At 41.7% G+C, this 72,089-nt stretch overlaps 1 protein-coding gene, 1 long non-coding RNA gene and 1 pseudogene across 6 annotated transcripts; 1 reads left to right on the top strand and 2 right to left on the bottom strand.

Annotated features, from left to right (window-relative positions):
- The first annotated feature begins 18,029 nt into the window (after positions 1–18,029).
- LOC135364142 (uncharacterized) lies at positions 18,030–32,018 on the top strand. 5 transcript variants are annotated; one of them, XR_010410818.1, is made up of 6 exons: positions 18,030–18,158; positions 18,757–18,928; positions 20,521–22,973; positions 26,244–26,392; positions 30,967–31,201; positions 31,847–32,018. It is a non-coding gene; the product is annotated as an uncharacterized LOC135364142 (long non-coding RNA). The 5 variants fall into 5 exon arrangements; XR_010410819.1 differs by lacking the exons at positions 18,030–18,158; positions 18,757–18,928 and having other exon boundaries at positions 19,986–20,835; positions 21,402–22,973; XR_010410817.1 differs by lacking the exons at positions 18,030–18,158; positions 18,757–18,928 and having other exon boundaries at positions 19,989–21,612; positions 22,831–22,973.
- A 10,000-nt stretch (positions 32,019–42,018) lies between these two features.
- LOC123860301 (small ribosomal subunit protein uS2-like) lies at positions 42,019–42,941 on the bottom strand (annotated as a pseudogene).
- A 23,747-nt stretch (positions 42,942–66,688) lies between these two features.
- GPR88 (G protein-coupled receptor 88) lies at positions 66,689–70,364 on the bottom strand. The gene is made up of 2 exons (XM_045869842.3): positions 70,227–70,364; positions 66,689–69,858 (listed from the first exon to the last, which is right to left on the bottom strand). Exon 2 carries the CDS (start codon positions 69,787–69,789, stop codon positions 68,635–68,637), a length of 1,155 nt encoding a protein of 384 aa, XP_045725798.1. The 5' UTR covers positions 69,790–69,858; positions 70,227–70,364; the 3' UTR covers positions 66,689–68,634.
- Between the last annotated feature and the right edge of the window lie 1,725 nt (positions 70,365–72,089).

Genomic DNA, 72,089 nt, shown 5'->3' on the forward strand with positions numbered 1-72,089 from the left:
TCTCCCCCTCCCTCTGCTTCTCCCCTGCATGTTCTCTTTCTAAAATAAATAAATCTTTTTTAAAAAAAACGAAAACAAAATTCAACTGAGTAAATGTAACAATTTAATTGGCTTTATTCAACAATTCATAAATCAGGCAGCATCCCATCTAACAAGTAGAAGGGAGCTTCAAAGAGTTGTTAGAGATGGAAGGATCTTATAGGCAGAAGGAAGGTGGGACAGGAATTTTGAATAGTGGATTATTTCAGGCAAGGTTACCTTCCCTTAAGGGAAGACAGAATATCTTCTCATGTGAACTAGCCTCATAGTGCTGATCAGGAAATTCCAGACTGACTGGCCAAAAATTCCACTCCAGGGAAAGGATAAAACTGCAGTTAGGTTAGCTATTCACAAGCCTTGGTGGGGCTTAGCAGAAGTGACTCCATTCGGGGGGGCCTCTCCTTTCTGAGATGAAGCACTATCTGAGATGAAGGAATTCAGGCTTAGAGCATTTCTATAAACTCCACGAGATTAGAAGATACCTTGTACACACATGTATCACAGTGCCTGGTACTTAGTGGGTGTTCAACACACGTAGATATTGAATAAATTCATTCTAAACCACTAAACGGCTTGCCAAATTCTGTATTATAACATTCAAAGCATTTTGTCCCAATGTCATATTAATGCTCATAAACTCTCTAGAAGCTCACAAATAATGCTGACTGGAAAGTTACCCATTAATCTTCACAGCTAGCTGGTGCAAGACTCCTTTCTCAGGAAGCAGCGAACAAGAGTGCCCCTAAATTGCTGTTACTCAGACCTCAGCTGGGACTCAGAAGGCTGGGACTTCTCCCCTGAAAGCATTGGCTTCCTGAGTTTCCACAAGAGGCTTTTTTTTCACTGTTTTGTTTTTAAGTTGTGATTTCTGCATGACCACCCCTGAGATTCATTTGACCTTTTGTCATAGTTTCAAAAGAGCAGCCAAGAAACTTGGTTTTGAAATTGAATCAGAGACAAGGGTTATGAACCTGAGTACTCTCCGGGCCATTTGGTTCCACTGTGAACTGTTAGGGCACAGCTGTCAATAAAGTTTTATCCAGCAAAGTAGTCCCCCAAAGAAACGATATTCATTTGAGAACGAAACTACTTCCAACTGACTTTACCTCTTGGATTTTCTCAGTAATCACAACTAATGTCTATAGCACCTTCGTGGCGCCTGCCTAGCCATGGCTTCCTCAACACTTTCTATTGTTCCACTGTGCATTGATTCCTTAAATGGATTCAAAACTCCTAAATGGGAAGAGAGCTTCTCCTCCTTGAAATGGAACCATGTGCTTCCTGCAGGCATAAAAACAGTTTATTTGAACATTAGGAAAAATCAACCAAATTAAGATAAAGGACTTTTTTCAAGCCAACTGATTGAAAATTGGTTCTTTTTAAAATGATGTCTAATGCTAAGTCTTTTATTGATTTCCCCTGAAGATTAACTAGAATCAGAGAAGCAATAACGGGAGGCCACTCTATTTGAGGAAAACTGAAGTAAAACCATTTTACAAAAAGCGCTTACTCTCCCTTTTCTTTACCCTCCCTTGGCAACACATTTGGGACATAGCAAGGCAGACTGAAATAAACTTTGTTGTAAGAATTTCAAAGGGGGGCGCCTGGGTGGCTCAGTCGCTTAAGCGTCTGCCTTCGGCTCAGGTCATGATCTCAGCCTCCTGGGATCGAGTCCCACATCAGGCTCCCTGCTCTGCGGGGAGTCTGCTTCTCCCTCTCCCTCAGCCTGCTGCTCTGCCTACTTGTGCTCTCTCTCTATCTCTCTGTCACATAAATAAATAAAATCTTAAAAAAAAAAAAAAAAGAATCTCAAAGGACTCTGTTTACCTGGTTCAGGTTCCTATTCTTCACCAGACTTAAAGAGGATTCTTTAAACTCAAGATAATAAGAAATGACAAAAATATTTGTTAAAAATAACTGAACCTACATTCTGTGCTGTGTATCATAAGCACAAGGAATAGTAGCTTGTATCGTTACTACTGATGCCCGGTATGTACTGAAAAGCTACTTTGATTAAAATTTCCTTATACTTACTTTTCTGAAATTGTGCACCACAAATGCACCCCACTAATACATTGTATATGGGTCAATAAGAATTATTTACATGACTTATTTGACCCTTTAGGAAATGCCAAAATTTGAATACACAAATGTATTCTCAGGGAATTCATGAAGAGGTAGTGCATTGAGGATAAGCATAGATTTTGGATCTCTGAATATAAACTTTTGAAAAACCTCCTTTTTCTTCTTTATTTTTTTAAATTTTTAAATGGGGGCATAATATACATATAGTACAGTGTTTAAATCTTAAGTACAGCTTAATTACTTTTTACATGTGTATCCATGGAAGTACCACACAAACAAGACATAAAACATCCCTGGCCTCCCAGAGTCTTTCTGAAACCCACTCCCAGTCAGTACCCTCCAAAAATAACCACTCTTCTTCTATTACCATAAATTAGTTTTACCTGTCCTTGAACTTCATATAAATGGAATCATTATTGTTTTTTTCTGTGCCTAGCTTCTTTCACACAACATTATGTCGGTGAGATTCATCTATGTTGTTGCATATAATAATAGCTTGCTCTTTTTCATTATTTTATAGTATTCTACTATTGATGGACATTTGGGTTTAAGTCTTTGGTTATTATGAATAGAGTAACTATGAACATTCTTGTATATCTTTGAGGTGGACATAATTCTCTGGGGTATACACCTAGAAGTGGAATTGCTAGAATACAGAGGAGACTATGTCTGGAAACTTTATCTTTAATAATTAAAAAAAAAAGAGTGGTGGTAGGGGGTACAATACCTTCTATTGGTATCTCTTTGTGTTAGTTGACATTCTGAGGGAGTGTTTTATAGCTGTAGTTGGTCAAATTGAACAGGTGCACTTCTAGGTAAAATCTCAAGGAGTGAGTGGGTAAAGCCAGAAGACACTCGAACTACCTCACTAATACATTGTATATGGGTCAATATACATTATTGAATTATTTACATGACTTATTTGATCCTTTAGGAAATGCCAAAGTTTGAAATATTCTGTCATTAAAAATTCTTGGAAGTATGAGAGTGCTCCAATTAGACTCAACTATAAGATCTTTGACACAACGCAAAGCTATCTACGGACCCAAGTAATCACAGGGGAGTTTTTCACAGGGAAATAAACAATGTCCTCATCTACCTTTTCTATTGGCCATGGAGGATTTGGAACTTCCACTTGGAAGTCATCAGTGAGAATAAAAATATTTTCCTTCTTATTTCAACCACAGCACCCAACTTCAAATAAAATGTCTCCTCTCTCTTTGGGTTTTTTGCAGGTTTGAGTTAAAGTCTTTGCATGGGGAATAAATCTGGTGCCAAGTTGAGTTAATATTATATTATACTTATCCTCTGGGGAAGCTGAAGTCTGATCAACTTCCTCCACATTGTAGAACTGTTTCTTCTTTCCCTTAAATGCGTCCCTGCCCTCCCCAGCTCTCCCGCGACTACAACACAAATGATTTGTGTTTATATGTTATGTCCTAGTCTCCTTTTGCAAATCACTTTATTTTCTGTAAAACCCCTTTGTTACAGCAGATCTCTTAACTACTTTCCTACATCCCATTGGCATTAGATTAATTGTACAAAGTTTATCTTGGGGTTTTGTCTAGATTTAAAAAAAAAAAAAAAAGGAAAAAAAGCAACCCGGGAATAGTTCCAGGTTTTTTGATTAACTGGGCAGTTCTGGAAATTAAGTCTGCTTTTGCCATTCTTCACTTGAATTACGGTATTTGTCACTGGCCTTTTATATCTGGGTGTGCTGGTAAGAATTTCTGCTAATACAGGATGTAACAGCTTGGATTCTCATGAAAGTGTTCATTCTGAAGTCATTTCACCTTCGTATATAAATCTTTACTTAGGTTTCTTAATAAAACAGGGGTCAATGTTAGACCTTTTCTAAAAAAAAAAAAAATGCTACCGGGGCGCCTGGGTGGCTCAGTCATTAAGCGTCTGCCTTCAGCTTAGGTCATGATCCCAGGGTCCTAGGATTGAGCCCTGAGTCGGGCTCCCTGCTCCTCAAGAAGTCTGCTTCTCCCTCTCCCTCTGCCCCTGTTTGTGTTCCCTCTCTCGCTCTCTCTCTGTGTCAAATAAATAAATAAAATCTTAAACATAAATAAATAAATAAATAAATAAATAAATAAATAAATAAAAATTTTTTAAAATGCTACCAAGTCCTTATCATAGAGATCAGTGTGGTCTTCAAATCTTTTCCTTCAGATGGCTTTAACATCTGTTGGTCCAATTTAACTTTGTTTCGAAGGAACTTGGATCAGCGAGGATTATTTTATTCACTATAGGCAACCACTCTTCAAGATTGTCCAATTTGTTCCTCTGTTGGAATCTACATGCACAATTCTGAAAACTATGATAACTATAATTTTATTCAAATTGATCAGTAGCATGTGGCTGCCTGAAAGGCACCATCAAACTAAGAACAGTCAACATGTTGTTTACAAAACTGGATCAGCTCTGGGGCACCTGGGTGACTCAGTCAGTTGAGCATCGGACTCTTTTTTTTTTTTTTTTAAGATTTTATTTATTTATTTGACAGAGAGAGACACAGCAAGAGAGGGAACACAAACAGGGGGAGTGGGAGAGGGAGAAGCAGGCTTCCCGCCGCGGAGGGAGCCCGATGCGGGGCTTGATTCCAGGACCCTGAGATCATGACCTGAGCCGAAGGCAGACGCTTAACGACTGAGCCACCCAGGCTCCCCAAGCATCGGACTCTTGATTTCTGCTCAGGTCCTGATCTCAGGGTCATGGAATCAAGCCCCAGGTCAGGCTCCATGCTCTTAGCTTAAGCTCTTAGCTTAAGCTTCTCTCTCACCTTCTCCCTCTCCCTGCTCGTGTGCTCTCTCTCAAAACAAACAAACAAACAAACAAAAACAAAGCCAGATTGGGGCGCCTGGGTGGCTCAGATAGTTAGGTGTTTGCCTTCGGCTCAGGTCATGATCTCAGGGTCTTGGGATCGAGCCCCGCGTCGGGCTCCCTACTCAGCGGGAGGCCTGCTTCTCTCTCCCTCTACTACTCCTCCCTGCTTGTACTCTCTCACTCTCTCTGTCGAATAAATAAATAAAATCTTAAAAAAAAAAAAAACAAAGCCAGATTAGTTCTACCTTCATGAGATGGACCAAGAGTTGCTTCTTTTTTTAATTTTTTTAATTTTTTATTTTTTTATTCTTATGTTAATCCCCATACATTACATCATTAGTTTTAGATGTAGTGTTCCATGATTCATTGTTTGTGCATAACACCCAGTGCTCCATACAGAATGTGCCCTCCTCAATACCCATCACCAGGCTAACCCATCCTCCCACCCCCCTCCCCTCTAGAACCCTCCGTTTGTTTTTCAGAGTCCATCGTCTCTCATGGTTCATCTACCCCTCCGATTTCCCCCCCTTCCTTCTTCCCCTCCTGCTACCTTCTTCTTCTTCTTTTTTTTTTTTCTTAACATATATTGCATTATTTGTTTCAGAGGTACAGATCTGAGATTCAATAGTCTTGCACAATTCACAGCACTTACCAGAGCACATACCCTCCCCAGTGTCTATCACCCAGTCACCCCATCCCTCCCACCCCACCCCCCACTCCAGCAACCCTCAGTTTGTTTCCTGCGATTAAGAATTCCAAGAGTTGCTTCTTACTAAGTGGTCTTCTGCATACCTTGCCACTAGAAGAAAGAAAGGGAAGGAACTAACATTCATTGAATGCCACATGCCGAACACTCTGGAAATATTTTACATGGGTTAACTGAAAATTCATAATTACAGGAAAGGAGTGAAGTAACTTTTCATAATGACAAGAATGGAGAATTTCTTAACCATAGGTGTTATGTATTTTACAGATTCTTGTCCATCTGAGGAGGTCTCTTTGGGGATGAGTAGAAGAGGTTGAGCAGCTGAGTTTAAAAGACTTTCCTGTCTTGAATAATTATTGGTTCAACTCCTGAATGTATTTTCTCAATTGCTGCTATTTGTACTTCTAACCTTGCCCTAACTCTCTTATTATTAACTTGTTAATAATTTTAATTATATATATAAAACAAGTTAATATTAACTTGTTAATAATTTACTTATCTGCTTCTATATTGCTGCTTAGCTGCTACCCTGGGGATGGACTTTCTCCTGGATTGCTGCTCAGTTCTTATGTTGGCTCTTGTCCTACTTGGGCTGCCCGCTTTTCTCACTTTTCCAGAAACTTCTGGCACTACTGGTTCGCTCTTAATGGTATACCTGCCAACTCTTGCTGATTCCTCCCACTTCCCATTTCATCTCCCCGTCTATTCTGGACTTGTTCCACCTCAGACTGGTGCCACCTCATTTGTTTTCCCACTCTGTGTAACTTGATTCCAGATCTGATGCATAGGATAGGATTGACGAAGGCACATATGATTGTCCGCATATCCTATACCTCTGCACAGTTAAATTGAAAGGATCACATTGACCAAAAGTTATGACCAGGACGATTCTGGAAATTATTCTTTGCACTGGTCTATAGATCTAGTCTTATAAATAAAATCAAGGAGAACTCAAATGATTGATCTTGAAAACCAACAAAAAGTTGCAGGAGAATCCAAATCTGCTTATCTATTTTTTGAAGAGTAGCATCTCTGAAGTAAGGAACTGCCTGTCAGAATAATTTTCTGATGTTGGGTAAGTTTTACAAGATATAAAACAATTGCAAATCTCTGATTTTCTTTTTTTTTTTCTTAAGATTTTATTTATTTATTGAGAGAGAATGAGAGATCAGGGAAGGGGGAGAGAGAGAGAGAATCCCAAGCAGACTCCACACCCAGCACAGAGCCTGATGCAGGGCTTGATCCTGAGATTATGACCTGACCCAAAATCAAGAGTTGGACACTTAACCGACTGAACCACCTAGGTGCCCCTTTTCTGGTTCAATTCACAAAACTAGAAGAAATTAATAATAATAATAATAATAATAATTCATTGTCTTAAGCCACTAAGCATTGATGTGGTTGATTATACAGCAGTAGATAACTGAGACAAAGGAGGTCCAAGTTTCAGGATAAAGCAAGAATCCAAACCAAGTACTTCCCATCAAAAATTTTGTCTCTGGATTTCTCTCTCCACATTCAATCTAGTTGGCCTTTCTCCAGTTGTTTTTTCCATAATGTTAGTAACGAATGTGAATGATTACTGTTAATCTGCATTCAGATTGCACTGCACTCAGAACAATCCTCTAAAAACATAATCCCTACCATGTTACTTTCTTGCTCAAAACCCATCCAGTGATTTCCCACCTGCCTTCTGTATATGGGTATGTATATATAAATCTTAGGTTTGTTTGTAAATTTATTACATAAATACAATTCATAAAAGCTATTGGCACATCACAAAGTCAGACTTGTAGAATTAATGGTGGGGAATCCCAGTGGAGATCACCAAATTTTACATATCAATGACTTATTGGGCAACAAGGATACACGATTTGATATGTGCTCTTATTCTTTTTCCATAAGTGGGTACTAAAGGAACCCATTCTATGGCCACTAAAAATATCCAACATGATAATTTGCTCTCTGGCTTCCTAGAGAAAATATCCTGCATGATAATTTACTATCTGGCTTCCAGGAGAAATTAATCCTCTGCCATTACTAAGAGACAATTCCAGCCCCCAGAAACTAGAAATATAAAACTTCCTAGACCCACAGCTTGGCTTCTGAACAGCAAATCAGTCTCCTGCTTAAACTCTCTGACTCTGTATCTTGATTTCAGCAACTGGACTTTTGGTTTTCTCTTTGTGTCCAAAAATAGAGAGGAAATGGTATCTAAGAAAAAGAGGAGCCAAAAATATATTTCACATTTACAACATACAAGGCATTTTTCTATGTGCTTCTAGGTTATCTCCTAATCCAGTAATATAGGGACTTCTCTTCTCCCCAGTTCTCCGCATTTCAGCAAATGCCCCCCATCCCGTGTCCATACTGTCACTTAATCCCTAATCCAAGACACGTCCTTGATGCCTCTCTTCCTTTCATATTTTGAATCAACTCCATTATTGCATCCTATCATATCTATCTCTAGAACCACTGAATTGAACACTTTGTATAATTAAATAAAATTTTATGGTATGTGAATTAAATTTCAGTAAAACTGTAATTTAAAAAATTAAATATATGTCTAGAATCTTTCCACCTCTCCTCATCACCACCACTGTCATCTTTGTTCAAATCTCTATCTTTCCTTGCCTGGATCTCTGTAGCCACTTCCTAACTGGTCTCTTTGCTTCAGATCTTACCCACTCATGCTCCATTTCCGCACTGCACTCAGAACAATCCTCTAAAAACATAATCCCTACCATGTTACTTTCTTGCTCAAAACCCATCCAGTGATTTCCCACCTGCCTGAGAATAAAAGCCATCAGGGTCCCCCATAATCTGGCCTTTCTTTCCAACACCATCTCCATTACTCTCCACCTGCTCCTTTCCTCCACCACACTGGCCTTCTTGCTCTTCCTAAACTGTGCTAAATTCACTCCCATCTAAGAATGACTAGTCTCAGCATTGGTGTTCTTTCTGCCTGGGACACACTTCCTTCAGATCTTATAGATCTCTGTTTAGTTCTTCTCATCAGAGACTTTCCAAGGCCATTCTATATGATGTCCCATCTGAACTTCCCCATTATTCTTTATCTTTTTAAACTGCTTTACCTTTTCTCTGTAGCACTCATCATTACATGACATTGTATTACATAGCCATTTGTTCATAGCAATGTAATCTCCATGAGTAGAGAGGCCCTATCTGTCTCCAGCACTTAAAATAGTATCTGGCACATAGCAGATGCTCAGTAAATATTGTGGAATGTTGAATGAATGTGAATGACAAATTAAGAAATGAAGGTATAAATATTACTAAACATCTCTCTTTACCTGGTTTACCAGTTTTTCTGTTCGAGGACACTCTTCATATCACAAATGGCAACCTTACAAAACATAACTGTGCTCTGGTTAGGTCTCATTCCCCGCCCCCCCCCCAAGCTTTTGGGAAATATCCCAGCCACTTTGAGGAGATTCCAACAATTTCAAATGGTAGGAAGAAAAGATCTCTAATATGCCCCGTAAAAGGCCTACAGTGCCCTCCTTCCACTGAAAGGACATTGAGTTCCCAGTCACAAAAACATTTTCCTAAAATTATCAGTATTGAAGCCCAATCATATATTCTCCGATAACTCTTTATTACATGTGAATATATGGTGGGTCCTGTGCTGGACATTGAATATATAAAACTAAATACAGTAGGGTCACTTGAGGGTTCTTTCAGTTTCCCTTGACTAAAACACATGGTTTAAAGAAGAAACTAACCTAATTTTTCAATAACACATCATTACTTTTTCATTTCAAAGAACGAACATATTTCTTATTTTCTACCCTGGTAAGAGCTACTCCTACCCACTGACAATGTCTCTCTTAGTCCCTCTCCTCCTGCCCCTCCTCTCACAGAATGTGTCCATCTTCTAGAGGTTAGCCCACTCACCCTACTCTTGATTCCACCACCTCCAACTACCCCTCCGTCATTCCATCACTGTAATTTTTATCACCAAATTTGTCAAAAGAACATTTTCATTTTATACTGAACTTGATTCCTTACCTATCACCAATGATCTCCTCTGAGCTCAGGGCCACTTTCCACGTTCCCTTCCTCCTGCCGCTCTCGAAAGTATTTGACCCTATTGACCTTTCCCTCCTCCTCAGACTCTCCTCTGCCTCATTTGAGCTGATCCTACACTATTCTGTTCTCTCCTCCTCTCCTTCCTATCAGTGATCCTCAGTCTCCCTCCCAGGCTTATCTTCTTCCCATTCTCTGCAAATGTGAAGTCCCCAAGGCTCTGCCTTTCAGCCACTCTTCCCCTATGATATTCACATCTGAATTCATGGCTTCAGCTGTCACCTCTTTCATAGATCCCACGGTCTACAACTTCAATCACAACCACAATCCTAAATCCTATTTCCATGATTCCAGGTGCCTATTAAACATTTCCAACTGAAATTCCTCAAACTCAGCATAACTAAAATAAAACATCATATTCCCATTCTAAAAGTCAATTCTTTTTCTTATCTTTCTAATTTCATTTATGATACCACCACTGTCTAATTGTCTTCAACTTCCTGCTCTGTGTGCCTTCTTTGTGCCCCAAACAGATGGGTTTTCAAGTTTTGCTGATTTTCTTTGCAGATTGCCTGTCCATGTTCTGTCCACTTCATCGCTGCTCTGATTCTCCCTTCAGTATCTCCTACCCAGACCCTTCAAGTAGCCTCATAAAATGTCTTCAGCTTCTCTTCAATCCATTCTTCACTTAGTTTCCAAAACCTCCAGTGCCTAATCATTGCCTGCTGAGCAGACTCTAATGTCCTTAGTCTGGAATTTAAGACTATTCTCTGTGTGGCAACTTACCTTCCACCAGAAGTGGACTGTTCAGTTTTTTCCTGAGTACACCTTTTTCTTGAGCATCTTCATGTCTTTCTTAATAGTTTTCTGTGCACCTAGGCCACCTTCTCCCCATTTCCTTCTCATAAAATCTTACTATTTTATGCCCAAGCCAAAGGATACATCCTCTGTAAGCCCTGTCAAAGGAAATCTCTCTTTCTTCTTACCTCTCTAACATATTGCTTGCACCTCATTTTAAATATTATAGATATTTGTGTGTAGCTTACTTTCAAACTATATTTTAAACTCCTTAAAAATAGGATGACTTCTCTGGTAGATTATATTATTATTCCCAAGTATTCACCACCTTGGGAGAATTATATGTGTCTGCCCCTCGTCGGAGATTTCCCCAAATGACTAGCTTTGGCCAGTTAAGTTTGAGCACCTTAAATATGCCACTTCTGGCCCCTGGCATATTTCTGTCATCTCTCTTGGGCCCCTGCCACCAGATGGGCTTATCCCAATGAGTGGCGGCTCCACCTGCCCAGATCCCAGAAATGAAAAAATGGAACTTGAGCTACAACTAACTCACGGTGGACTTCAACATCGATGAGAAATAAACTATTGCATTGTAAATTACTGAACTCTGGGGGTTGTTTGTTAAGGCAGCATAACTTAACCTAAACTGAATCGACCTCTTACCCAACTCAACAAATATTCAGTCATTCATTCCACAATGCTGAGAACATACTCTACACAAAGACTTCTTTAAGTGCCATGGAACATGCAAAAATTTGTAAAACATTATGTCTGTCTTCGATTGTCTCAGTTCTGAATAGTAAGATAAGACATGTTCTCAAGTTGCTACAATACAATGCAAAGTGTCACAAATCTATTTGGAGACTTGCAAACAAAGAGCTATGAGGTGTCAGAAAAGAAGCGAGTAACACTCCACTGGAGGAATCAGAAAGAGTTGCATGAAGGAAGTACTATTTGTATCTTGTAGCACACCTGGAACACGGTCCACTTTAAAGATGGGTTGAATAGAGAAATAAATGGACAGCTTCTTGTCATCCATAAAAGCTGGTATTTCTGTGTTAATGAAACCACATCAGGGCAAGTGAAATATTCCAGGGTAAAAGATAATGGCACTTAAGAACTTGTGAGTGGGTGAATTTGCTTTAACTAGATCCTCTGATGAGAGAAATCTTACTCATCGACGCTGGCATCTTTAAGCTCCGATTATTTCTAGTTAGTCATGTGGCTTTTCATATGATCTGCTGCTTTTGGCAGGCTGCTTGAGCAAGATTATCTCACAGTCAGCAACCAAAGCCTTCCTATTTTCAGTTTGATCCTTGATGGGAACCATCAAGCAGAACCTTCGGGCCTGGTACTTCCGAGTTCATCAGGGCTGGGAGAACTCAGGCCGAGATTCAGCGAGGCATGTACAGTATCCAAGGCAGACAAGAATGCGCACCTGAAACAGCCGATAACGGAGCTTTTGGAAGAAATCTTTCCCTCCCTAACTCTCACAAATGCTTCTAGAGTGATTCAAATGATAAGTGCCCTTTTCCTGGATTCATAAATTACAAATTCAGGAATTGGCTAAGTAGCTTAATCATGCACCCAGTGCCACAGACAGGAAAATGTTGCATGCATGAGGACGGGGGTGGGGGGGGGATGGGGGAGAGTTGTGGGGGGTGATAAATGAACTCTTGTCCTAGCTTTCCCCTAGCCAGATTGAGCCACAGGCAAAAATGTTAAGTTCTTTTCAGCTCTGAAATTCTGTGAGTCTATGAAACTGCATATTTGCCTCTGAGAATTGGGCAGCTTAAGCTCACTGGACATTTTTTCAAATGATATGGGAATGAGGATCCTTACCCCCTCATCCCCATGGTTTTCCTAACTAAGCAGGGTAAACATATTTTGTGGAATGTCAGTTCCAGCAACATTTACCCCAGGATGACAATAGAAACCTCACACGTCTGCACTTGAAAGCAAGTGCCTCACGCTAGAATAACATCTTCAGATAATGCTAACACCATGTCAGATATATGAAAGCAGACTCTCCCCTTTCCACATAGAGATCATTCTGGAAAGATAAAGTGAGTATGGCAAGGGTGCCAAGTCTATGACGGAGTTTCTGAGAGAAGAGCAGCTTCATACCCTCCACAGTTCAAACCTGACCTCTCCAACAGTCATTCCCTGAGGCTGAAGAAGTTGCTTACTCTCTCCATGCCTCAGTTTTCAGATCTGCATAAGAGTAACCTTGCATGGCTACAGTGAGGTTATTTTGTAGATATGAAAGTCCCCAGGGCCCAGAAGGCACTCATATGAATGCAATGTATCTTAATGCTCTTCCTCTCCGGACTACCCCTTAGCCCATTTCAGTTCCTACCTTGAAGATTATTTTATTGACTTTCCTTTTCTTTAACTTTTAGTTAAATATTGCTTTCCCTTGTGTTTAATGTGTTTCACAATAAGCTGAGAAACCACAGACACACAAAAACATAGACAATCCAGGATGAAAAAATGTGCCGAATCATCCAGTGTAGAATCATCATCTACTTTTAAGCTTACTAACAAAATTTGAGATCTCTTACCATCCACAAAAATTCCTTTGGCCCATAACAACTTTAGTTTTAAAATTTCCTAAAGCCTAGGGGCACCTGGGTGGCTCAGTCTGTTGAGTATCTGGTTTCATCTCAGGTCATGATCTTGAGGTCCTGAGATTGAGCCCCACATCAGGCTCCCTGCTCAGTGGGGTGTCTGCCTGTCTCTCTCTCTCTTTCTCTGTTCCTCCCCTCACTCACGCTGTCTCTTTCTAAAATAAATAAATAAATCTTTAAAAAAATAAAATAAAATTTCCTAAATTCTAGCACACAGTATCTCCAGGGCCTCCATCAACAAACTGCTCTTCACTGCTGACTCCTAACTCCCAAGAGTAGCACCCACCACCCTTCTCCCAGCTAAGTAGAAAAGGGTTTCATACCCTTCCTTTTTTTGCTTTGTCTCTTTATTTCAGTATTTCCAGGCATCATATTGGCTGTGTACTTTGTGACCTAACCAACCTTCAGTTTACATAGGAGGAACCTAAAGGACAGGAAAATGAATGATTTACTCAATGCCAAGAAGTTAGCAGCAAACGTCAGTCAGTGTTAGAACTGAGCTCCCTGCCTTTTCTTGATCTCGTCCTTTCAGTTGATAGCAGGGCCCCTGGTGCAGGGAAGGCTCTTCACAGATATTTATCGAATAAGTATTACATGAATGAATGTTCAGTGTCCTCCGCTGTGGATTGAGGGTGACGCTCTTCTGAAATAGGTACAACCTCTTGTTATCTTCAGCTTAAAATGTTGGAATATTACTTAGGAGTCCCGATGTCTGTGTTTAGTTCTGCTCCTTCAGCTCGATGATAGTTGCTAATGCACACACAATACATACACAGAATGATGCAACCTCCAGCTATTTCATAAGCAAAGATAGGAAACACACAAAACGGAAAGTTTGCTAGAGTCTCACTCTATGAGAGGGCAGAGGAAGGGAAATGATCATACGATAGATCACTGCTGTAAGATTATAATTTACTACGTGCTTTTATAAACCTTAGCTCATTTAAGCCTTATGTCAACCTTACGGGAATGGCAGGGGGGATATCATCACTGGTCTTTGAAACATTGAAAACTCAAGAATTTAAGTGAATTTTCCCAGATTACAAACTTACAAAGAAAACTAATACCCAAAGCTAGAGCCTAGTTCTTCTTTTTCTGGATTGAATTAGTTGTTCTTGGGCTATAAGGTATTTAATCTTTGATGCCGAGTATAATTTTTGTTAAATAGGTGTATTCTGTCTTCCCGCTGAAGAACCTTAAAGTCAAGGCTAACTCATTCATATTTGATTCCCTATATCTAAGCACAGTTTCCTTCACAAGGTAGAACTTCAAAAGGTTATAACAATAATATATTATATTATTAAAGTATATTATTAAATAACAATAATATTATTTTGATGTATAAAAAATAACATTTTTAAGAAACAGCAGCTACATTTAGCAAGTCGGCTCTTCCAGGGTATTGAGCAAGCAAAATGAAAAGTTTATTTCTTAATACATGTCCCATCAACTTGGTATGAGCAAAAATTTTTATGAGGGAAATTTGGTCATTTTGAGAGAAACTGTCATAAATCTTTCTGAATGTGCCTCCTTCTGGTGTCCCTAAAAGATCTGTGATTTGCCAAATGATGAAAGATGTATTCTCTCCTAAACTCTAAAATTAGAAACATTGTTCTGTCACCTCCTCTTTTTTTTTTTCCTAATGCCCCTGTTGGAACAGGTTTCCATGTTACCGTTCAAGGATTGGTTTTAGGCAAAAAGCTACTTCTCATGTTTAGAATTCAGGAGATATTTAAATAAGAATCTTCATCATTACTACAGATAATATTTATGGAGTGTTCAGTGTATGTCATGCTTTTTATACATTATCTTGTCTAACTCTGAAATGATTTGACTCCTTGAAAATCTCATTAACTCGTGGGATTATCCCTTTTATCACACAGGGAATATTATTATCCTTATTGTATAGTTAAGGAGACTGAATCTTAGAGTTCACACAGCTAGTAAGCATCAGCGGTGAGATTTGACCCTAGGTCTCTCTTAATTTGGAATTTAACAACTATCCTATATGGTTTCTGTCACTATCAATGATAGCAGATGGACCTCATGTTAATGGCAGACAGTCTCAATTTCTTTTTGAATACCTGATAGACCAAGCTGTTGACCGTGGTAACAAAAAGCCTAACTCATCCCCACACCTAACTTGTGATTATGTAAAGGTTTTTCACTTCAATATTCTCTGTAAGAGAATACAAAACTATGATGGGATTCCACCCTACACCCATCAGGATGGCTACTATAAAAAAACAAAACAAAGTACAAACGGTGAGAATGCAGAGTAATTGGAACCCTCGTGCCCTATTGGTGGGAATGTAAATGGTACAGACACTGTGGAAAACAGTATGGGGGCTCCTCAAAAAAATTATAAATAGGATTACCATATGATCCAACAATTCCACTTCTGAATGCATACCCAAAAGTATTGAAAGCAGCATTTCAAAGTAGTATTTTTACACCCATGTTTACAGCAACATTATCCACAGTAGCTAAAACGTGGAAGCAACCCAAGTGTCTATTGACAGATGAACAAGATATACATAAAATTGAATATTATTCAGCTTAAAAAGGAGGGAAATTCTCTACAGTTAAGAGTCTGTTTCTTCTACTCCTAAAACCAATATTGCACTGTATGTTAATTAAAATTTAAATAACTGGAGAGTATTATGCTGAGCGAAATAAATCAATCAGAGAAAGACATGTATCATATGATCTCACTGATATGAGGAATTCTTTTTTTTTTTTTTTAAAGATTTTTATTTATTTATTCATGAGAGACAGAGAGAGAGAGGCAGAGGGAGAAGCAGGCTCCCAAGAAGCAGAGAGCCCGATGCGGGACTCGATCCCAGGACCCTGGGATCATGACCTGAGCCGAAGGCAGACGCTTAACCATCTGAGCCACCCAGGCGCCCGATATGAGGAATTCTTAATCTCAGGAAACAAACTGAGGGTTGCTGGAGTGGGGGGTGGGGTGGGAGGGATGGGGTGGCTGGGTGATGGACATTGGGGAGGGTATGTGCTATGGTGAGCACTGTGAATTGTGTAAGACTGGTGAATCACAGATCTGTACCTCTGAAACAAATAATACATTTTATGTTAAAAAGAAGAAGAAGAAGAAGAAGATAGCAGGAAGGGAAAAATGAAGGGGGCGGAATCGGAGGGGGAGACAAACCATGAGAGATTATGGACTCTGAGAAACAAACTGGGGGTTCTAGAGGGGAGGGGGCGGGGGGATGGGTTAGCCTGGTGATGGGTATTAAAGAGGGCATGTATTGAATGGAGCACTGGATGAATCATGGAACACTACATCAAAAAATAAATTTTAAAAATAAATAAATAAAATGTTTAAAGAGTCTCTGTTTCTTGGTTTGTCTCTCTTTTTTTCCTTTGTTTGTTAGTTTTGTGTCTTAAATTCCACAAATGAGTAAAATCATATGGTATTTGTCTTTCTCTGACTGACTTATTTCACTTAGCATTATATTCTCTAGTCCATCCATGTTGTTGCAAATGGCAAGATTTCATTTGTTTATGGCTGAATATTATTCCTTTGTACATATATACTGGAATTAAAATTAAAACCCTAATTTAAAAAAAAAAAGAAAACAAATAAGAAAGAAGAAAGAAAGAAAGAAAATGCTTTTTAGGTTCCTGAGTGCTAAGATTAATTTTTTTGTATAAAAAATATAATTTTTGTCTTCTACTGATGTACTTGATATTAAATCTGGATTCTTACAGCTTGAAAAAAAAGGAGGGAAATTCTGACACAGACTACAACATAAATGAACCTTGAGGACATTTGCTAAATGAAATAAACAGTCACAAAAAGACAGAACTGGGGCCACCTTCAGCTCAGGTCATGATCTCCAGGTCCTGGGATGGAGCCCTGCATTGGGATCCCTGCTCAGCGGGGAGCCTGCTTCTCCCTCTCCCTCTGCCCCTCTGCCCTGCTTGTGTGATCACTCACTCTCTTTCTCTCTCGCTCTCTCGCTCTCTCGCTCTATCTCAAATAAATAAAATCTTAAAAAAAAAGATAGAAACTGATACGACTTATATGAGATACCCAGAGTAGTCAAAATCCTAGAGACAGAAAGTAGAAGGTGGTTGCCAGGAACTAGGGAGACAGGAAAACACAGAGCTATTGTTTAATGGGTATAGAGTTTCAGTTTTACAAAATAAAAGTGTTCTGGAGATGGATGGTGGTGACGATTGCACAACATTATAAATGTATTTAATGCCACTGAACTGTACACCTAAAAATAGTTAAGATCGTAAATTTTATGTCATCCATCTTTTGCCATAATAAAAAACGTTTGAGAAAAAATTACATTAAAGTTGAATAATTGTCAATTTATGGTCAATTTGAACAACCAGTTCAAACATGTTAGGTTAAAAAGGAGAGTCATTTTCACATCATAAAAAATAATCAAGGAGCGCTTGGGTGGCTCAGTCTGTTAAGCGTCTGCCTTTGGCCGAGGTCACGATCGTAGGGTCCTGGGAATCAGCCCGACGTTGGACTCCCTGCTCAGCAGGGAGTCTGCTTCTCTGTCTGCCCGCTGCTCGTGCTCTCTCTCTCTCAAATAAATGAATAAAATCTTTTTAAAAAAATAATCAAGAACCACAAGAGAGTCATATTCAGAGAGAGGTGGCTTGTTTCTTATGTACCTGCACCAGACAATGTGGCTTGTGATTAAAGGGTTATCCAGATGCACAGAACCTCTGAGAAAACAATTGCTGTGTGCTAAGGCAGGGGGAGGTCCGGCAGACCGGATGGCTCATTCATCACCTTACGGAAGGCAGCCTCTTAAGATCATGTAAACGGGATGAAGAACTCTCTCGGAAGGTTCCAACAAACATATGCCAGCCCTCTGAGTTCTCTGTCTGGGGTCATTTCACTTGAAATGACTCATCTTAATCTTTTAAGGTTCTGGGAAGTGTAAGATATATATCAGTCAGGAGGTCCCACATCTCTTAACTGCCGCCTTTATGACAGAGAAGAAATCCTTCCCGAATGACCACACTTGAAGGTAGGAAACAGCAGGGCAGAGTCCAGAGCTCTGCATGGATTGTTTACTAAAAAAATCCCTCATAATTTCCAGAGCAAAAACTGGATTTAGGAAGCTAAATTCAAAACTTATTTTCGTGACCTTCAGAAAGGACCCTTCAGCACAAAAATTTATCATAAATGTTACCATGCTTTGCCCTTTGAAATGAAACTCATTTACTTCAAGTTGAACATTGCTGGTTATTTTACCCACTTCTACTGCTGTATTTCTGGAGCATATTCCCCATCCTTTCCACAGATTTTGGTCTTTTTTTTTTTCCAGTGGAAAAGGAATTTGTTGGGTCATGTGTTCCTAGAATTCTTTCTGTAGTTTGTTCTTTTTTTTTTTTTTTGATTTTTTTTTTATTTATTTGACAGAGAGAGATACAGTGAGAGAGGGAACAGAAGCAGGGGGAATGGGAGAGGGAGAAGCAGGCTTCCTGTGGAGCAGGGAGCCCGATGCGGGGCTCGATCCCAGGACTCTGGGATCATGACCCGAGCTGAAGGCAGGCGCTCAACGACTGAGCCACCCAGGAGCCCCTCTGTAGTTTGTTCTAAGTCGTTCATATCCTCTCTCCTAGTCTGTCACTCACCTCTGAACCATTTGCCCACTGTAATGGGTGAAAAGGGCTAATCTAGATGCAGCTCAATTCAACGCAGAGAGCTCCAGATTAAAAGCCAGGGACCAAGCCTATGATTTTCCTATCAGTAGCATCACATCCTTCTTGCTGCAATAAGCACTAAATCTTACAGGTAAGTGAGGCATTTAATAAACACTATATCCCTGGAACAACTTTATAAGCCCATAGAAATGAAAATCCATAAAATACCTAGAAAATTACTGCACAAAGCAGGTGAACAACAGATGAAGATTTTACTCTGATGTTGCTTCTGCCATTCATTTACTCACTCATACATTCATACATTCACGCATTCAGCAACTATTTATCGAATGGCTACTATTCGTAGCCACTAGAAATAGGATGGTGAACAAGGCAGACATGGTCCCAACAATCACAGAACTTACATTCTAGTGGGAGGAGGTATGTAGAGAAGTTGAGAGGAAACCACAATAGCTTATAATAAATGCTATCGTAATGGGAGAATCGTAGTGTGCTACTGGGACTACAGAGGAGGGACGACTAGCACAAGTGTGTGTGTGTGTGTGTGTATGTGTGTTTATGTGTGTAGCTGGTGACCAAGGGCTCCCATGATTAAATCCCAGTTGATACTTAAAATATGAGTTTAAGGGGCGCCTGGGTGGCTCAGTCAGTTAAACGTCTGACTTCAGCTCAGGTCATGATCTCAAAGGTCCTGGGTTTGAGCCTCAAGTCGGGCTCCCCACTCAAGGGGGAGTCTGCTTCTGGCCCTCTCCTTCTCCCTCTGCCCCTCCTCCTAATTACGCTCTCTCTAATAAATAAAATCTTTTAAAAATAAATGAAATAAGAGTTTAATTTAGACAAATAGAGGGCTGGGGTGGGGTGGAGAGACAAGGGAGAACCAGTACGTACAAAGGCCCAGAGGCTAAAAAGAAGATTCTATTAATTCCATAATGTTTCGGCGATCGTCCCACATTTCACTTCTCTTCTCTGTGACAGAAGGCGGTGTCTTAGCCAAACACTTGGGCAAGACTGTATTTGGAGTTGCAAGCTGCTGCCCGTAAAAGTTATTTTCTCTGTTTATAATGGTTAAGCTGTTTGACTATGTCATTTATTGCATTCCCCACTGAAAACGTGACCAGCTCACAGACAGGGAGCATAGCTCAGTGTATTTCCCAGAAGCCAGGGTAGTATTCCTTACACAATGGAAGCTTTAGAAATGCTGGTGCTAAACAAATAGATAAACAGCAGAGAGAGGTCGGCAACCAAGCTGGAACTCCCAGAATTTTCAAGGGAGCGGCAATGTTTATCCACGGAGGTTTTTAAGCCAGCATTACTTGCTGAAGTTCCAACAGTAGGAGCTTAGCCACAAAGAGTCTCATTATATAGTATCTTGGCAATCCAAATAGTCCCTCCCCTGACTGAATTTGGTTGACTCCGTCGATGACAGAGGCCAAAATCAGGAGTTTCGAGTCCTGTGAAAGGTTCCTTAGCTTCAGGGAGAGAGAGAGAAGAGCCGTTCCACCGTCCCGCGCCTCGCCACACCCTGAACTCAGGCCAGGCTGAGGGAAATAGCGTTGCATAGAGCGTGTGGCCCGTAGTATGAGGACATAAACATAAAGAAGTAGTTTCTGCCACTAAGATACATCTGGCACTTAGCAGTGGCTTGATAAATATTTGCTGAGAAACTGAGTGAACACAGTCCCACGTATTTCAACAAAACACTTACCACAAACTATGTTACAGTTTTGTTTTTATAGTGGGACTTTCTCCTAGGCTGTGGAAATTTTCGTATCCCATGGACTCTTTGTAGTCTCTACCAAAGGACCTCCCCTGCGGTCCCGAAGGAACCCCTGCCATTTCTTTTGAAGACAGTAAGAGCCGCAGCTGCTGAGGGGGCCCTGGTCCCCCCTCATGGAGACTTTGGCGTGCCTCTGCTCCGATGTCACCCTACCCTGTGCGCAGCTGTTGGACCCAAAGAGCTGCTCTGAGAGTCGCAGTAGCCCTAAGAGCTCCAGAGTCATCCTGAGAGAATGTTCTACAAAGAACGCACGTTTGTAGGTAAGCAGGACTCCACTCCACTCTTGGATTGCCCAACTGCCGGTGCTCCTGGCCCCCAAGAGCAGAGGGTTCTGACAGGAGGAATCAGTAACTTTATTTCCCGATGCAGAGAACATATTCCTTTCCTCTGAAACCTGGAAAATCATATCCATTAGTGGCCTATTTATTCATAAACATCCTCAAAACGAGGGTTCTGTCTGCTCAGGTAAGGACAGTCTTAAATCTCAGGGAGTCAAGTTCTTCCTTTAATCAGCCCCAATAATACCAGTCAGAAGCTCTGGTTTCGAGTTCTCTGAGCCATATGAGCAAGCCATTTTGCTTCCAGGGCACTTTCCTCAGCCTCTTTGGCATAAACTGCAACGAGGTCTTAGCTATTTTCTGTTTGAAGTGGTGTCTCGGACTTTGGGATTCATGTGATCATTGAGCATGCTGAGAAAAATGAAGCAAACAGTGTGACATCAAGGTGAGGATTGCCCTTTCCAGTGATGGGGGGGTGGGGCAGACAAGATTAGCCAAATGGCAGTACTGTAACAGGCTCGAGGTGCAATTTTCATTACTCTCTGCAGAACGCGCACTGATCTGGGGAGGAAGGAAGACAATAATGAGCGGCACTGTCCCACAACTGAGCTTTACGGACACGAAAATGTTCTTCATCAAACTCCAACCTCTTTCATTTGTTTCTTCCTAATTCTCATCTCCTCAGGCTGGCTGGGAATATTCTCTTCCCTGGTTTCTGTCATCAGGTCCTTGGATCATCATCCATCACTCACTCAGCAAGTATGTATTAGGTCCCCGTCGTGTACCCGGCCCTGGGAGTAAGTTCCAGAGCTTCTGTCTAGTAATGAAGTATTTGAGGTAGAGAGTGGTAAGTACGATAAAAAGGCATCTATCTACAAGGCAAGGGGGCCAGGGAAGGAAGAACTCTCTTCCAGCAGTTCCTGATAACTTTCCTACAAGTAAGACCCTGGAGCTGAGTCCGTCAGGACATATGGGAGTTTCTGAGTGAATAAGTACAGGATGAGGAGCAGGGGGCCGGAGACAGAACTCCGGGGAAAGGAAGAAGGCTAGCAGCAGCCAATGCTTACTGATGTGTGTGTCACTGACATGTTTATCATGTCCTACGCACTCTTCCGTGTTCTTTACCGGCATTCATCTTTTTAATCCTTACAAAAACTATATGAGGTAGTCCCACTGTGGCAACTGACACACAGAGAGACAAGCAAGTTGGCCAAAATCACACAACTAAAAAGTGATGAGTCCACAGTAAGAATCAGAGCCTGAGCCCTTAACCGGTAGGATAGTGTGCAGAAAGAGATGTGCACGGGTCCAGAAATGCGAGAACAAGCCCTTCCAGGGGAAACAGGAGTCAATGCGAAGGGACAGAGTGGTCACGAGGGAGCATCAGAAGCAAATGAGAGTGAAGAGATAATGGCCACGTTAGAGAGGGTTGCATACCCTGCTGAAGTTTGTACTTTTTTTGGGGGGGGTGTTTAATTTTTTTTATTATTATGTTATGTTAATCACCATACATTACATCATTAGCTTTTGATGTAGTGTTCCATGATTCATTGTTTGCGTATAACACCCAGTGCTCCATGCAGTACATGCCCTCTTTAATACCCATCACCAGGCTAACCCATCCCTCCACCCCCTCCGCTCTAGAACCCTGTTTGTTTCTCAGAGTCCATAGTCTCTCATGGTTCGTCTCCCCCTCTGATTCCCCCCCTTCATTTTTCCCTTCCTGCTATCTTCTTTTTTTTTTTTTTTTAACATAATGTATTATTTGTTTCAGAGGTACAGGTCTGTGATTCAACAGTCTTACACAATTCACAGTGCTCACCATAGCAGATACCTTCCCCAATGTCTCTCACCCAGCCACCCCATCCTCCCCACCCCCACCACTCCAGTAACCCTCAGTTTGTTTCCTGAGATTAAGAATGCCTCATATCAGTGAGGTCATATGATACATGTCTTTCTCTGATTGACTTATTTAAGCCTCAGAGCACCGGGAGCCATGAAAGGATCTATACCCAAGCTCAGATCTGCATTGTTGGAAGATGACTGACAGCAGGGTGGAGGAGAGATTGCAGAGGAGCCAGCAAGCAGAGACCAGTTGAGACAGTAATGTCACTGTACAGGTGAGAGCAGGGAAGGGACAGGGGGAGGGGAGGGAGAGCCACAGGAGCTATTTAAATGATAGAATTTATAGAAGTAGGAGGGAATCCGGCAGGAGTGGAATTTGATCCAGAAGGAAAGGAGAGAATGACTTCTAGGTTCAGGCTTGGGTAGAAGCAATGCCATTAACCACAACAGGGAAATGCAAGAGAAGTATTTGGTTCAGGAGAGACACTTTGTTCAGTTGGGGAATACTACACTTAAGATGCCTGTTCCAGCTATCATTGCCATGAAACCAACCATCTTAAAACTTAATAGTTTATTTTATTTTTTTTAAAGATTTTATTTATTTGAGAGAGAGAGAGAGCATGAGAGAGAGAGAGGGTGCACGAGCAGGGGGAGGGGCAGAGGCAGAGGGAGAAGCAGGCTCCCCGCTGAGCAGGGAGCCCGACAAGGGGCTCAATCCCAGGACCCCGAGATTGTGACCCAAGCCAAAGGCAGACGCCCAACCGACTGAGCCACCCAGGTGCCCCAAAACTTAATAGTTTAAAACAATAATTTATGCTTGTTGCTCATGGGTCTGTGAGTCAAGAGGGTTCAGCTGGGCAATTCTTGCTCGGAGTCTCTCAGATAATTACTGTCAGATGTTGGCTGGTCTGTAATCTTCTGAAGGCTCAGTTGGGCTGGTTGTCCAAAATAGCTCACTCCCATGGGCGGCGGCTGATGCTGGCTTTTGAATAGGAGTTCAGCGGGGCTTTTCCACCTACACATGGCCTCTCCATGTGACTTGAGCTTCTCACAGCAGGATAGCTGGCTTATAAGAGATAGAGTCCAAAGAAAAAGCATTTCTAGAGGCTTAGGCAGAAACTGCAAGGATTCTAATAACCTAGCTTTGGAAATCATTTAGTAGTTAGGAGTGGGTCACAGGGTCAGCCCAGATTCAAGGAGTGGGGGCTTCCTGGGACTTGAAGACTGAGAAACATATCTCACTGGGGCCCATCTTTGAAGACTAACACAGTGCCTTTGGGACATGCAGTTAGAGAAGTTTAATAGATATTTAAGTTATGGGTCTCGAGTTCAGAAAGAAATCTGGGCTGGGAATCTAGCTGAGAAGATAATCGGTATGTAGGCAGTGATGAAAACCATGGATGTAGGGGAGCCTGGGTGGCTCAGTCGGTTAAGCGTCTGCCTTCGGCTCAGATCATGATCCCAGGGTCCTGGGATCAAGCCCCGCATCGGGCTTCCTGCTCCGCGGGAAGCCTGCTTCTCCCTCTCCCGCTCCCCCTGCTTACGTTCCCTCTCTCACTGTGTCTCTCTCTGTCAAATAAATAAATAAAATCTTAAAAAAAAAAAGAAAGAAAAGAAAATCATGGATGTAGATGAGGTCTCCCAGGAGAATATGCATCACACAACGAAAATAACTCCAGGGGAAGAACCTTAAAACGCCAACATCTAAATGGTAAGCACTGGAACAATGAGCCCCTAACCAAGACCAAGAGCTACAGAAGCAGAGAAAACCATGAAATATACAAGCCAAACGCAACATGTCAAGAGTATCAGATGCTGCAGAGAGACAAAGTCGGGTGGGACCTGAAAACTGTTCTCACCAGCTTTGACAATTAGGTGTTCATGGGTGACTTTAGTAGGAATAGTTTTAGGGAATAGGAAAAAGCAAAGAAAAAAATAAAACAGACTGAAGTGAAATAGACAATGGTAGCTGAGAGAGAGCAGGCAAGAAACTATCACGAGACACACAATGGAAGGAAGACTTGTATTTTAAGATGGTTAGGGCAAGGACTCTGGGGTCGTATTGCCTATTTGCATGGATTTGCATATTGGCTCTCCCAGCTGTGTGATACTGATCGTTCTCCTAATTTAACCTCTCCAACCCTCACTTTTCTCCGAAGAAAGTGACATTTAAGCTGGCACTTGAAGGAGGACCAGGAATCAGCCAGGCAGCGGGTTGGGAGAATAAAGGTTTTGGGTGGGGTAACAGCAAGGATGTGAGTTTGGAATACACTTGGCTTGTGCAAGAAAAAGACTGGAGTGGGACGGCCTGGCAGGAGACGCAGGAGAGGCAGGGGGCGATGTGGTCCGTGGAGTAGCATGAGACTAGGGGAGGAGGAGACAGGAGTCTGATCTTTCTGGGCGTTACACTTGGTGCGGGGGGGGGGGGGGGGGGGGGGGAGAGGGAGGGACATGGGTTTTATTCTAAGTCCAAAGGGAAGTCATTAGAAAGTTATAAACAGATGAATTACATTATTTGACACATTTTAAAAAGATCACTCATGGGGGCGCCTGGGTGGCTCAGTCGGTTAAGTGTCTGCCTTCAGCTCAGGTCATGATCCCAGGAATTGAGTCCTGTGTCAGGCTCCCTGCCCAACAGAGGAGTCTGCTTCTCCCTCTCCCTCTCCCCCTGCTTGTGTGTGTGCGCGCTCTCTCTCTCTCTCAAGTAAATCAATAAATCACTCTGTTTTTAAAAATAAACATACACCTACCCAGCAATTCTACTCCTAGGTATTCACCCAAAACAAATGAAAACATGTGTTCACAAAAAGACTCATGCAAGAATATTCATAGCCATTTTATTTGTAGTAGCCAAAACCTGGAAAAAGTTCACATATCCATCAATTAAAAAATTATAAACACACTGTAATATATTCATAAGTAGACTATTACTCAGCAATAAAAGTAAGTGAATTACTGATATAGGCAACAACATGCTACGTGAGTCCATTCCTATGACTCTCTAACAGGCAAAGGCCACCTATAATGGAAAAAACTTCGAATCGTGGTTTCTTCTGGGGTAGGAGTGGGAGCAGGGGTTGCCTGGGAAGGGTTTTTAGGGAACTTCCTGAAGGCATAGTTAATGTTCTGTACTTGAAAAGAGTTAGGGTTCAACAGTTGCCCAAACTCAGCAAATGTAAATTTAGGAGTTAAATTTCATATTAAAACAAACCAAAAAACCCCACACAATTATTGAACTCTCATGAATTATATGTATGCTGAAGGCTTTTTACAGGGAAGGGTACTAATATCTGCAATTTCTTTGAAATACACCCAACTTAAGGTAGATTTGTGATGAACAGGGGGAGAGATTGATGGCCAGAAATATAGTAAAGCAAGTATATGCGTTTTGGGCTGAATTGTGTCATCTCAAAATTCACATGTGGAAGTCCTAACCCCCATTCCTGGGAATGGAACACTATTTGGTGATAGGAGGTTTCAGAGGTAATTAAGGTAATATGAGGTCATCTGGGTGGGTCCTAATCCAGTGAGTGGTCTCCTCACAGGAAGAAGAGATGTGGATACAGAACACAGACCGAGGGACAACCATGTGAAGACACACAGAGAAAATGGCCGTTTGCAAGCCAAGGACATGAGCCTCAGAAGAAACCAAACCTGCTGACACCTTGATTTTGGACTTCTAGCCTCCCAAATTGTGAGAAAATAAATTTTTGTTGCTTGAGCTATCCGGTCTGTGGTATTTTGTTATGGCAGCCTTAGCAAACTAATACATATAAGGAAAATGTTAATGGCAGAAACTAGGTAATAGGTATGAATATTCACTACAAAATTACTTCAGCTTTGCTGCATATTTCAAAATTTGCATAGTAAAACATTGCGGGGGAGATCACTCTGATCTCTGTGTTTAAAGGATTTAGGGAACTGTGGAAGGTGGGAGGAGGGGGTTACAGTGACTGAAGTGAAGAATGGCAGGAGCTTGTTCTAGGATGATGGTGAGAGTAGGCTTGGAGAGAAATGGGCAGATTCTACATTTACGTGAGAGATGGAAACAGCAGGACTCTCTGAGACACTGGATACAGAATATGAGTGAAATGACAAAATCAAAGATGCCTGCTATGTATTTCTACAACTGTGTGGCCAGTCATATTTACTAAGATGGAAAATATACGAGTCACGGGAGCAAATCCCAAGTCTTGTTTGGTCCTGTTATGTTTGAAATGCCCATGGGATACCCACCTGGCATGGTCAAGGAGTAAGTTAAATATAAAACGTAGAACTCAGATGATGCAAAGCATCTGAATGGCTTAGCACCAGGCCTGATACATAGTAAACATAATAAATGCTTAGTATTACCGCTAATTATTTTTGTAATTATAGGAGGTGTGACTAGAGGTAGATCTATTAACACTGAATATAGTATACTGGTATATTCTGCCTGAGAAAGGAGATAAGATTAAAAATATATGATTAGGGGGTGCCTGGGTGGCTCAGTCGTTAAGCGTCTGCCTTCGGCTCAGGATCCTGGGATTGAGCCCTGCATCAGGCTCCCTGTTAGGCAGGAAGCCTGCTTCTCCCTCTCCCACTCCCCCTGCATGTGTTCCCTCTCTCTCTGTCTCTCTGTGTGTCAAATAAATAAATAAAATCTTGAAAAATAAAAATATATGATTAAATCTGAGATGCTATGTGAAATGGCTAATAGAAAGCCATTTGCACAAGCCCCTGCGCCGAATAACATAGGGCTGAGTGAGCTCAGGCTGTCCTGTTATTTCATCCATCCTTCGGGCAACATCACTTCCAAATCAACTCAGAGAAATGATAATTTATTCTCCATTAAATAACTCATCCTAATGTTTAATAACTACTAGAGTCACTTGGGTTTTTTTTTCCCAATTTGAATTTGTCTAAATATAGCGAGAGCTCAAATTCTTGGCCCCAGAATGCAGCTTCTTAAAATCTTAATATATGGTATGATTTTGTTTCTGTTTATCTGATAGGTCAGAGTCCCTGGATGGACTTGCAGTGCAGTATCCTTGGATGCAAAAATGTAACACATTTTAGACATCTTTGTTAGAATTTTATATTCTTCATTAGATACGGCACACAGATAGCGCCCCTAGAATAACCATGTAGGCAGGAAAATTGGGGGGGCAATGAAAACCTGTCATCCATGTCATTATTTCTGCATTCAGCCTTTCGGGAGGAGGAGAAGTGTCACTCAGGGCATCTCTGCAATTGCCTGAGCTGCATCGGTGTCCCCGGCTGCCTGACACGATCCTGTCGAGCTTGCTGACACCCTCCTGTTTCCTCCCCCATCTATGCATCCCTACTCTCTTCTCAGTGGAAACAGACCCGGTATTTGTTCCAACTGAATGAAAAATAGTAGCACACACAATTTTGATGGGGTTTCCCTTTTTGAAAGAACAGCTACCAGCTGCCTTGGGTGCTCGACAATGTGCTAGACACCACGCTCAGTGTCATTTCATTCACCCTTCGTAGCAAAGGTCCTCCGAGGTGGTATCTATTGTTACTTCATCTTACAGATGAGGCAGCTTATACTCTAGGAGTTTAAGTAACCTGCTCCACTCGTAAGTGAGGGAACTGGGGTTCAAAATGAAGTCAGACAGCCAACAGAGAAAAATCTCCTAACTGCTGTATGTATCCTCAGCATCACTGATGAGCATGCCCTCAGGAGGCCAGAGGCTTAGCAGGGTGGGCTGATTCCCCTGACTCCTCAGCAGCCATGAAGCTCCCAGCTTTCTGTTCTGCCTCTGAGGGAAGCGCTGAATGATCAGTTCCTTTTCTGTATGAATCTGAAGGCTTCCCCAGCAAGGCCTCCTACATGGGCCCTCAGACCCTCTCAAATCCCCCCTCACGCCTGTAGTGTTTTTCCAGGGCATAAACCTTCCCATCTCCCAGTGAAGATGAATCCATCTGGATTAGATTTAGCTACTGGAGATGGGGCGGAAAAGGAAAAAGAGCAGCTAGCTATAAAAGGCCATAGAAAGACCAGGAAACTATTCAGGAATAAGTAGGTAGGCTCTGAAGTCAAACTTCACCTACCAAGCTGCTGATTGCCAATCAGCCCATTCCAAAAAGAATGAAAGGCTAATGTTCACCTGCCCCCAGTCTATTCTTTCCACTCTGGAGCCCACACATCCAGCGTATGGGACTTCACAGAGCACTAAAACCAAGCTCCCACCTTGCTTCTTGCTCCTCTTGCATTATATGCATTTATATTTTAAAAAGCTGATCATCTGGAGAAAGGAGTTCATTTCTCAACAAAATCTACAGCTGGTATAAATCAAAATTTCCATAAGGCTTTCACTCCATGTTGCTCTGCTGGGCACCAAGAAAGCATCTCTGCTTGATCTGGAGAATGGTGATCACTGGTGAGCTACTCTGCGCCACTGGCCTCATTCAGACCATCTCTAAGGTGTCCCATGGGGGCCTAAGCTGTTTAGTAGAGGCTTCAGGAATGGGCTGGAGAATAATAGTAAAAAGATTTGCCTGGGAGTGCTGGGGTAATTCTATTACTTAAGTCACAAAGTCAAGTTAATTCCAATGAAATATTTATGAGGTTTATTTACTATCTATCTTCCACATTAGACTAGGGCTGGATTAAGAGGCAACCCAGTCAGCCAAACATCAATCTAAAAGGGGAGCCAAAACCACGTACTGCTAAAACCTGGCCGGGATGTCATAAGAAGGAAGCAGTGTGTATTGACCTCATCACTTTTAGAGCACTAAATATGAACGGAAGAAGCACTAAATGCCTCCCAGCGAGAAGGAAAAATATCAAAGGAACAAGTTAAACTGCATTCTAAGGAGCTGGAAGGAATTAGCCCCAGGGCTTTTGCTTTGCTGGATGAAACTTACAGATTTGAGGGTAGCTAAATTGCTCTGGACCAGAGAGAAGAGGCAGAGAGCACTCCCGCTAAGAAGCACTCCGATCCCTCCCTCTTAGTTCAAGGGATGCCAAATAATTCCCTTGGCCAGGGTAGCCACCCGTCTTGGTGTGCCTCTGGCTGGAGGGAGAGCTCCGTGCAGACAGGGCTACCGCTGTTCTGTTCAGGACTGTCCACTCAGCATCTAGCTCTGTGCCTGCCAGAGTGTGCAGCCTAGAGGCATGCCATGGCTCTGCTCTAGGGGGCGCCATTCGCAGATTGTGGGGTCAGTGTATCAGCCGCCCAGGCAGTGCACTACCATTTGGGCTGCATACAGAGACCCCAAGATTTGTAGGTTGGCCTACTGAATGAGGAAATAACATGTAGACAGAGAAGGATTAACTTTTTTCCCCCAGCCTTCTCTCCCCACATCCGTGTCATTGCCTTCATTTAGTCTTATGCCTTCCTCCGTTGACTTGAGCAGGGCAGGAGAGCTTTCGGCCTCTAACCATCCTGTGCTAATTCATTCTCCTTATTTGGCATGAGTCAGCTCTCTGTAACAACACCAGATCATGCCACTTCCGTTCTTAAAAGCCTCTGATGGCTTCTCATTGCCAGCAGAAAGGATAGACTTCTTAGTGTGGAAATAAGAGCCTCTATGATTGGTCCCAAACTGACTTGTCCAGAATCATCTCTCACTACTCCCTGCTTTTTATGCTCTGTGCTCCAGCCATGCCCAGTGTCAAATTCACTACATGCCTTCTCACTTGGGGCCACTGCCCATTCCATACCTGCTCCCAGGGCTCACCTTTTTTCCCCTTTTCAGTATTGGCATGGGTTTTCCACATTGAATATATCTTTAAAAACAAATATTTTTGTAATATTACGTATTTTTAAAAGATTTTATTTATTTATTTATTTATTTATTTATTTATTTATTTGAGACACACACACACACACACACACACGGGGCGGGTAGGGAGAGGGAGAGAATCTCAAGCAGATGCCACACTGAGCATGGAGCCCAACCAGGGGTTTGATCCCACGACCCTGAGATCATGACCGGAGCCAAAACCAAGAGTCGGATGCTCAATCAACTGAGCCACCCAGGTGCCTCTGTCAAATTATATTTTTTTTACAAATTTTTAATTTTAGAATAGTTTCACATTTACGGAAAAGCTGCAAAGAGGGTACAGAGAGTTCCCATAGATCACACACCCAGTTTTTCTTATTATTAACATCTCATGCTGGCCCTGGTGCACTCATCATAACTAATCAATCAATAGTGATACCTTATTATTAATCAAAGCCCATACTTTATTCAGTGTCTGAACCAAAGCTCATACTTTATTTCCTTAGTTCTTATTTGATTTTTCTTTTGCAGGATCCTACCCAGGATATCACATTACATTTAATTTTGATGCGTCCTGAGGCTTCTCTTGGTTATGGCGGTTTCATAAACTTCCCTTGTTTTTTGATGGCCCTGACTCTTTGGAGGACTACTGGTCAGATATTTTGTAGGATGCCCATCTACTAGAATTTGCCCGGTGGATTTTTTCCTGATTGGAGCTCTCCCTCCAGCCAGAGGCACACCAAGACGGGTGGCTACCCTGGCCAAGGTGGGGTTATAGGTTTTGGGGAAGAAGACCACAAAGTGCCATTCTCGTCACATGATATCAAGGATAAATGCTATCAACATGTCTTACCGCTATTAATGTCAACCTTGATCACCTAGCTGGGGTGGAGTTTCCCAGGTGTCTCTTCTGTAAAGTTACTCCCCATACCCTTTTCCATACTGTATTCTTCGGAAGGAAGTCACTATATGCAGCTCATACTTAAGGGCTGGGAAGTTATGCTCCACCTTCTTGAGGAGGGAGCATCTACATAAATTATCAAATTAGATTTCTAAAGCCATTTTGTTCTCTTGAATGTCTATTTTTACCCACAAGTTTCTAATAACCAGTGTGGCTTATTCTCAGTGGATTGCTTTGACTTTGGGTAGTCACAGAATTAGAGTAAAACGTAGATATATGGTTCAGTTTTTCTCATTTCCTTTCAAGGCCTATCCTCTGAACTGGAATTACTTGTTACATTTTAAATATATAATTTATAGCCTTTATTTAAACTTTACGAATAATAGAGAATGCCATCTATTCTCTAGAAAGAGGAGAAACAAAAGACTAGAAATGTTAATGATTCAGATTAGCAGAGAGTGAAAATTATTAATACACTAGACAACTATTGTTTTATATATATCTGCCTAGGAAGAAGTTGTAGAAGAATTCAGACCTGTTAAGAAAAAAAAATAATTTATTCTTAAAGTGGCACAAATGCATTCTGACCATCTGAGGACAATTCAGTGACTGTCAAGAATCTGTTCTGATGCTCTCGCATGTCCCACACCAATACGTGTTATTACTTGAATGCCACAATGTGAAGCAGAAAGACGCAACTCTCCTGCGTGAGTTCCAACGCTTTAAGTTCTTCATTTAATATACTTTTCCAAAAGAAAGAATCTGCCGCTGCCTATTATCGGATTTAGACAGATTATCCTATTTTTTGAATTGGCAAGTCTTTAGAGTGAACATCTCTTGGCACAAACAGATTGTACTTGTAAAGCCTTTCTGTCTAAAAGACAGAAAAACCCACCACCAAAGAAACATCTTGTTCAGCTTTCCCTAAGAGTCAGCTTGAAAAAAGGCAACCAAGTGCACCCAGATGGCAACTAGCTCATCACTACCCGCCTCACGGAATTCCAATGACCTTTTTCCCCCAAGCCAGTTTATGTGTGGATAAGACCTAAATCTAGAGCCTTAAAGATTTACGGTAAAGTTGTTATCCCTAAGTATTCCCAATAAGTAAACAGTTAAGACATGATCCAAATGGCCTGAATTTGATCCCTGGAATCCCCCTAAAAGTGCTTTCCCTGGGGCACAATTTCCCTGAGGGGGGGAAAAAAAGAACAAAAGAAATGAAATCAGACTTTATTTTGGAATATCTGCATTGGTAAGGGAAAGGAGCTATTAATCACAGAAATGTGTCTTAAAGTTTAACTTTCTAAAGCAAAACTGCACAGTATTTAGTAAATGTAAAATAATTATTGAAATTCATAAGCAAGCAAGCAAGCCATGGGCACTAGAATGAGTGATTCAGGAGTTTCACATTAGTCATTTTATTGTTTTTTTTAATTAACATATAATGTATTATTTATTTCAGGGGTTCAGGTCTGTGATTCATCAGTCTTAATAATTCACAGCGCTCACCACAACACATACCCTCCCCAATGTCCATCACCCAGCCACCCCAACCCTCCCACCCCCCATCACTCCAGCAACCCTCAGTTTGTTTCCTGAGATTAAGAGTCTCTTATTTGGTTTTGAAGTGACCAACTATAGGAGGCGTATCATGTCCACCCAATTATCTCCCTGTATTCCGAACAGGTGACACTGGGTATGTCTCAGTAGACACAACATGGAAGCCAACGACATCAGAATTATGTGAGTGACTGTTCCCAGCTGGAGAACTATACACATCTCTGTATGTTGCCATGAAGTGAGATCCACTGCATTTACCAAACAGTATACAAAGTAAGATCTAATTTTTGGTAAAATACAGATCTATAGTATGAATGTCTACATATGCAAAAAACAAGTCTAAAATGCACTAAAATGAATTGTGAGAATATGAGTGATCTTTATTTTTCTCTTGTACTTTACTATACTTTCAGAATTTTTCTAATAGTACTTTTTAGAAACTTAAAATAACTTAAAAATAAAGATAGACATAAACATAATTTTTCTCTTGCCTGCCAGAATTTTTTCTTTTTCTCAGTCATATGTCTCTTAACTTACTTTCATACCCTTCATTATTTGCAACTAAGTAGAAGGAATTTGGACTTCTTAAGAAAAAAATGTATTAACAGTATGGTATCTGATGGTGACTTGGATCAATTGGAGGCTACATAGAAAAAAATTAAAATTCCATTTGTTTTTTTTCCTGCAAGAATTTTTAAAGCCTCTTAACGGTTTATAAACAATCTGACTATACATCAAATTTTTGTATTTACAGCATCTGTTATCATTGGTGGTCATAAACATAACTTGACTTTTTTCCACGAGGAAGAGAAGTATGTAGTTTCTCTGGTTAATTCGCATACCTAAAAGCCTCAAAATCTCCTGGAACTGATAAAGTCTGTCAGAGTCCCTTTGGTAGGAATGAGGAGAAGCTTATGCATTAAACAGGACCAAGTTCTCATATTCAAATGAATTTCCAATAGTTTGTGCATTTTTTTGAATTGTAAAATAGGAAGGTTTCTGGCAGCAAAACTAATATGCATTGCCTTGGATAGGGCATGAACCATGAGAAGGGTACTGGCAGCCACAACAGAGGAATATACTCTTCCTATGCCCTTGACTGCTTCTTCTCTAGGCACAGGCCCTTCTCTGGGTAAGACGCCCAGCTACAGGAGGGAAGGGCAAACACAGAGCAGTGGGGGAGGAAGGCGACAACCACATAACCAACCAAAGTCAACTGAGCAATGTTCCACACACTGAAAAATTCACAGAATGCAGAAAATCATAATACAGGGATTGAAAACACAGCTCCTAGAATAGTGCTTAAACTTTTAATGCACACTAGGATCACCCTGAAGAGATTGTTAAAACACAGATTCTGGGGCCTCCCATCCAAAGATTTGGATTCAGTCAATCTAGAGTATGCCCAAGAATTTGCATTTTTCACAAGTTCCCAGATATTGTTGATGCTGCTGGGCTACAGATGACACTTTGAGAATAAATAGACTCTATTTGGCCTTAAATACTGTCTCTACCACTCACTGGCTGTGTTAAACAAGTGGATGACCCAGTCCCTCCCAGGCTCAGTCAACTCCTCTGTGAAATGGGCTAATACTAGCTCTTGCCTCCTAGTGTTCTTGTGAGGATAATATGAGAGAAGCCATCTAAGGCTCTTGCAAAAACACTCAATAAATGTCAGCTATTATTATTAATACTAACATTATTTTGATATTGTATCAAATCTTCCTGATTTCAGTTGAGGAAACTGAGGCCCCAAGAGATTGAGTGACTGTCACATGGTCTCAAGGCTAGTGATCAGTGAAGCTGGCATGTGGACCTTGGGCTTCCAGACTGTCTCAAGACACCAGACGGAGCATACCCTGGGACATCTCACGGAGGCTGAACATTTTCAGCTGGTCTCAAACCCATGATCTTCACATAGGAAATAAATACCAAAACAAGCCTGCAAAGGTTGCAAGCATCTAACAAAGCTGACTGACACCAACCATGTCCTGCTTCTGCCAAATTGAAAGGGAACATACTGTCCTGGGTTATCAAAATGGGAAACCAAGGTCATGCTGAATGAGGAAACTGTTAGAGCCCTAATAACTGAGGTGTTGGTATTCCTCCTCTTTCTGGAGAACGTGAGGGGTCTGGTGGACATGAAACACACACTTTGACCCCCAGGAATTTATCAGGGGGACAATTCACAGTCATAATCTAAGCTGCCAACAGGACACTTGGGATAACAGAAAATTATCCCCACACTGTTGCCTACCTTTGGCCTGCTGAAAAAGAGAGAATTCTTTAACTTTGGCTTTAATGAAATGCACAATTATGCATTTTTTAGAAGAACAGAACAAGCATCCTTTCCCAGCCAATAGAATGTAATGTGCTTTTCAGTAAAGCTGCTGAGAAAAGCAATAAATCCCAGCCTTGCCATATTAATATGTCTGACCTAGAAATCAAGAAAGAAGATGCTCTTCTCAAATCTCCAATCAGCTTTCTGCTTTGGGAAATTGGAACACTAGGGAGAAACAGAGATCCTGGAACATTATCTTCAAAGCAGAACTGAAAGGAATACTTTAGATTAAGAATAACTTCACAACATTCAGAAGATTCCAGCAATCCTTACGCGATATCAGAAAACTGTTTTGAATTTTTAATGAATTGATAACTTACTTAACAGGATTATGATGACAATTAATACAGACCGTAGCACATAGTAAATGCTCTGTAACTGTTTGCAACCACGATTATGAATTATGATGATTTGGGGCTGTGGTAAAGCCAAGGGTTTACAGGCTGGTTCAGATCTCTGTGACTTTCACGATTCTGTGACGTAAAGAAATCTGCTCCCTCAATGGGATTCAATAGAGAGAGTAACTGAGGGGAAGAAAAATATTTTAACAATGAAAGTTTTAGTAAACAAGGAAACAAGTCTTTTTTAAAAGAGCTGCATTTGGGTTTTGTTCATTTTTTAAAAAATCAATTTGGTTTACGTATTCTGTGAAGAAATATTCAGGACTTTTCAAAACCACAACTGATCGATTTTAACCAGGTAATCAGAATATGCACAGAGACATATAGTAGGAAAAATGGTATGTCTTTTATTCTCACTTTCCAGTTCATCACAATCGGGTTCTTAGAGACCTGATGATCTCACAGGATATTTTCACTAACTGTAATTTTGTAATGTGTTCTGACATCCTACTGAGTTCTGAATGGCCAACTTTTATCAGTATTTTGGAATGGGACAGTTCCAGCTACTCATAGTACCAGGGTCCAGATGCATGTGTTTTCATACAATGTTGGAATTATAATCTATGCAGTTATTCATGAGGGTTGTAAAACTACGATTCAGGGCAAGTCAAAAAGGATGCTGATTACAATCACTTTTTCACCTCCTTTAAGAAGAGAGTTTAGGTTCATTAAACAGGGGCTTAATTTCAGCTGTGTAAAAAATACGTCGGCATGTAACCAGGAAGGAATGGAAAACAGAACACGGTTTTCACCAGTCAATCCTGTACCTTTCAGAGTCTGTACCCCTCGCAAACTCTCCTCTCTTGTCCTGTCAGGTTTTTTTTTTTTTTTTTTAAGATTTTATTTATTTATTTGAGAGAGAATGAGAGAGAGAGAGCACGAGAGGGAAGAGGGCAGAGGGAGAAGCAGACCCTCTGCGTCCTGTCAGGTTTCTACTTCAATCCAGGACCACCATCGGATTCTGGGCTCTATCTATTACAAACCTACCCTGCCCTGTGAGCTTGGATGCTATTTGACCTCCCGAGCTCCTGCACTTTCTGCTACACTTCAAATATTAGCTGACAGTTAGTAGAATCCCCAGCCTTTCGATGTTGTGTGGTCTTGGGGAGTTCCTACCTCACCTCAGCTGGCTCCTATTGACCCCAAACCAACTCATCTATGACCAACGGCCCATGAAGCCCCCTGATTTCCTGCCAGAGGTAACTCTGAAATTGATGCATTAGGTAGGAGGGTGATTAAATGTTTTGTTCAGTCTTACTAACGTAGGCTACGGACATAATTTCATACAATAAAAAGTGGGAGTCAAGAGAAAAATGGGGGGGCGGGGTCCAAAGTTTTCATGTAAACTACAAAGCCTTGCAGAAGAAGTTCCCTGTTGGATAAACTTGATTTATGTTCTCCCCCATACTTCTTGCACAGCATGTTTATGTCTTAGACCAACGTGTTCTATCAGTGGAGGATGTCTAGACACCCTTCCGGCTTCCCTCTGCTGCAAAGGCAAGCACCTTATTTTTTGAAGCCTGCTGACTGGCTACATCATGTAGAAAGGGTTATTAAATTCATCTAGCTCTCAGTGCTACTTTCCCCAGAAAGGAAGACTTGGAGGAAATCAAAACAGCAGCAGGTTATGCAGGCAAACACTCATTTAGCTGTCATTAGCCCTCGGTGAGGAATCCTAATTCTGCCACGAAGGGCAAAAGAAGGCAGCTTTATTTCTCATCTGCATCTTTTGAATTCTAATAAGGGAAAAAAAGACATCTTTCTTTTTCTTTTTAAAGCCTAGAAGGAGATAGTGATCTATCTTTGATCACTTCCGTGCCATACTTACAGAATATAATAGAGAATTGCTCAAATAGCAAAATACAGTGTGAGCTCCATCTACAACTAGAATTATGTCCCACACAACAGCATCGGCTAGCTAATTCTGAGCCAAATAACAGTGATTCATTACATAAAAATTCACAAAGAAACAAATTTTCTTTCTCTAGAAGGCTTCCCGGCCATCTATCTAAAAGCTCCACTAAATAGTTTTGCATTCATCAAAACGTACTTAAAACTAGGGATGCCCTAGGCTCTGAAAGATCAGTGGCTGGGCAGTAATGTGGTGCCACCTAGCTTCCCTCCTCAGGGATATTCGTCCATCACTAGATGTTCTCAAATGCCTGAAGAAATTAGACTGGGTTCAACAATGGGCTACAGCTTGGTGAGTCAGAAACAGACAAAGAGAAAAATGCCTCCTTTCATATTCATGCAAAGACAATTGAACACCAGAGGTGGAGTCTGGAGATCCTCTGAATCTGAGCCCACTATCCCAGCCAGCCTTTCCCCACCTCGTCACCTGTGCCTCTGCAGGAGGAGAATGTGATCTGGAACACACACACAGTGCTTCTGCTGGGGGCTCCGCACATTGTGCATTTCTCCTGACCGCCTCCAAACACGCCTTCAATATTCCCACCTCTGTCACAAATGCTCTTCCCAACCAAGAACTCCTCCCCCTTTAATCCCCCTCTCAGATCCTTCCAAATTCAAGTCTCACTTCCCATTGCAGCCTTTCCCTGACCATACCAAACTCCAACAATGGTCTCATCTCTGGGTTACATTGTGTTCTCAGTTCTTCATTGTGTCTTTCGTTACTCTGCGTGCGCCTACTTGCCCGTTCCAGTCCTCAACCTGGGGTCTCCTACTCGTCCTTCAAGGCTCAGCTCCACTGTCAGCAGCTCTTCTTGACCACACACTTCCTCCGACAAACCCATACGCTGCCTCCTTCATGTGTATACCTCTACTAGAGAACTCATTTTTTTTCTCACCCTATTAGACTCTAAGCAGGGGCTGTGTTTTAGCCTTCCACTTTAATCATCAGTAAATTGTTGTTGAGTAAATAAATGGTTGAAAGAATGAGACATAGCCTTTGAATTATTTAATGTTACATAGTGTTTCTCCAACTAGTCTACATTTTTTGCAGAAGGACTATATCTTTCAATCCTTCCCTTGCCATAATCCTCCACACAATGACTGATCCTTGCTTAATCTCTTCTGACCCTACTTAAAAAAACAAAAACAAACAAAACGAAAACCGTACATTTCCCTAGTGAATTTACTCTCCACTCTCTAAAATAAGCAGTCTCCTTCCCCCCCATCCACACTCCTATTCTCATTCCCAACTGAAGGCTTTGCTTCTAATTTCACTGAAAAATAGATGTAATCTGGGTTCTGGCTGTTTCATTGACCAGACACTGAGATTTTCCTTCCACATAATATTGAAAAATGCGTAATAAAAATATTTTTTTTAATTTGCAAATAATTGGATGAAATGGCAAAAAATTAGGGCAATGAGATGGCATCCGAAGTGAGATCAGGAGACGAGGGAAGCACTGAAGCATCCCACACATGCTGCTGACGTACCCACCCTTGGCTCTCATTGCTCAGGAGTGACTGGATGTAAAGACTACACTGGGACCCAGGCACTGGAGCCAGGTGGAAGTCTGCCCACACCCAAGATACACACTGTTCTTAACACATCATCCAGAGTGATCATTTCAAAATGTCTCTCAACTGCTCACAATTCCCCCAGAGACTCCTTATTTCCATGGCCCTTCAAGGATCTCCTTGACCGGAGGCTCCTCCCCACCTCCTTGAACTCCCTCTTGCCTCTCTCCCACTCATTCACTCCACTCCCGCCATACTGGCCTCCTTGCTCTTCCTCATGTTGTTGCAACCCCTGCTGTAAACAGCCACACCTCCTCCCACATCAGGTCCTCAACTTCCCATTCCCCTTTCTAGTATCCTCATCTTCATGTGGCCTATCTCCCACTCCATCCAGCTCAGTATAACATCCTCAAAAAGGCCTTCCTTGATTACATTATAAAATGGACCTCTCTCCCTTCATTCTCCATTCCCTCCCCCAAATTCACCTTGCTTCACAGCACTATCATGACCTAAAAGTACACTTCAAATTTTTGTTAAATATTTATTATCTGTCTTCCCAACTTGAATGTGAACTTTATGATGGAAGAAATTTTCTCTTTCTTATTTGGATCAATAAACCAATCCTAGCTTGGAGGGCGCCTGGGTGGCTCAGTTGGTTAAGCGACTGCCTTCGGCTCAGGTCATGATCCTGGAGTCCCTGGATCGAGTCCCGCATCGGGCTCCCTGCTCGGCAGGGAGCCTGCTTCTCCCTCTGACCCTCCCCCCTCTCATGTGCTCTCTCTCTCTCAAATAAATAAAATCTTAAAAAAAAAAAATCCTAGCTTGGGTCTGAAGAGGGGTGCTTTATTCACACTTAACTTTGTCCAAATGATACGGTCTTCAGAGGAAAGGGGGCATGAAAGGACGTGTATTATTTGCTGTGGGATAATGGCAATAACATACAACCCCCAAGCTTCAGGGACCTCACACAATAAAGGTTTATTCTTTGCTCAGGCTGTAGTCCTCACAGGTGTTCCTAGTCAGATGGCCCCACTAGTGGCTCCACTATCCCCTAGGACCTTGGAGTCCTCCACTGAATCCTTTGCATCTGTCAGAAGATCGGAAACTAGGGAGACAATAGAGTATTATCCAGGAGATTTTAGGGGTCAGGTTTCATCAGAACACAAGTTCACAATCAGAACTTTGATGGATCCTGGGAAAGCATTTTAACTGATTCCAAAGGGAAAAGGAAGTAGGGTGTGGTGAACCCACAGCATAGTAGGGTCTGTCATGAGAGGTAACCAGCAGGCAATGTACAAGCTGTTTTTCAAAGGAGGAGAAACTTACCCTGGAAAAGTGTTTCAGGAGAAGGGAACAGCAGATGCAAAGGCAAAGAAATAATAGCATATTTTAGGAACTTCAGGCTGCTGATGTGGCTGAATCCATTGTCAATGTACACTGTGAAACAAAAAGGCATAAGGTTGGGGGAATAGGCAGACTCTAGACCATGAAGGAACCTGTATGCCATGACAAAGGGTTCAGACTTATTCTGAGGGTAACAGGGAGCTTTTGAAGGATATTAAAGGCACAGGTTGGAGAATAATATGATCAAATGTGTGTTCTTAAAAGATCCCTCCGATGGGGGCACCTGGGTGGCTCAGTCGGTTAAGTGTCTGCCTTCGGCTCAGGTCATGATCCTGGAGTCCCAGGATCAAGTTCTACATCGGACTCCCTGCTGAGCGGGAAGTCTGCTTCTCCCTCTGACCCTCCCCCCTCTCATGCTCTCTCTCTCTCATTCTCTCTCTCTCAAATAAATAAATAAAAATCTTTAATAAAAAAAAAAGATCCCTCCAATGTAATGATCTGTATGGAAGACGACTTTGGATAGAGGGAATGGAGATAAGATAATTAGGAAGCTATTGAAGGAGGATAACAAGAAATGTTGAAGGATAGAAGTCAAACTAAGATAGTAGTTATACAGTGCTTGTTAAATTATTTTTTCTTCTGGAAAGTCTCATGAGCATACTTACTGTCTTTGATGAACTAAAGACTCTAATATTATTCCTGAAGTTTAGAAATCCATCTCATAGAGCTTAGTAAAGTCACATTTTAATTAAATCTCTAATTAGATTTTTAATGCCTATCATTTAAAGCTAAAGGTAAGTCTAAATGGCTAAAGTTATTTTTCAGTCAATGCTAAGGATTATTTGGGGGAGGAAAGCAAGGAGTAGAGTTATGGGTAGGTATGAGTAAACTCTCACTTACGTTAACAGTATGTATATGAGGGGGAAAAATGGATAAACATCTCCCCCCAATACCCACTGTGACAATATAGTTCTAATCATAAAACAAATAGAAAAGATAGATTGTTCATCATAACGCTGTATTTATCTCCACCAGATAAATTAATATCGCACTTCAATTAAATTAAGCTTTCAGTGTTTCCATAACCACAACTAACAACATGTTTACACTTTTCTCCTTATAATGACAAACCTTTCCATTCATAACAATTCTTTCTTTTTTGTCATCTTCTTATTTTTAAATTTTTTTACAGCTTTACTGAGGCATAATTGACAAAAAATATATATGTAGTGTACTCTGTAATGTGTATTCATTGTGAAATGATTACTAGAATAAAGTTAATTAACACATTCATCACCTCACATAGCTACCATTTTCATTTATTTATTTTGATATGGTGAAAACACTTTAGATCTACTCTCTTAGCAAATTTCAAGTACACATTACAATATATTTTATATGTTTTATTATTTATTTATTTATTTATTTTTAGAGAGATAGTATGAGGAGAGGCAGAGAGAGACAGGGAGAGAGAGAGAGAGAGAATCCCAAGCAGGCTCCACACCCAGCGCAGTGACCATGGGGGGCTCGATCTCACGATCCTGAGATCATGACCTGCAGGGCAACCAAGAGTTCTATGCTTAACCGACTGAGGCCCACGTTACAGTATTTTTTTTTTTAAAAAAAAGAACTGTTTATTTTCCATCAACCTTCTTTCCATTTTGTTTGCCTTTGTGGAAGAGGAAGACCGCTCATGGTTGTTCCCACCCATTCCGTGGCCTGAGCAGTGGGAGCTGCAGACCAGTCTTCCGTGGCCCCGGCCGGGCGCTCCAGTCCTCAATGGGGAACTGCTGAATAGGCACAGAGTGCACCTGCACGCCGTCAGCCCAGTCTGTGACTTCAGGTTGAATAGCAGTGAACTCAGGAACTGGAACAGTCCTTTCACCCTGAAAGTCCTCCTCGGTCACAGAGTTCTCAGCAGCGACCTGCCCCTCCTTTTCAATCTCTTCAGGATCTCTGTAGAAGTAGAGATCAGGCATGATCCCCATGGGTGGCCACGGGAAATGGTGCCACGCATGCACGGAACTTCCCAGGCCCACTGAGTGAGCTCCCTTGTTGTTGCAAGGGATGGCGATGTCCACGTAGCGCAGAGGAGAGTTTGTGTTACCCAGAGCGATGATAGGCAGGTTAACATAAGACGCCTCTGTAAGAGGCTGGTGGTCAACCCTGGGCTCAGTCTCGGCTCCCGGAAGGCTGCCTGGGTCTGGGTAGTGAAGGTTCCAGGAGTGAAGTGGCCAGCAGTAGGAGTGGCTCCGCTAGCAGCAGCAAACGTCAGCACCGCTCCTGGCCAGTATTCCTGGATGAGGATACTGACATCAGCCAGGTTTTTAGCGGCAACCATGGCATGAGCTGCCAGCAGAAGCTTCTCCCGGGTTCTCTTCAGATTTATGATGCAGATACCATCACTTTCCCTTTTGTAGATGTACTGTTCCATTTGGAAGTCAAGGTTGGTGCCCCCTAAGTGGGTTCCTGCTGCAGGGAATGTGAGGACATCCTCCTCCTTCGTTTGCAGGACATCAAGGGCTCTGGACATTGTGAAAGTTGCCCTTTAAGTTATGATGGGAACGCAAAACAATGCTGTATGGATCCTTCCCTGGGTAACACACAAAAGCCCACATTACAGTATTTTTAACTATAGTCACCATGCTGTACTTTAGACCCTCAGAATTTATTCCTCTTATAATTGGAAGTTTGTACCTTTTTTCCTTTTTTTTTTTTTACATATTTAGGGTAATTTTATTTTATTCTTTAAAATGTTTTAAGTTTTTATTTAAATTCTAGTTAGGTAACATATAGTGTAACATTAGTTTCAGGAGTAGAATTTAGTGATTCATCACTTACATGTAACATCCAGTACTCATCACAAGTGCCCTCCTTAATCCTCATCACCCATTTAGCCCATCCCCCTGCCCACTTCCCCTACAGCAACCCTCAGTTTTTTCTCTTTTAACCCCCTCTTCCCCTGTGTTCATCTGTTTTGTTTCTTAAATTCCACATATGAGTGAAATCATACAGTATTTCTCTTTCTCTGACTGACTTATTTCATTTAGCATAATACACTCTAGCTCCATCCACTTCATTGTAAATGGCAAGATTTCATTCCTTTTGATGGCCAAGTAATATCCCATTGCATATATACACCACATCTTCTTTATCCATTCATCAGTTGATGAACATTCCAGCTCTTTCCATAATTTGGCTATTGTTGATAATACTGCTATAAACCTTGGGGTGCATGTGCCCTTTCAAATCATTATTTTTGTATCCTTTTGGGTAAATACCTAGTAGTGCAATTGCTGAGTCATAAGGTACTTCTATTTTTAACTTTTTGAGGAACCTCCATACTGTTTTCCAGAGTGGCTGCCCCAGTTTGTATTCCCACCAGCAGTGTAAGAGGGTTCCCGTTTCTCCACATCCTCACCAACATCTGTTGTTTCCTGTGTTGTTAATTTTAGCCACTCTGACAGGTGTGAGGCAGTATCTCACTGAAGTTTTGATTTGTATTTCCCTGATGATGAGGGATGTTGAGCATCTTTTCATGGCTAACTGAAGCCATCTGTATGTCTTTTTTGGAAAAATGTCTGTTCATGTCTTCTCCCTGTTCCTTAACTGGATTATTTGTATTTTTGGGTGAAAGTTTATACCCTTTGACCAATGTCTACCAGTTTCCCCATCCTCCAGTCCCTGGTAACTACTCTCTAGTTCCATGAATTTGACTTTTTTACATTCCACAGCTAAGTGAGATCATACAATATTTTTCTTTCTCTGCCTGACTTATTCCACTTAACATAATGTCTTTGAGGTTCATCCATGTTGTCACAAATGACAAGATTTCCTTCTTTTTTATGGTTGAATAATATTCCATCGTGTATACATACACTACATTTTCTTATTCATTCATGAACAGACACTTACTTTGTAGGTTGTTTCCATATCTTGGCTATTGTGAATCATAGTGAAATGAACATGGGAGTGCAGATATCTCTTTGAGACCCTGGTTTCAATTTCTTTGTATATATACACAGTAGCGGGATTGCTTGATTGCATAGTAGTTCCACTTTTAATTTTTTTAAGAATCTCCATATTGTTTTCCATAATGGCTCTACCAATTTACATTCCCACCAACAGTGTAGAAGGATTCCTTTTTTTCCACCCCCTTACCCACACTGGCTATCTCTTGTCCTTTTGATAAAAGTCATCCTAACAGGTGTGAGGTGATATCTCATTGTGGTCCTGATTTCCATTTCTCTGATGATTAGTGATTTTGAGCATCTTTTCATATATGCATTGGGAAGATCTATGGAAAAATTTCTTTTTATATTCTTTGCCCATCTTTTTTTTTTAAAGATTTTATTTATTTATTTGACAGAGAGAGACACAGCGAGAGAGGGAACACAAGCAGGGGGAGTGGGAGAGGGAGAAGAAGGCTTCCCGTCGAGCAGGGAGCCCAATGTGGGGCTCGATACCAGGACCCTGGGATCATGACCTGAGCCGAAGGCAGACGCTTAACAACTGAGCCACCCAGGCACCCCTCTTTGCCCATCTTTTAACAAAGTTGTTTGGATTGGGTTATTGAGAAAGATATGTACACTAAAAATTATAAGAAATGAATAAGGGACACCTGGTTAAGCGTCCAACTCTTGATTTCAGCTCAGGACATGATCTCACCATCATGGGATGGATCCCCATGTCACACTCTGCACTCAGTGGGCAGTCTGCTTCTCTCCCTCTCCCTTGCACTCTCCCCATGCACTCTCTCTCTCTCTCAAATAAGTGAATGAATCTTTAAAAAAAGATATGAATGAAAGAAATTGAAGAAGACACAAAGAAATAGAATGACATCCCAAACTGGTGGATTGGAAGAATTAATTTTGTTAAAATGTCTATACTACCGAACTGATCTATCTACAGATTTAATGTGATCCCCATCAAAACGCCAATAGCATTTTTCACAAAAACACTAAATTTTGCATGAAATCACAAAATACCTCAAATAGCCAAAGCAATCTTTAGAAAGAAGAAGGCATCATACTTCTTAATTTCAAAGTATATTATAAAGCTATAGTAATCAAAACAATGTGGTTTTGGCATAAAAATAGACTCATAGAGGGGCACCTGGGTGGCTCAGTCAGTTAAGCATCTGCCCTCGGCTCAGGTTATGATCCCAAGGTCCTGGGATCAAGCCCCGCATTGGGCTTCCTGTTCCTCGGGGAGCCTGTTTCTCCCTCTCTCTCTCCCTGCCATTCCCCCTGCTTGTGCTTGCTCTCTTTCTGCCAGATAAATAAATAAATAATCTTTAAAAAAAAAAAAAAACCAGACTCATAGATCAATGAAACAGAATAGACCCTAGAAATGAACCCACACATATACAATCAACCAATCCATGACAAGGGAACCAACCATACACAATGGGGAAAGGATAGTCTTTTCTACAAACTGTATTGGGAGGTTGGATATCCACATGCAAAAGAATGCAACTGTACCTTTATCTTACACCATATACCAAAAATCAACTTAAAATTTAAAAGATTTAAACATAAGGCTTAAAACCATAAAACTCCTAGAAGAAAACACAGGGGAATAGCTCCTTGATATTGATCTTGGCAATGATTTTTTGGACTTGACACTAAAAGCTCAGGCAACAAAAAGAAAAATAAATAAGTGGGACTACATCAAACTTAAAAGCTTCTGCACGGCAAAGAAAACAGTCAACAAAGTGAAAAGGCAACTTACGGAATGGGAAAAAATATTTACAAACCATATATCTGATAAAGGGTTAATGCCCAAAATAACTCTTATTTAGAATGATTAGATCTATAATCTAGATATTTTTAAGTTTTTGGAAGAAGTGGGAAAAGACACAGTGTGTTTTCTTTCCTACTCAGTAGAAAGGTTCTAAAAAGGGCAAATTAAAGCACCAGCAATACTTTTTAAAGCAACCTTTGCAAATCTAAAATCATTTTGTGTGATAATACCTATTATATTGAAATGGTAGAATTATGGGTGAGTGACTTATTTTGCTCTATCAAAATCTCTGTGTAAGTACATTACTTGTATAATAAAAAATGAATAAAGACAGACTCATTTTGACAAGTTAATTTGCTCACAAAATTATCAGGGATTCCTGAGTTCAAATCTCAGCACCACCACTCATGTGACATTGAGCAAGTTGATATCATTATTATTATTAATATTATTATTACTATTAGTATCATTATTACTATTAGTATTATTAGATAGCATTCAGCATGTATTATGTGCCAGTCATTCTGTTAGGTACTTTATATACATTATCTCATATTAGCACATCTTTCAAAATATGCTTCTTCACCTATTAAAGTAATTGATAATAATACCTACTTTGTAGGACAATTATGAAGATTAGATGAGATTATATATGAAAAGCATGTTGTAAACCATATAACTTTATGCATGTGTTGATTTCAATCTCTGTATATTTTAATTATAAAGAATATTCAGGTAATCAAACCAAATTCACTAATACTTTGTATTTTTAAAAAACAATGGTAAATTTGTCCTACTAATGAACTTCAAGGAATTGGCTTCTTTTAACTGTAACTAGTTTCTGACAAGCAGGCACAATGTGAAGAACTGAAGCAAAAATCCAGTTATGGAATGAATAAGTCATGGGAATAAAAGGCATAGCATAGAGAATATAGTCAGTGGTATTATAATAGTGTTGTACGGGGAGAAATGGGAGCTACACTTGCAGTGAACACAGCGTAACATATGGAGATGTTGAATCACTATGTTGTACAACTGGAACTAACGTACCATCAGGTGTCAACTATGCTGAAATTTTAAAAGATGAATGAAAAAAAAAAAGACACAGAAAGCACTTATTTCCAGAAAAGTGCTAGGGAAGAGAGTAGGAGAAGATGGAAATTTCTCAGTCCTTGAAATACAGACTAATGGGAATCATGTTTGAACTCTCCCCGTTATCAGTCACTGTTGTTTCTCATGCTTCACTCTTATGCTCTTTACAGACTTATTTGAACAACTGTATTCACAGTGAGACAAGATTCTTTTCTTTGCTAGTTTAATTTAATTTACAAATATACAAATTATTTTTCAGACTGCAATAGATGAAGGTAAAAAGAAAGGTTGCTTATGTCCAGCAAAGGCTTTGCCATGTGGTGCTGGAAAGATTGGCTTAGCAGAATATTGATCGGACTGTATTTCTGGTTCAAATTTTGGGTTATGTTCTGTGTTGTATCCCCTCAAAACAAGATCCCTTTGGTCATCAAATTGCTCAAGCTGAAAACTAAGAACTATGCCTCAGTCTTCCTCTTCCTGATCTTCCCATATCGAATCTGCCAGCAAACCCCATGTTTCTATCCCAAAGGGCTCCTGTATCTTCCCAACAACCTCCATTTCTATTGTTGCCTCACTGCTAAATCCTCATCTTGTCTCACCTGAGCTTTTACCACCACCTCTAACTCACTCTTCTTCATTCCTGAGAGAATATTCGTATCCCTTTTGTAGCTTAATTTTTCTCTCATGCTTCTTTTACTGTGTTCTGGGATAATGCTTTCAATTCAGCCTCCTAGATCTATTATTGTCCAATATTGTAACCCTAGTCACAAGTGGCTACCGAGCACTTGAGATGTGGCTGGTCTGGATTGAGATGTGCTATAAGTAAAAAATACACACCCAGTATTCAAACAATTAGGATGAAAATAAAAGTTTTCTTACAGTATTCTGTAATTATGCCTGAGCCAGCCAGGCACCCCTTGCATGATCTTTCTGTTGGGTAGAGCTACTCTCCATTGCTAATTCAGTTGTCAGCTGTTCCATTCAACCATTTTACTGAGGGGCATGGAATGCTTTGGAAATCAAGTTTTAAATTTCCTAAAGCTCTTTAGTGTTCTCTCATGGCTTCCTTTGCAACGATTTTGATTTTATGAGTTTAAAATCATCTCAAATCTTTCTGGAGACACACAGATTGAATTTTATTGAATTCCTATTTCCTATACTAATTTGATTTCCTCAGGATTTAGATTTTCCATTTTTGTTTCCATTTTGGAGCCTCTCTTTCATGCTGCTGGTTTCTCCTCCAGTGGTTTTGATTCTAGGCTGCCCATATCTAAAATGAGTATCTGGACCAATCAGTTATTGGTGACCAGTGTTTCCTCAACCCAAGTGAATCCCTTGGCAATGAATAAGGATAATAATTAATATAATCCTAGATGTGAGGAGTGTGCAGGAACATGTGGCCTGGCTAGGTTCTTTATGGCACAGGAAGAGCTCCCCTTTTTGGTACAGAGACTCCTTTTGACAATACCTGGGGCACTGCTCTAATTGTCTCTCTAGCCCCAATATTTATTTTGGAGCTCCTCAAAATATATCATCCATTCCGTTTAAAATTTTCAGCCTCTCACAAGAAATCATTTTAACATAAGAAATGGAAACTTATTCAGAACCGTGTGGTAGCATAACCAATAGAAGAAAAAAAGAGAAGAGGAAAAGACAAAATATCATTATGGAAATAGCTTTCAGACGACTCAGGTAGTTAGAGCCATTTGTCTTCATACCAACCCAAATCTTGCAAGAAGGCAGGATCAGGTAGAGATAAGGGGCATCAACTATTCAGATATCCGATGACCAATGTTTAACCACTGAACTTATCCAGAACTGAATTGGGCTCTTGAAGTTCTCACTGGAAAAACTTGGCATTCAGTAAAGAGGAGAAGAAATTAAAGTCTTTAGAAAGGTTTAAAACTGATGATCTCTAAGGTCTAGTCTAGGGAATGAATCAAAAAGAGCATCCTGGGATATATTATAAGTAACATTGAACTGGAGGTCTTGTCATAAAGTCCCACTGCCAGTAACTGGCTGTATAACTCAGAAAAGATTTTGCTGAACAAGAAGAAAAGAGTAAAAAGCTTAGGGTTAAAGATGTAATTGTACATGAGTGTGTATGTGTGTGTGTGTGTGCGCGCGCATGTGTGCACGCACATGTACTCTATAGAAACAAAGAAAAGGGCAGGAAAAAAAGTTTTGCTTTCAGACAAGGTACAGTGAGCATGACTCCAGGGAGCATGCAGTAGTCAATAAATAATTGTTAAATGGATGAATCCCCACCTATTTAAAATACCCCCAATGAGAATCTGTGCAAGCATCCTTTAAGAATTCTCTCCCTTAAAACTCAGCATGTGATTTATCTCTTCCACAAAAAATGAAATGGTATACTGATTTTATCTCCTTTGCACAGAAAATGTGGCAACCGAAACAGAATGCTTGTGCTTGGAGGAAAATAAAGGGTTGCTTATTCTAATTACTCTCATCCTCAAATAGGAAAGTGGGTTTCTGAGATGCTCAGAGCCTGTTCAAGGTTGCAGAGCTGGCTGGTATCAGATCCTGGACTGAGCCCAAGGCTTCTGGTTCTGTGTCCAGGACACTTTCTCCTTCACCAGCTAACAATGCTCCACTGTATTGCTTGTTTCATCGAACAACAAAGCAGGTCAGGTGGCCAGTACCTGTTGGCATACTATCTGATCTATCCTGCAGAACTCAGATTCTGGCTTGAGTTCTACTGAAAGTCAAGGTTGGCTTAACAGTTGTTCATTCCATTTATTCAGTAAATAGTGAGAACTTATTGTATGCCAGGAATTATGTTAGGTGGGCACTATTGATCCAACAATGAACACAACAGTTATGGTCCTGCCTTCACAGGACCTTACATTTTGGTAGGGCTTACATTTTGGTAGGAATTCCTACCAGGAAACAATGACAAATAAATTACTAAATATTGTGATAAGTGATACAAAGGAAGCAAATAAGGTACCTGTGGCAGAGAATAAAAAGGGGACCTACTTTAAATAGGGTAGCCTGAAGAGGTTGCTAAAAAGAGTGTCATTTATGCTGAGTCTGAAACAAGCAAAGGAGTCAAGCACTGGAAGAGCTTCTAGGTGGAGGGAACAGCAAATGAGAGTTTCTTGAGGCAACAAGGAGCTCGGCATGCCTGAGAAACTGAGAGAAGACCTGTGCGTCTGGATCACAGTGAGGGAAGGAAAGAGTGAGCTGAGATGAGATCAGAGTGGAAGACTGGGCCAGGTCACCTGGGACATAGAGGCTTTGGTTTGGAGCTTGGATTTTACATCAAGTATATAGTATAACCACTGAAGGGTTTCAAGCATGGAGTAACTACTCTTCAAGAGGAAAAAAAAAACCTCATTTAATTATCATAACTCTGTAAGATAGGTGCTATTACAATTTATAACTGAAACAACTACAACATAGAAAACTGAAATAAATTGCCTAAATTCACATCGTGAGTAAGTGGCAGAGCCAGGATTCGAACCCAGGTCCTATCACTGCAGAGTATGCACTCTTTTTTAAAAAAAAATATTTATTTGAGAGGGAGGGAGAGAACACAAGCCAGGGGGAGGGGCAAAGGGAGAGAGAGAAGCAGACTCCCCACTGAACAGGGATCCCAAGACTCTTAACCAACTGAGCCATCCAGGTGCCCCAGAGTATGTACTCTTAACCACCACACTTTTGCTTTTGCGTAAGAATTTGGTGGGGTGGGAAAAGGGACGAAAGAGGAGACAAGATATGACAAAGGATTTCAGATACATTCAGGTAGTAGAATTGACAGGATTTGATGATGCGGTGGCTAGCGGAGAAGAGAAAAAGAGAGGGATCACAGATGACTCTAAGATCTCAGGTGTAAGCAATAAACCAGGCATTTGGTGGTGCCATTTATTGAGATAAGAAAGACTGGTAGAGAAGCAAAACAAGTGTTAGAGAGAAAAGGCAAGGGTTTTGATTTAGCTGTCTTAAGTTGGACATGTCCAGTAGACATTTGAATGAGTCTAGAACTCAGGGGACTGAACATAAACATTCACAGGTCATCTGCACAAAAGCCATGAGAATGGACAAGGCAACCTGGAGGGACATCATAAGAAAGAAAGAAGAAGGTCTGAGACTGATCTCTGAGGGGAGGTTGATGGAGATGGATCCATCAGAGGAATCTGAGATGCTTTGGATGGTGAACTGGGGGAGACATAAAGTATGATAACAGAAAATCCAAGGTAGAAGAGGGTTTTATAGAAAGGGGAGTTGTCAGTGTGTCAGATGCCGCTGAGAAATCAAACAACAGGAGTGAGTCAGCTCACCTATGCCGCCTGATTCCAGGGACTCGAGGAAGCTCTCATCCCTTGAAGACCCTCCCACCCAATTCGCAGATGGATGAAATCTGCATTTAAGTCTTCATTCCTTTTTTATTTTTTTCTTTTTATTACATTCGAAGTCTCATGAGTGAAAAATCAAATTGAGTCATTTCTACCCTCTAGAAGGAGTAGGTTTGGGGTCATTTCTGGATACTGGAGATTTGACATAAAAGGAGAGAGAGAGAGATGAGTACAGGGTAGTGTGGGAAGAAAGGGTACTGTTAAAGTGGGGGAGAGAGTAAAGCAGAAATGATGGAAGACATCAAAGAGCAACTTAGCTACTTCACACTTATGCCTGGGGCCTGCTCATGGCACTGAGTCACTTCTATTTCAAAATGGTATTCTGGCTGACATTTGATTTGAGAAGTGAATATAAAATCTCCCTTACATCCTTTCAGGGTATAAGCAAATGCTCTCTTTATATATGATACACCAGAGATAATGAAGTTCTTGGTGTACTCTCTTTACAGTCTTTATAACACCTTCCCTGAGGATGTATTAGGGACATAATTAAGGAAAAATCTCTTAACGTATAAACACCACATGATGCTACTATTTGAATAATGGAGATGTGGAGAATGAGAAAGACACACCAGGTGCCTTGCATCTTCAGACCAATGCACACCCAAACTAGACCAACCCACAATGTTCAGGAGTGTGCATTTGCCACAAGGAGGGCTCCTTTCTTAGTTGGATGCTGGATGGACTTGGATTCTAGCTGTACACTTGAGCCTGAACTTGTCATTGTCCACTTTATGCCCTCTTAATTCTTTGATCTTTCACAGACCCTGAGGGGAGAACAAAGCTGGAAAACTGAATGTTTCCAGTTAAATGGGTCCCAAAAACCTTATGGTGGGGGAGTTAAGAGGGAGAGTAAAAATACCATTCATCAAAGTACTTAATTTTTTAAAAACCCTGCTTCCACATGTCTTTAGAGGAACAAAACAAAGGAAGTCAGCATCCTCTCCATGACTTGTGGTTAGAAAAACAATGATGTTATATAATAGATGTTTCTTAACAATATAAAATTCTACTCAGATGAATGAATGAATGAACGAACTAACAAATTAATGAATGAAAGAAGAAGGCACACCATATATTGATTCTTGATAGATTATTCCAGGCATACTTCTAATGGCTGTGATTCCTTCCAGACCCAGAACAGGGCATGAGATTGAGACAGAATAAGAATGCAGGAAAAGCTACAAGGGGTAAAAACAAAGAAACCTTGGCTCCTGTCATGGGGGTGACTATGTTCTGGACATTTGTCCTTGTGGAGTCTTTTAGGTAATCACAGCCAACTATTCTCAAACCCTGACTGAGGATGAAATTTCCCTGACTGAGCAAAAACGAGGCAGCTGATGGCCTCTGAAAGGAGGTATTTTTGAAAAGCAAGCATTTCCCCTCTGTGGAACAACCCCCTTCAGAGAAGGTTAGCATTCCTGCAGCAGCTCCAAACTGTCCAGGGAGACTCTCTGTTCCTGGAGTCTAAATAGGAACAATAAAGAAGAGAAAAGTCAATGAGATTCCTTAAAACAAAAACAAACAAAAACTACTTTCGTTTGGAGCCTAAAGGATTGCAAAGAAATGGTGGTAGAGGCCTGTGAGAACAAAAGTGGTTTCTGGGGCCATGGGGCCCCAGGAAGTCAATAGCAGAGCCAGATTTTGATTTGGCTCTCAGGTGACTATGCCAAGCAGAAGTGCTCTCATTTTTATTTTTATTTTTTTGTTTTTAATTAACTAGTGGCATTTCCTATTAAAGCCCTATGTTGTTTCTAGATTGTCCAAACATCCAGTTTGTGGATGGGTCTGCCTCATGGAAACAGTACCTTGACAAGATTCCCTGATCAGAAGTGAGACTAATTTATCCTGTCCACAACCTTCTCCTTGTTCTTCTGTCACCTGCAAGAAAGAGTACACTCTACTGTCTCTACCATGTCCACCGATGAAAATTTGTCTGAAATTATCATTTGTCCCTAATACCTTAAAACAGAGCAGGGTAAAGAAAAGAGCAGAGGCACTAGGGTTACGTGTTAGGGTTTTTATTTTCAGATCTTATTTATTTCTCACGCCAACCTTTTTTAGACCCAATTTACAGAAAGGAAACCAACTCAGAAATCTAAATAATTGCCCAGAGTTTCTCGGATCATAATAACATTCTAATTACCCTAAATGAACATCACTTTGCAAAGTTAAAAGTGACTGAGAAAGAGATACAAGGTTGGGTCCAAAGCCCCCCGCAATCAGTAGCTTTGATCAGCTCTATTTCTCCAGGTACTATTCACAGTGACAATAATAGCTGAGAATCTGCCAACAACTTGGTCAACTTATAAAAACTGTCCATTTTTCCCCTAAAAAAAATTGTTAAAACTAAAAAAGCAACTCCCTGGCACCCACAAGCCTTCCCCCATTTGCTAAGTTCAAAATCCCATGGTTACCTTTTGTTTCATTCCAATATGAAAGGCCCTGCGCCTGGCCCCAGAGATCCTTGTCCAGAGAGATGTTATTTTAAAGGCTGAGCTTTGCAGTCTCAGCAGTCTTGCCCTGGAATTGGGAACACTCTGTTCAACAGAAGTCCCTGGAGTTTCACCATCCAAACAAACATGGGGCTCAGGATCACCTCCCCCATCTCAGAGGAGTGGGTCCAGAGAACGACGGAAACACAGCTGTCCTCCTACTGTCTTTCTTCAACACAGGATTTCCTCCCAGTGTTTCTGCATTTCAAATCTCTGATTCACTTAGAGAGAAAACTTAGTGGGGCCCCCCATTTGTCTTTAGCATCTTGCCCCTCCTGCTAGACAGAGGCAAACATAGGTTCAATGTGACATGAAGCAGCAGTGGTAGCCAGGGAGGGATGGAAGTGAGGATGCAGGGGTGAGGTGAGAGGAGTAAAATATCAGGGAGTGAGTGTCTGAGATCATCGTGAAACACGAACCTAAAATCCACAAACCTAGGAACGGAGGTTCTCTCGGGTTACAAAGTCATGCTGTGTAGAAGCCTTACACAAGCCCTGTGGTTGATGGTGGAACCACCCAGGTTTTAGAGCATTTACCTTCCATTCTCTTCCATCCTCTCCTATGAGCTGGACTTGTGGCCTGGTCCCCCAACTCTTCATATCCCTGCAATCTTGGCCTGCCTTCTGGGGACCACCAGACCTCTCTCTCCTCCTCTCCTTTCCTTTCCCTTTTTGGTGAATTTATTCAACACCATCTTTTTTTTTTTTTTTTTTTTTTTTTAGTGAGAGTGAGAGAGAGAGAGACCTTGAGCACGCGAGCGCGGGGTTGGGGGTGGGGTGTTGAGGAAGGGCAGAGGGAGAGAACATTAAGCAGACTACACACCCAGCACGGAGCTTGACTCAAGGCTTTCACACGCTGTCATTTCCCAGACCAGGGAAATCTGCATAAAACATCAATTAAGTTTTTAAAGCGATGGACCATATTTCTACAGATCATCTCTAAATTTAACCCCTGGATCAACAGGTAGGTTTTAGAGATTACAAAGTCTCCCACGAGAATGTCTAAAGTGAGAAGATGATCCTAGTTGGGTGTACTCGGGAAGGTAAACCAAGCCTAAGACCAGCGCAGGCCACCACACTTTCATCTGCATTGTTGAGATGAGTTTTAAAATTGTATAATGGGGGGGCGCCTGGTGGCTCAGTTGTTGAGCATCTGCCTTCTGCTCAGGTCATGATCCCAGGGTCCTGGGATCGAGCCGTGCATTGGGCTCCCTGCTTGGCGGGAAGCCTGCTTCTCCCTCTCCCACTCCCCCTGCTTGTGTTCCCTCTCTCGCTGTGTCTCTCTCTGTCAAATAAATAAATTCTTTAAAAAAAAAAAGATTTCAAAAATCATGTAAGAATGGATTTAAGCTTGCTGAATGTAAAGATTGAAACTCAAGTTACTGTCGCTGCAGTAATTGCTTTTTGTATGAACTTAGGTGCCAACATTGCATGTGCTGTACATATTCTGATTTTATTAAAATGTTGAATTGTAAAAAAAAATCACATCATCTGCAAATACAGTTTTTTCTTTCCCAATCTGTATATATTTTATTTCCTTTTCTTGTCTTATTGCATATCATGTTCATGTCATGTTCACTTCCTTCTGAACATCTTTAATGGCCATTTCCTTTTTCTTTTAATGGCCATATCCTTATTGTTGTTTATTAATTACTAACTGTGAACAATTTGACTTAATTCAGTATTATTTGATTTAATGTGTTTCTTTTAATTTAATGTGTTCATAAAGCTACTTTAATTACTGAGTTCCAGCAATTGTGGTAAACCAGAATCTCTGGGGTGAGTAATGCATCAGGGTAATGACAAACTGAAATGCTCATATTCCTGTGGGATCTACTTGGTCTAAATAGTGGCTGGGGAGGCACATTTACAAGAGAAGTCCAGTTCTATAAGAAACATTTTGTATTCTATCAAGATAAATAATTGCTCATTTATTTATTCTAAATGGGTATCTGATAATATTCACTTCCATTGATTCTGCAGATGAAAACCCCACAGCACAATGTCTCTGCTTTAAAAACAATTGAAAAAAGCACTTTCACTTATATAATAAAATTTACCTAAATTATATTCATATGAATAAAATGTTACATGTCCACAGGCAACAATCAAAGTCAATATTTTCATAGTGCAGGAAGTGAGTGTTCTTAAAACAGCTAGCAAGATGTGGTATAGGCAATTGCTTAATTTGCTTTAACCTAGGACTACCTCTGTGGCTGGGTGTGTGTGTGTGTGTGTGTGTGTGTGTGTGTGTGTGTGTGTAGCCAGTTTATAAACTTCACTATGAGACTCTCTACACAGAGAATCCAACTAACTTTCTGCGTCCTTCAACACTGTAAGTTTATGCCTATTTTTATACACCAGTAAAATGCACAAACTTTCTTTTCCTAAAGTGTAAATATTAATGAAGTTACTTTACTTCTTAAGGCAATATGCAAGACAGGACTTATGATAAACAACACAGTTGAAAAAATACATATAATTGTTAAGGAGAGTAGAGCTACTCTTGAAATCAGGCAAAGGGACGTAAATCGTGTTTCTTTCTCAAGGGGATGGATCTAGAAAGTCCTACTACCATCTCAAATAATCTACTTGCAAATTTCAAAACAAAAGACAGGAGGAAATTACAGGCTGTCGCTTTTATTTACAACTCTCCTCCAACCAGAGCCTGCCCTTACAGTGCTACATCTGAAACTAATCTGTGCGGGGAAGATCTCAGTGGGCTGGTGAACCAGCTGGCACATTGCTGCCCTAGCTGCCTATGGCAGAGCCGCCAATAGGTATGGACTCGGGTCAAATAACCCATAGCATCTACCTTGAAAGAATTATCATGCAGAGGATGGGCAGCAATGAGGGGAGGATGGGTGGGAGAAGGAGGAAATCATGAAAATGTATTTTTACAATCCAAAATGCAATTGAAATTCCAGTCTTAATCAAAAACAGTAACGGGCTCTGCTAAATACCCACAAAAGCTTGCTAAAAATATGTGAAGTTCATCCAGAGTTCAAATCGCAGAATTATTTTTATTTCCCAGCTTAGACTTATCAAAACTGCCACGAAGCTTTTAGTTGTTTTAGTGAGAAGATTGTCTGTGCAAATGGACTGAAATGTTATATCACAAAATGAAGCCAGAAGTGAAAGAAACTTGACAAATCTTTCCTTGTCATTTTACTGAAGGTTTAGAGCACTGAGTTTGGAGTCAGCGAACATGAATTTGAACTTACTGGCTTCCTGACAACTTCACAGAGCTCTGATTTCTTTTTTTTTTCTTAAGATTGTAATTTTTTATTTGACAGAGAGAGAGAGAGCAAGAGAGCACAAGCAGGGGGAGTGGCAGAGGAAGAAGGAGAAGCAGACTCCCCTCTGAGCAAGGCGCCCCATGCGGGCCTCAGTCCCAGGACCTGGGATCATGACCTGAGCCAAAGGCAGACACTTAACCGACTGAGCCACCCAGGCACCGCAAGCTTTGATTTCTTAATCTTTAAAATGAATTGTGCTCAGGTCGCCACACTGGCTGGAATAGGATAAAAGTAATAATTGCTTTCTTCCCACTGTTGTATGGCTGGTTTGGATCCTACGTAAGCCCTCACTGTGGTCAGACTTACACTTCTTGTATTCAACCTAAGAAGATGAAAACATGTCCACAAAAACCTGCACACAGATGTTTATAAGCAGCTTTACTCATAATTGCCAAAACTTGGAAGCAACTAAGATGTCCTTCAGTGATGAGTGGATAAACCATAGTACATACAAACAATGGAATATTATTCAGCACTAAAAAGAAGTGAACTACAAGAAGACATGGAGGAATCTTAAATGCTAAGTGACAGAGCCAATCTGAAAAGACTACATATTGTATGATTCCAACCATATGACATTCTGGAAAAGGCAAAACTATGAAGAAAATAACAAAATCGGTGGTTGCCAGGGATTTGGAGATGATTAGAAGGATGAATAGGAGGAGAACAGAAGGTTTTTAGGGCAATGAAAATACTCTGTATAATACTATAGTGATATATACGTGTCATTATATATTTGTCCAAATCCATAGAATACTCAACAGCAGAGTGAACCATAATATAAACTAGAAACCGTGGATGATTATGATGTGTCAATGTAGGTTCATCTATTGTAATAAATGTACTACTCTGATAGGGGAGGCTATGCATCTGTCAAGTAAGGGGTATGCAGGAAATCTCTGTACTTTCCCCTCAGATTCGCTGTGAACAACTGGAAGTACTACTTTTAATTCTTTCAGACAATTCTATGGCTAAATTTGACTAACCTGAAAGTGAAAGGAATTGTCAAGCCTGAAGGTGGAATGCATTGTTGAATTATCCTTGAATGTGCATGCCATTTCATTTTCGTATAGTAAATGTCTAATGAGATTGTTACTAGTTATAGCTACCATTTATTTAGTGCTTATTATATGTCAGGCCCTGGGCAAAATTATTATTCAGACACTACAAAAATCCTATGAATTACTGTTTTTACACATTAGACAATGAAGCTCAGACATGTTGAGTAACTTGCCCAAGGTCGCCCAGCTAATAAGTGGTGAAGCCAGTGACTATTAGACTCAAAAGCCAGTGCTTTTAACCACTGTCCACCTGTCTTTTTTTTTTTTTTTTTTTTTTTTAGGTATCAACTCACAGAAGAAATAATAATGGCTTTCTCAGATTACATTTTAATTTGCGTGCAGTATGAAAACCATTCTGTTAATTATCTTCATTGTCAGAAACATTATCTTTATGTGCTGAGACAGTTTGTGTTAATTTGTGTCAAAAGGAATAAATAATGGCAGCTTTGCTCAATGAAATATTATTTTCTGGTCACCAGTGTTCAGAAAGAACCCCTAGCAATTAACACCCAAACAAATGTACGAGTCATAAAGCTTCAGAAGAATTTGTGGACAAAAAGATTATGTTTGAAATTTAACCCACTGTCTCAGGGTTGGAAAGCATTTAAGACTTTAACTCCACATTAATTCAAACTCCAGATAAAGCACACTAAATCAGAATTTCAAATTCAATAATAGACACAAATGATAAATAAATGAGAGTAACTATAAATAAAGAAAGCCCTCTCGTTTGGACTCCACTGTGTAGAACTTGCCTATTATAGCCAGATGCCTCCAATCATCTGCATCTTTAATTTTTAAGAACAATTTATGCTGCACTATAAATAATTGACTGTAATGTTTGCTTGCTGAAGTGCCACCAGCTTGGTTATTCTTTTGGCACTTGTTTTCCTACTTCTCAGTCATTATTTTGCAGAGATATTCTGGGAAAGGTGCAGAAGGTCAAGCATGGTCTCTGAGGATTGTAGCCCACGGTGCCAAACACTGACCATGGACCAATCAAGATAAAGACAGTCAAGAGTCAATCTGATTATGTGTCAAGGAGGCCATTGGAAACTTTGACAAGAGGAATGTCACAGGAATAGTGGAAACCAGATGGGAAAGTTTTGGGAGTGGGGGAGGGCTGAGAAAGAAGAGTCAGGGAGTAGAGACTACTCAGTTAATAATTTTGGCTGTCAGGACAAAGATTTGAGCATGTTAAAATTCCATGGAACAGAAGCCAGCGAAGAACAAGAATCAAAGGTAAAGGAGTAAGAGAAAAAGAGCTGACAGTTCCTGGTGTCCAAGGTGATGGGACGGACTGTTGCCTTTGAGGTTCTGGTGAAAACGCATTACAGCTGGGGAAGCTTATAGGAAAAACTCTCTACTCCAGGGCAGAGGGAAAGAACACCTGACAGAACTAGCATTACAACTGGGAAAGGGGTAGGAGCACTGGAAAGGTGACATCCCCAAGACCCAGGGACAGAGTACCTGCTGACAACCAAAGCTTAATCAGCAGAATGGAAAACTCCCCTCACCTCCCACTCAAGGTTGGCAAACATTGAGGAACAAAGAACTGTCGAATACCACTGGGAGAGTTGCAAGAGGATGGAGACAGGCCCTTTGTGAGTGCAATGCAAAGAGAAGACCTAAAGCGGCGGCGGGGGGGGGGGGGGGGGGGGGGAGGGGAGCAACACTGTGAAAACCCACTGACAAAGCAGCCCCACCAGGAACACAAGGGATACCAGAGGTATCTGAAGCCCGTGGTGCAGAAGCTAACTCTAGGAACAGCAAGCTTCAAACCTAGCTTAATTCCTAACTAAATTAATTCAAATCCCCATGCCAAAGGCCTAGCAGAAGGAAAGATATGCCCCTCTCCAGGTATAAAACAATCTGCCTCAGAATCTCCTGTCTTAGAGCTGTCAACAAAATATTATGAAGAATAGGAAAACCACACACTGCCAAGAGACAGAGCAATGCTGAAACGGAAAGCTTAGTTGTTAAGATGTTAAAGTCTCTACTAGAAAAGGTGGACAACATGCAAGATAATATGGGTAATTTCACTAGAGAGATGGAAACAAAGGTAAGAAGAGAAATAAAGCAAGAGCTAAATGGAGATATCTTATCAAGAAAAAATTTCTTTGCTGTGGCATCAGCTTGAACATATTGAAGTGCTGGTGTGAAGAATCCAGGTTGAAGACACAGGATGTGGGAGGAACTTAACTGATGAGATGGCTTCGGTGAAGAGATTAATGTCCCAGTGTCAACGGACTCTCTTTCATGCTTCTAGCATTTATCTAGATGACCCTTGCCTTCAAGGAATTTATGGCCTACAGAAGCATACAGAAAAGTACACAACAAAAAATATTGCTAACTAGCAAGATAGGAGTTATAGCTTAATCCCAGGGAGCTATGAGAAAATGTAGGGAGAGTACCTAACTCAGTTTTAGGAGGTCAGAAAGTCAGAAAATGTAGAGAAGGAGGGAGCAATTGCCTGATTTCTAAACGAATGATCTAATTTGTGAAGTTCAGAAGGCTAGGGAAAGCACTGTGACATTCATCCTGTGATTGTGTGACTCCTTCCATGAACATTTGTCAGCCTACGTACAGGACTGTAGAAAGCCAACATTTGGATGGCATGATTGGGTTCGTGTCGTTTGAGCACAAAGGAGTACAATAAGTCAAGCTGAGATGAGGGTGTTTTCAAGGGGGTTTGAAGTGATAGTCCATGTTATCTAAGCTGGATCAGAAAGAAATTGAAGGTAGAAAAGAGGGCTATTGGGAAAATATGGATAGTTCCAGGAATGGAGGGAAGTTTTAATAAAATCAAAGAACTTGTATAGACACAGTATCCAAGGAGAGATCTGGAAGGACATAAGATTGTGGTCAAACAGGAGCTTCTTTGAATGTTAAGATTTTTTTGCAGGTGATAACAAGTTTCAGGACATGGCCATTGAGTTGAAGTGTAGTATAGGCTAGGTGAGCAATCACACCAAAGACTGGCTTGAAAATTAAAACAAAAAAATATTTTAAATGTGAAATGTCTATTGAAATTGAACACTTAATCTGAAACATTAGCTCTGTACTTCTCATCTCTTTAAAGTGAAAACTATTCTTTGAAAAAATAGTGATGATGTAAGCAATTTAACAGGATGCCACAAGGGGTCTTTGCTGCTTCTCCCAGGAAGCTTTTCGTGGTGGAAAGTCTGTCTTCACCTAGAGAGACTCTTTGGAATCTTCTGGGTCTCTGGTTTCCACATTAAGGATGGAAGTCAAGTGAAAAGTGGAAATATGGCCGTCAGCTCACTTTGCAAATTGCTGCCTGAATGGCACCTGGAGCTCACTTCCCTCTCCTCCAGCTCCCTACTCAGCATCACTCGATTAACTTCTGCTCATTGGTCAGGTCTTTTTTATTATTTTTTTTTTATTTATGCTTATGTTAATCCCCATACATTACATCATTAGTTTTAGATGTAGTGTTCCATGATTCATTGTTTGTGCATAACACCCAGTGCTCTTAGGCTTTTATTGACACCCAAACTAATTTAGTTCTTCCTTTTATAAATGTTCATGGCACTTCCCATTTGGTTTCTTGTCACTTATCCCAACTGTAACTAAAGAATGTGTAATTATTTGTCTTATGTTTCTCTGCCCTCCTGGACCTAAGTCCCCTGGAGGCAGGGACTGTGACTGTATAGTTTGCATAGGTATGTGTAGTCTCACGATAAATGAATGGAACCAGAAATGGAATAATTATGCCTCCCCTTATGTCTGTGGGGAGAGTACAGAAGAAATCACTAAAATGTGTTCCACTTTGGAGCAAAGCGTATTAAAACCAACTGACTCTGATACCTGACTGCCGGCTCCGACATCATCTCTTTGTAGATGAAGCCTGGACAACGCTGCTAACAACCCACGTGATAGAATGCATCAAGGTGGGGTCTATTTTTAGCTACAGCAAATTACCATTCCTTTATGTTTTCAGGTTTTCATCTTTGCAAATGAGTTCTCTTGTTCTTAACATTTTTCAGAGTAAAGTAAGGCTGATTGCTTTTATGAAGAAAGAAAACAGTCTTTAAGGCAAAGAGCATTTCTCCTTTAATCTCCACCCCAGCTCAGCGGCTCAAAGAGCCTTTACTGGGCTGCTTGTTGCTATTCCTGAGAATGGTCCCTCAGACTTTTTGTAAAGACACTGCAAACTCAAACTCGCAGGGGAAACTCAGCCCAAAGAGAACAAAACAAAAATGTGGCTGTGGGTCTGGTCTGAGACATGATGTTCCACAATGATACAATTGGTTAATAAGAAGCTGACATCATATAAATAGAGATTTTTTTAACCGTATTTGTAAATACGCTTGTGTCCTATAAAAATGAGCTGAAGGATCCCACCAAAAAAATGCAGTTTATATAAGGTCCTGAAGATGAGGGTGTGCTTCATGTCAGCCAGGTCACTTCCTGCTTTAACAAGTGATATGGACAAGGTCAAAGCTGTCACCTGAAATGTGGCATCAACACAGATGGGGTGTCTGACAGAGAGAATCCTACTTCCTGCTGTTGGGGAGTCGGAAGACAACAGAGGGCCCACAGATCCGGTAGACTGATGCGGGGAGGGAATGTGTAGCTTTTTAAGCATATTAAAATAGTTGGAATATAATTTTATATTTAAAAAAATATCGTTTCATAATACAAACACCAAAAAATGGAAACTTAGTATACATTTTTTGGTCAACAAGGATATGAAGAAAAAGTTTCAGAATCACTAAGGAGGCCTAAAATATTTATGTTTAGTCAAGGAAGCCATAGGCCTAAAAAGGCCCGTCATATTGTCCCCAAAATAGGATAAGTAGAAGGAATGTGATTAGATCAGTTTAATTTTGCCTTTCACCTCTTTCTCCCTATTTTAACTTTTCTGTCTAATAAAAATAGCAAGGAGCTGGACTGGACCATCTCTGGGTCTACCATTCAGTGAACTGACAAAGAAAGAGAAAGACATTCCACGGTTATTTCTCCAGGGATCCTAGCAAAATAGCATGGCCATTGATTAGCAATGTCTAAGGATTTTAGAAATGAAAAATACACAGCTTTTCTGTGCAAGGCCCTGCAAAGTAACTGTATGTATAATTACTGATATTTGTTCAGAATATGAACAGAACTTGCAAACCAGGAGTATAAATCTCCCCCGAATGACAGCACTGACAGCTGGTGATTTATACACATGGCTCATAATCCCATACATTACTACTCTGGGATATCCTTTGGCAAGACAGGAGTTGAGAAATGTGATTTATTCTTGGGTCTATTCCATTAAGAGGAAAAAAGACATGCAAGGGAAAGAATCAGATCTTTTTTTCTTTCAAAATTATTGTCTTTAACTATAAACATATATTAATTATCTAGTATGTTTCAGGTAACTGGTTAGTAAAAGACAAAAGGCAGTATTTCCTCTAAAAAAAATCAAGGGAATGAAAAATAAACCAAAAAACTTTCCTAGTTTTGAAGATGACATACATTACGTCAGAGATGATACAAGAGAATACAGGGTGAGAACAAAGCAACGCAGGAATTCTGTGGAGACAGAGCTTACGGCTGGGGCAGGGTGAGGGCAGTGGTGGGGGCAATGGGCAGGGCTTTAATGAGGAGCTAGAAACTCAGTGAACCTTCTTGGAAGGAAGGATGGGGATTGGGTAAATGATGAGACTCAAGGACACTCCAGGAAGGTCTTTGAATGAACAAATCTCAGACACAGAACATGGGGCACGTTTAGAAGTCAATGTATGGGGGCGCCTGGGTGGCTCAGTCGTTAAGCGTCTACCTTCGGCTCGGGTCATGATCCCAGGGTCCTGGGATCGAGTCCCATGTCGGGCTCCCCGCTCGGCGGGAAGCCTGCTTCTCCCTCTCCCACTCCCCCTGCTTGTGTTCCTGCTCTCGCTATGTCTCTCTCTCTGTCAAATAAATAAATAAATAAATCTTTAAAAAAAAAAAAAAAGAAGTCAATGTATGGACCAACTAGGCTATAGCAAAGGTTGCAAGTAGAAGAGAAAGAGATTGGGGAAATTAGGGAATAGTCACACCATGGAGGGAATTCCACACCTGACTAAAAACTTCTGATTTTATCCTATAGCACAATGGTGACTTCCCACGCTCTGGAGTCAGACAAAAGGCTTAAACCCCCGTTTCTCTATTTAATTGCCACATGACCTTAGGCACATTCGTTACTTTTCTTTATTTTTTTACTTCCTTCCTTCTTTTCATCTTTCTTTTTTTCTGAGTTTGGCTTTACTATTTTCAACTTCCATTGTGAAAATTGGCAAAGATGCACACAAGTCAAGGCAATCGTGTAATCCGCCCCATGTAAGCATCCACCCTTCCCACTCCCTCCTCAACACCTCCCTTACCTATTGCATTAGGCCTGATGGGATTCGGTACCTGGGAGCACCTGGTTAAGGAACTCCTGCAGGTGGGAGGAGCTGGGAAAGGCTACCTGAGGAGGACCTATGTGAAAGCAGTATCCACCTTAGACTTGAGATACATGGGTCCCAACCTGAGTCTCGTGCTTTAAAGGGTCTGCTCCCACCCTCCTCTGGCCACTCCCCTTTCCACAGGGGAAGGAGGCCCAAGGAACGGTCCCCCACCTGGAACCTGCGCCTCCTCACAAGCCCTGGTATGGTACCTGGAACCCAGGAATTTCCTGCTTAAATGTCTTGAAGCCGTCTCTAGGGCATGCTCTCCCCACCCCAGCTACGTGCACCATGAAGTCCTAGAGGTGGGCAGGTGGTTGGTTGAGAGGTGGATGCAGACAGAGCTTCGACCTGCGGGCTGAGGCTGCTCCCATATGTGTGAGGCCCCTAAAAGTACTAAAGAAGAGAGTAGAGGGAGAAAGAACGGGCTCCCCTGCCCCTGCCTTGGTCCTACAGACGAAGAACTCCCATCTGGAGCTCCGTTCTTGCCCCACAACCCACAAACGTTAAGGGCAGGCCTCTGAAAGGAGTGCCACCTACAATTTTTCTCAAGGTTCTTGAATTTAAATGTATGTCACTGATGTCTTTGGTCAGTTCAGCTCCTAGGACCGCCAGAGAGCCAGATGGGCATTGTCTGAGTGCCTGGGGGAGTCGAATGAAGTTTACACATGAGACAATGAAGTTGACCAAGATGGTCGTCATCAGAAGAACGGGAATGCATTGAACCACGAGGCCACAAAACAGACCAACATTCTCTTGGTGAGCAGATCTTTTCAAGGGCTTTCTCTATCAGAGAGTTAAAGCCCTGTGGTGTTTAAAACAAAAACCACCTGTGGATGCCTTTGTATGACAGAATTATTGTTTATGAAAAAAATACTTCATTCTGGAAGGAGAGAAGTGCTAGGAGTAATCCCCGTTACATCCTAGAATTCAGTCATTCAAGCGTAAGTGGGGGGTGGTGGGGTGGGGTGGACTGCAGGTGCTATGTGTCTTAACAGGCAGACATCTAAAGAAAAAAAAAGTAGAAAAAGCAAAGTAGGGCAGCCCACAACAGCAATTAGGATATTTTATTCCTGAGTGGATAATATGTGGTTTCATTTAAGTAAGAACACAATCTCCATTAACTTAATTTGTAAAAGCAATAACTCCAACACTCCAGCTATTGCCCTAGTAAGGCATTTTTAGACACATCATTGCTACTTCGAAATTAAAAGTGAATCAGTCCTGTGGAGTTAATTACCAGTAAATATAACCTAAAGTAGGTCTCTCAAATGGCACTGAGCCAGCATAAGCCGGTTCTCGGTGTTAACCAGAAACATTGGAAGAATCCAGGTACTTGAAAAGCTAAGTTTCCATGTGTGGCAAATGCTTTGGGCATCAGCAGGAGACATCATTTGCAGCATCCGCAGTGAGAAACAAAAATAAAAGCCTGATTAAAAGAAGACCTCTTTGATAGAGATTTAGAAAATTGTCCCCTCAGCCCGGCCCCCTCAAAGGAAAATCTTCAGCTCTCTGTTGTTGTTGCAACCTATCCCCCAACTCAATTATGTTTACAGAAAGGAAATCACGCCTCTTTCTTTTTAATGCTGGCATACAACCCTATTTAATTATGTAAGGTAGAAATAATTTGAGAAACGAAAAATAAAATTAAATAGAGCCAGAACAAAGAAGTGATTCTCATCACTAGTGCTTTGGAATACAGTGTCCTCTGTTACAGTGTTCTCAAGGAGATATGCCAGAAGACCAGAGACAGAAGGAAAAAACTCAGAGAAATAGTTGTCTGAACTTTAATTAAACATTTGAATCATAATTAAATATTTGAATCAAGGAAAATGGGAATAGATGAAACCTTAGTGAGAGAGAAATGGTACATGCACAAAGGGGAGAGATTAATACAATGACTGCTGACCTATTATTGGTAATGAACATATTTGTTTTGTTTTACTACAAACATGTCTAAGTTTCCTGCAACTCCCATAATTATTCAAACGCACGCAGGTTCCCACCACCCTAACTTATGATGTTCAAGAGTGCAACAAAGCAAGCTGTTTCTGTTCCAAACTACACAGTTAATTGAGGTTGTTCGGGCCCAGATTTGATGTAGTTAGCAGTTATAATGCTAATAGATGGTTATCTTCAATTGCTTTTTTCCCATTTTAATTTCATAAAGTGATTTCACATGATTTTGCATTTCAGCTATTTCTAAATAAATTTAGTAAACCAAAGACAAGCCTCAAATCATACATTTTCAAATAGATTCCCATTTGAACTGTTTGCTATTTATAACAGAGTTATTACACCTCCTTCAACGGACACAATGTTAACGTTGAGTGTCATGGTAATATATAGGCGAGCTACATAAAAAACCGGTGTTCCTTTCTAATGTGTGGCTTATCTAAACCCTAAAAGAGCACAGACTGCTTTGCAGAGCCAAAACCATTATTATTGATCCATCTTGACTGTGGTTCCATTGGCAAGATAAAGTCCCAACTGGGAGTTTCTCATAAATTGGGTCAAGACAAGAACCGTAGGTAGCCAGGGTATCTCCGTGTTTCTTTTTCAAATAATTGAAGGCCACTTCTTCTGGTGTCTGGAAGAAGTAAAATGTCCTTGTCTAATGGGTATTGCTTTAGTATATACCACATGCCCAGTAAGTTCTAGCATCTAGGAGCATGCAATAGCAGCTAAGATTAGCTATGCAGTCATGGTATTACTAGTGTTTAATTATATCATGTGCATTGAGATATTTTAAATGTTAAAGAGAAAACAGAAGGACTTATTCTCCTTAGCAACCATTATAGTACAGAATGTTCAAAGCTGCAGTCACACTCATAAGGCAAGTAAACTGATTACAAAACAAAGGTAGCAACAAGTGTGCATGCGATAGAAAACATGAAACTGGTACCTAAAATGGATAACCCCCTCATTTGTTTTCAAAAATTCCATCGCTGGCTCAGACCATCAATCATCACAAGGGGAAATTTTCACTTCAACATCTAATGCCAATGTTCAGTCTTAGAAGTGCAAAAACAGGTGTAAAGTAATAAAGCTGTTTTCTCTTTTCTCACTGGCTAAGATTCTATCTCATTCGGCAATGATTTGACTTCATAAAAACCCTTTTAAGAATAAAGGGCTTGAGGTCTTAATGGCCACTCATACTGGTATGCACATCTGTGGCTTCATTCTTCAGGTTCATACAAAGGCTAAAGCGTAAGAGAAGCATCATCAAAGATAAGTTACTTTCTAAAATACTTCTTAAATCTTATTTCCTTCATCAGTAGTATTTCCTTTGGCTTATGTGCACTCGAGGCGCTTCATCTCTATTATAAGACGATGAAGGTGGGAACGGTAACACAGTAATACGTTATCAAAGCTCTCTTCAAAAACAGTGCTGAAATAAATTAACCTGTTCTTTTAAAATGTCAGGGGAGCAAGTTCTTGAAGTTTCCGGCGTCTTGACTGTAGGATTGCTCTAAAACACAGAAACAACGGCTAAAAACCAGGTGGCTGTTCAGAATGACTTCGGGGACCCCATCTGGGGAGAGACCTTGGTTCCCAGGTGTCCCACTGGGGCCGAAGGCGAAATCTTCGCACCGATTTATCGGGCCCGGCCTGCAGGAGTCTTCGTTCCGACAGCGGGGACTTCACCAGGGCAGGAGGCGATGCCGGCCAAGGCCGCTGGAGGCCGGCATCCCCGCTTCCCTCGGGCCCGGGCCGGGTCACCAGTGCTGGCCGGCGGCGCGGGTGCCCAGCTGCGCCTGGGACACGGCGGGCACGGCCGTGGCGGCGGCGGCGGCGGCGGCCGCGTCGCCGACGCCGGGCAGGACGGAGCGCACGGAGCGCCGGAACTCCTCGTTCCTCCACGTGTAGAGCAGCGGGTTGAGCGCGGACAGCGCGCAGCACAGGAGCCAGCTGGCCGCCTGCACGCCCCAGGGCACGGGCAGCGAGAAGCCGCTGGCCAGGCTCACCCACGCGAGCGGCTGCGTGGCCAGCAGGAAGACGCAGCAGAGCAGCAGCACCGACAGGCCGCTGAGACGCCGCTGCGCCCGCCGCGGCTGCAGCGCGGGCGGCAGGGGCTGGGCCTGCGCCGGGTGCGCCGCGCCCCCCGGGCCCGGCGCGTGCTGGGCGCCCGGGAAGGCGGCGGCGGCGGCGGCGCAGCCGGGCAGCTGGTGCAGCAGGTGGAAGTTGAGGACGCTGACCCGCTTGACGCTGACGCGCACGCGGCGCACGATGCCCAGGTAGCAGTGCAGCAGCAGCGCCGTCTGCGCCAGCAGCGCCGCGGCGGCCAGCAGCGCCGGGTAGTGGACGCGCGGGGGCGCGGCGCCGGGCCGCGGCGCCCAGGGCGGTAGCAGCAGCACGAGGCCCAGGGCGAGCGCCCAGGAGAGCGCCAGCATGCCCGCCGTGTGGCGCCGCTGGTACAGCGCCTGGTAGGTGGCAGGCGCCCGGGTGATGAGCAGGTAGCGGTTCAGGGCCACCAGGCAGTGGGACAAGAGGGACACGGTGAGCCCGAGGCCTAGCAGCCCGCCCCGCAGCAGGCGGTAGCTGCCGCCGGCGCCGTCCCAGTCCGCGGGGGGCTCCGCCGAGCCGGTGGGCAGGAGCCCGAGCACCGCCTCCTGCGGCATCCAGAGGGCGCAGACGCTGAGGTCGGCGGCGCAGCCGTTCACGATGAAGGCGTTGCTGGTGGTCTGCAGCTTGCGGAAGGACGACACGAGATAGATGACCATGCCGTTGGCCAGCGTGCCCCCGATGGCCAGGCCCGAGTACAGAAGGGACACGGGGATGCGCCGGCCCGCCCACGACTCCTCTTCCTCGCAGAACAGAAGCAGCGATCCCCCGGTGGTGGAGGACGTGGACGTGGAGGAGGAGTTGGTCATTCTGGCCAACTCTTCACACCTCGCTTGCTAGCATCAGCTTCTCACAGCGTGGCCCATCCTGAGGGCCGCCTGCAGGGAGGGCAGAGACATCCCTTCAGCCCTCTGCCACCGACACGGAAAGGCTGAAGCCGAATGATGGGCTGGGGGAGGGGGAGAGAGGGAGCTCGAGGAGGACGGGGGTGGCAGATGACAGGTACCTGCCTCGGAAATGTCTCCAGTGCCAGGGGAAAGGCCTCTTTGCATGCAGCAGGCACCAGGGAAGCCCAAGCCCTGGGACAGAGCAATACCAAGAGGCTCCTCTTCTCCCCCCAAACACACACGTGCACGCACACACACAGTTGGGAATATTGCCAGACAGAGCCCCTAGTTTCCAGGAGAAAGCAGAGAGATCCCAGCTGGGGAAAATGCCAGGGGAGAGGAGTTCGGGGGTATCTTACTTTTGGGTTGGTCGTTGGCTGGCAGTCGCGGAGGCAGGGATGCCAGGAAGTACCTCCTCACAGCAGCATCTGTGGTCCCAAAATCAACAGGAGGAACTCAGCTGGGATCGGTGCCAGGAGCAAGTGCTCGCTTCTCCCAAGCAGCATCCACACACATGGTCCTAGGCAGAAATCGGCAGCTGCAGGGAGATTTCTCAGCTGGCAGCAGGGCTGGGGAAAGTCAAGTGGCAGGCTGCAAGCCCAGAAGGATGGGCAGGCAGGGAGCAGAAGCAGGGATGCTTGGCTGCAAAAGCAGAAGCTGAGCTCAAGAGGAGAGCACCCTGTGCTCAGAAGCAAGAGTGGTGGCTGATGCGGTGAACCCACACGAAGCTCTCTCGTGCTCACTTATACATCACCCAGGGAAAAGGCAGCCTTTCCACGCTTGGCATGAATTATTCAATAGCTTCTATCTTGTGGAAGGAAAAAAATATCTTGTTCAGAAAGTCCTGTAATTAACAAGTTTCTCTGTCTTGTCTTTTCTCTCTTTCTCTCAATCACCTTATTTTTCACCCTGCTTCATTTTTCTTCCCTTCGTTTTTTATTCCTCTCATCCGTGTTTGAATAAAATTTAATATGCTCCTAATATATTTCATCCTAGCCCTGTGCATTCTGTGGCAAGATTTTTCCAAGGGATGAATATACTCCCAGTACCCAGGACTGATCTCTTCCATCCCACACTTGCAGAGAGAATTACTTTATAATGTAATTATACTTTATAATGTAATTATAAAATTATAAAATGAAATTCATTTTTTCTTTGGTAAGGTGGGACATGGGTAATTATCCACAGAAAATCCCCAAGTCTCCATTTAAATCATCATTTTGATTTTATTCTCATCACCAAACTCCTTTCTGGAGTTTAGCTTGTGTTCAGGAATAAAATGGTTAGAGGGTAAAAATGAAATGGTCAAGTTAAAAGTAGGTGTCCAGGAGAAAGAAAGAAACCTGAATAATCCACAGTGTCCATGACAAAGATGGCTCTTTCCTTGAGAACTTTTTATTTTGTGGTCTTAGATGGAGATCTGCAGTCAGATGTCGGAAACTTCTTTGACGCAAGCTCTTATTTAATTATTCTGCATGGGAAATTCTCCATAAAAGCCATTCTTCCCCCCGACCCCGCCCCATAAATCGATTTTCACTGCGAAAATCATTTATTTGAAAACTGAACTCAGTATGGAATATGGTAACATGGCATAATGGAAAAAATGCTCGGTGGGGTTTCAGGACACCTGAGTTCTAAGCTGAGCATCCACCAACCGGTCTTGTGATGGGTCAAAGAAGAAGTTTTCACTCAGTGACTTCCAAGGCCCTTTCTTTTCAAACTTTCTGTGAATCCCCACGCATAAATTTAACATTTCTCCTCCCTAGTTCTGACAATAGAAACATACCTCCTCTGCCTAATGCGTGCTGTAGTTCTAGATCCTACAGCCTGAGTCCTTTCCCGGCTGTCCATAGGGTAACATTTCAGAATGGAGTGCAAGGCGTGCTCCCTCGGCTTTCCTCTCTCCCTTTCAAAGAACGGTATTAATTAATGACTGCTAACAACTCTAATGGGGTTCGAGCTAAGCCTGACTTGATGGGTTTAGTCCTTTTAGGCAGTAATTAAGTGGAATGAGTTGAGCTGAAGGATTAAAGAGAAGAACCAGAGATTTGCTTTTCAGAGGACCGAAAGGTTCAGATATCAAGTTCATTGATGTTGAAGAGAATTTGCCATTGTCCTTTCCCAGTGGTCATTTGTCTTTATTGAGTCTCTGAGTACATCAAGCACAGCACGCCTGCAAGAGATTCCTCTAATTATTTAGAGTTAAAATTTGTTGAGATAAA

This window comes from Mirounga angustirostris, unplaced genomic scaffold, assembly GCF_029215605.1.
Source record: "Mirounga angustirostris isolate CCGP_5_RB_7025 unplaced genomic scaffold, mMirAng1.0.hap1 SCAF_4, whole genome shotgun sequence".
Taxonomy (NCBI): domain Eukaryota; kingdom Metazoa; phylum Chordata; class Mammalia; order Carnivora; family Phocidae; genus Mirounga; species Mirounga angustirostris.

Coding starts and splice junctions, on each gene's coding strand:
- GPR88 (XM_045869842.3), bottom strand. CDS start 69,789: ATGACCAACTCCTCCTCCACGTCCACGTCCTCCACCACCGGGGGATCG.